This window comes from Macrobrachium rosenbergii, chromosome 24 (assembly GCF_040412425.1).
Source record: "Macrobrachium rosenbergii isolate ZJJX-2024 chromosome 24, ASM4041242v1, whole genome shotgun sequence".
NCBI classification, from domain to species: Eukaryota; Metazoa; Arthropoda; class Malacostraca; order Decapoda; family Palaemonidae; genus Macrobrachium; species Macrobrachium rosenbergii.
Window position 1 is genome coordinate 22407354 of NC_089764.1, and position 66382 is coordinate 22473735.

General features: G+C 35.7%; 2 long non-coding RNA genes across 2 annotated transcripts in view; both read right to left on the reverse strand.

Annotated features, from left to right (window-relative positions):
* Window positions 1-35097: 35097 nt before the first annotated feature.
* Window positions 35098-36483, reverse strand: LOC136851744 (uncharacterized). Its single transcript, XR_010856958.1, has 3 exons — window positions 36363-36483; window positions 35436-35605; window positions 35098-35274 (listed from the first exon to the last, which is right to left on the reverse strand). It is a non-coding gene; the product is annotated as an uncharacterized lncRNA (long non-coding RNA).
* Window positions 36484-64857: 28374 nt separating this feature from the next.
* LOC136851745 (uncharacterized) overlaps window positions 64858-66382 on the reverse strand; it is a 12212-nt gene continuing 10687 nt past the window's right edge. The window contains exon 4 of the long non-coding RNA XR_010856959.1: window positions 64858-65165. This is a non-coding gene — a long non-coding RNA (uncharacterized lncRNA). The remainder of the gene's footprint in view (window positions 65166-66382) is intronic.

Genomic DNA, 66382 nt, shown 5'->3' on the forward strand with positions numbered 1-66382 from the left:
ACAATGTTATGTTTTCTCATTTTTTTCGCTAATATATTATGATCTACCTTGTCAAAAGCTTTTGCAAAGTCTAGGTAAACCACATCTGTATCTTTTTCATTTATCATATTTTTATATATGCTTTCATGGTGGACTAACAGTTGGGTTTGTGTACTTTTTCCGGGTACAAAACCATGTTGTCCTATATTGAACAATCTATTTTTCATTAAATGTTTCATTATATTTTTTTATTACCCTTTCATATACTTTCATAATATGAGATGTCAGACTCACAGGCCTATAATTACTTGCCTCTAGTCTTGAACCACTTTTGAAAGTAGGAGTAATATATGCTAATTTATGCTCATCATAAATCTTGCCTGTATCTATACTTTGTCTTAATAATATTGCTAGCGGCTTTGCGATTGAATGAACCACTTTCTTTAACAATATGACAGGTACTCCATCTGGTCCTGCTGCTGATCCATTTTTAATTTCATTAATAGCCTGCACAATATCGGCTTCTGTAATATCTATATCTGATAAGTATTCAGTATTTTCATCTCTTATTTCTGTATCATTATCTTCATTTTCAATTCTAGGTGTAAATTCACTCTTATATCTTTCTGCTAATATGTTACATATTTCCTTTTTTTCATTCGTTAATCTCCCTTCAATTCTTAGAGGGCCTATTTCTACTCTTATTTTATTCATCTTTTTGCATATGAATAAAAATTTTAGGGTTTTGCTTGATATTTTGTAGTGTCATTTCTTCTAGGTTCCCTTTTTCATTTTCTTTTGATTGTATAATCTTTTGTTCTGCATTTTCTATCTTACTTTTTAGTTCCATCACTTTCCATGCATTCTTTTCTTTTGCAAGAGCTTTTTTCCACTTTCTAATTTTCTGGAACAAGATCCTTCTGTCTCTTGGAATTCGTGACTGATGATTACTTTTTTTCTTCGGTATATATCTTTCCACTATTTCCTCTAATATTTTATATAATATATCGGTATTTACCTGTATATCATCACTTACAAATATATTTTCCCATTCTTTGTTTAATTCTTCATTTATTTTTGACCAATTTATATTCTTACTATAGAAATTGTATTTTCCATATCCTTCCCATTTTTCGTTTCTTGCTTTTCTCTGTTTTCATATGTTCTGGAACGGACTGTTAGTTCTATGACATTATGGTCCGAAATACTCGTGTTATATACTATTATTTCTTTAACATAGTTCACCTCGTTCACAAATACTAGATCTAAAATATTATCCTTTCTTGTTGGTAGGTGATTTATTTGCTGAATGTTATGTTCTAGTAGCATATCTAATAGCTTTTCAAATTGCCTCTTATCTTCTGCACTACTATTGCTCTCTTTTTTATATGTATAAATACAACCACAGTCTCCTATTCGTTCTTTCCATTCTACAAAAGGAAAGTTAAAGTCTCCGGTTAGGAGTATAGTCCAGTCCTTGTGATTTCTACATATTTCATCCAATTTTTCAATTATTATGTCAAACTCTTTAGTATTAGGGGGTCTATATATTACAATGTTCACTAATTTTTCATATTCAAATTCTACCACTATTAATTCACATTCTGTGTTACTATATTTCTCACAGATTTTTCCTTGAGAGAGAGAGAGAGAGAGAGAGAGAGAGAGAGAGAGAGAGAGAGAGAGAGAGAGAGGAGAAATAGTAATCTCGAAGAATGATGATTATGATAATTAGAAGGAGGGAGAGAAAGTGATAGCAGTCTCGAAGGGTAGTGGTTATGTTGATTAGCAAGTAGTGGAGAGAGAGAGAGAGAGAGAGAGAGAGAGAGTTGCGGAGCTAATGACAAAATAGGAAGGAGGAAGAGAACGATATAAATCGAATAAAAGAACAAGTAAGAAATGCGCCGAAGTTTCTTCGGCGGAATCGAGTTTTTTGTCCAGCTGATGAGGCCACCGAAAATAGATCGATCTTTGGGCGGTCTCGGTGTAATGCTGTATGAGCGGCCAATGAAACTCTCAGCCGGACGTGGTGGCCTATGTTGTTAAGTTGCCAGAAGCACGGTTATGACTAACTTAAACCTTAAATAAAATGAAAGCTACTGAGGCTAGAGGGTTGCAACTTGGTATGTTTGATGATTGGAGGGTGGATGATCAACATACCAATTTGCAGCCCTCTAGCCTCAGTAGTTTTTAAGATCTGAGGGCGGATAGGAAAAAGTGCTGATGGGCAGACAAGTAACCATCTCCTTAATCATTCCGAGTTACTTCTCTTTACTTGCATTCTCTACATATTCCCACTCGTCCACTCATGTTCGTACCCAGGAATCGCTACTAGAGATCATCTCCGATTGATGTAGGGATGGTTGTTGGGGGGGGGGGGGCGTTGTTGTTTCGATTGGAAGTTTGGAGATGGAAAATTGCCCAGGAAAATGCTCTCACAGGACAGGGTGCAGGAATCGCTTTTTCAAGTTCGGTTGCTAGAGAGAGAGAGAGAGAGAGAGAGTACATTTCTTGTCTCGAGCTTTTATACAATTAATATACTGCTGGTAATGGGTTGGTATGGAAGATTCTTCTCCTGTTCTGTCGAAATAAGTGAGTAACTAACTTTGAACCAAGAAATGTAAATTATAGTGTTTTCTCCTTTTCTGCAAATTTTTTGTTTATTTCTTAGCAACAGCTCTAGGAAAAATTTATGCCAGAAGGACATACTAAAAAATGTTTTTAATATATCATTATAGATCTTTTTATTCACAAAATAAAGTCTCTCTCTCTCTCTCTCTCTCTCTCTCTCTCTCAGTTTTGCCTTTACGTTATTTTTCGTTTATGCCAACTACGTTTTTTTTTTGGGGGGGAAAGGCGACATTTAACGCATTCTATCTCCTCTCCCGTTCCCCATTTTAGCATCAGAGCTATTACGATTTAATTAAATGTTTCTTGCGTCATTATTGCTTTACTCTATTTTATTTTTTATTTAGTCATGATAGGTGTACCTGAATCGAAAACTTTCTAGTTATACCAAGAACGTGTTGCACTAATGCTGGCCTGACTCTCCCCATTTATATCGCTGTGTATTTTTGCGAAGTATTTGGTAACAAGCTTTGGCCTTATTTTAATGATAAATATATTTATTTTCATCAAGTTCATGTATCACAATGGTTCCTACTAAAGTTATGTAGTTTTGGATATACCACCTCTAACTGTAGAGCCTAAGGAACACCCTGATTTTTTTTTTTATGTTACCGTTACTCATTCCAAGCGGATTACTTCCTCCATTGATAAAAAGAAGTGATTTTGATTGTGATGACCGTGAAACAATAACATTAACTTTAGTACATTTTTTGAATTACTGTTCTTTTAGCGTTACTGTCATTATATATGAATATATTGTATTGCCTTTGTCTGATGACTATCACTTGAAATAATATTCATCTTGATTCTCTGGTGTACAGAAAATGAAGACGAAAAATAAATTCGTCTGATAATAGTTTACATAATGAAAACGACAGGTAATTACTTGAAAAGTATTTCTTCCGTGAATGATCACCCTGATGACTGTTTTTTTTTTTGTTTTTCCTTATTCGAACTTTTATTGCGAATTGCTGAAGAGTTGAATGTAATTGAATCACCGATGTTGTTGACAGAATTGTCATTAATCTCATATCTTTTTGTACATAAGAAAAAGCCTTCACGCACTCATTTGCATAGCATTAGCCTCCAGTTATCAGTTTTAAATAAAAAAGTTTCCAAAGCGACGATCTTTTTCCCGGAATGCTAATAAAAAAAAAAGACGAGTGTTTTTGGTAGAATGCCTGTTCTGAAAACCGTAAAAAAAATCGGGTGGTATAAATTCGGTTTCTGGGTGGCCATATATAATATAGTCATCAAATCGGACTTGACACTGATGACAGAAACAGTTCTTTGCGATTAGACAGACAATCTGCCTTGGATGTGGAATGGAATGCCGATGTTGGAAGTCACTGATTATTCCACACTGAATGACGAATTCGAGCTTCTTCCCTGAAGTTGGTCATTCAGCTCATACTAATGGCATCGTTAACTCGTCTTGTCTACTGTAAGAGCCACGTCCTGACAAAAAGGCTGTTCTCATGGACCTAACCCCAAGTAGGAAAACCGCTGAAGAATCGAGAGTTTTCTTCTCGACTATATCTATCTGTTTCGAAGTAGCAGCGACAGAAGGCAGCGTAAAGGACTTTTGAAAGCTAAAAGAGAAATTGGAATGGATTTGAGTCCTCAGAGAATAAATATGTGGTAGTAACAGTGAGTGCGATGACCGGGATGATTGTCTTCATGCACGGCGGGAATAAATGATGACAGTTATTCCCACTGACTTAGTAATTCAACAATATACTAAGTAAAGCAAGGACATCATTCTCTAAAATGATTTATTCCATACATATTCCTTATTTGCCTTTCGTAGTACATTTCATAAATAAGTAACGTAGGATATGAAGGCCTAACGTTAGGACTAGTTATGCCGTTTTTCTTCTTCCTCACTATTCACGCCTCTCGTTATCGTTCCTTTCGACGTGCGTTGCAATATTGGGATATGGTTTAATCAGCCCCTTTAAAGTAGATGTTTTCTTGATTACTATAAAAAAAACGGCGAAGTATTGTACAGCTTTATTCCATTTTTATTTTACCATCGACATAGAAACATTAAAAAAAATTCATTTTACCATAGACATAGAAACATTTAAGAAAAAGAAAAACATTCTTGTTTGGGTATTTCCAGGGAAGTATCTTACTTCGCTCACGTCGAATAAACTGCTTGCTAATGAAAGCCAAGCGTAGAGTGCGGTAGTTGATGAATAAAACTGTGAAATAGTCAGCTACTTCATTTAAACCAAAGTGAGGAAAGGTGAACTCAGTCATTTTTCCTTTGCTGACAGTTTAGCAAAGATATAATTCCTCTCTGCCTTTTCCCAGGAGTCACGGAATGTTTATAAAGCTGAAGAGCTGCGTCTTTGCTAATGGATGATTTGTTCTCCCCTGCAATCATGGTTGCTTACTTGCTCCGTTGACGTCATTTGAAAGGTGGTCAGTTGTATTTTCCAAAATCTGCTGAAGGTCATTCTCTCGAATGCTGTAGAGGTTTCCACAACCTGTCTAATGATAATAACCCAAAAATCTGAAGGTCATTCTCTCGGATGCTGTAGCGGTTTCCACAGCCTGTCTAATAATAATAACTCCTCCCTTAGCCCACTTCAGGCCAGCCCTAGGAGAGCTGTTAATCAGCTCAGTGGTCTGGTTAAACTAAGGTATACTTACTTAGCCCACTTTTCACAAAGGGACCGACTGTCTGATGACCTTTGGTCAAACGGTGACTCATTTCCATCGGACCCTCAGAAGTTGGTCAACAAAAAACATATTAAAAGTATAAAAGGCTTTATAAAAAAGATAAGAAACATATTGAAATGATAGAAATAAGGAAACAAAATTATATAAAACCGAGAACATTTTTACATAAGATTGTAAGAAAATATTGACAATAAGTAAAATGGAAATTATGCTAATTCATTTCCATGCCATATGTTGTTAATGTGTTCTTACCATATTTTGCATTTAAGGTTTTTTACCAATTTGAAACGAGTTTGTTGCCTTTTCTATTTTATTAAAATTTGCTCATTACCTTTATACCAATATCTTTTATTATTTAAGATCTTTTGTAATATCTTGCAAGAGTTATTGTGATTCAGCTTGCGGGGAATGCTTCTTGATAAAGAGTATGTAATGGAATTTTTTTTTTTTGTTTAACGAAATCTATTCTAGAAAAAGAATTGTCTTCGAAGATGATTAAGATGCTAAACAGGAAGGACATCAGGTTCAAAGATTCTCAAATCCTTTAAAAACAAGGTTACTATAATATCTGATGTTACTTCGAAGAGCAATTTCATTATTAAGAAGTACACGACTGCACTTTTATTTTCCATGAGATAAAAAAAACAAAAACAAATCCTTTGGCCTAACAGGTTTGGTTACAGAGTAACCCAGTCAGTCACAGATAAAGTTTTCGTTTTAATTCGAACTATGGTCCTTCATAGTTATTTATTTTTCACCCTTCTCACCCCAATAGGAAGGGGTTGGGAAGGGTGACATGTAAAAATTACTGAAAACGACAGACATTAGTATCTAATCCATGGTTTACGAGGTTGCTAAGATGAATAGTGACACTCCCAATGCCCTTCAAGTCCAAGTTCAGCTCTGATGGGAAGGGGATGCCATGTAAAAATAACCAAAACAACAGGTATTAGGGTCTAATTCTTAGTTTTTGAGATCGCTGAGATGGATAGTGATACTTCTGATGCCCTTTTCTATCGGGGCTGAAGTTGGACTTAAGGGCACCAGAAGTATCACTATTAATCTCAGCGACCTGAAAAACTATGAATTAGACACTAATATCTGTTGTTTTTGGTTATTTTTACATCATCCCCCTTCCCACGCCCGCTTCCTATCAGAGCTGAACTTGGACTTGAAGGGCATCGGGATTGTCATTATTCATCTTAGCAACCTCGAAAGCTATGGATTAGACAATAATATCTGCCGTTTTCGGTAATTTTTACATGTCACTCCCTTCCCAACCCTTCTTGCCCCCTTCCTATTGGGGCTGAACTTGCACTTAAGGGCTTCAGGAATGTCACTATTCATCTGTGACCTCGAAAACTATGGATTAGGCACTAATATCTGTCGTTTTTGTTTATTTTACATATCACCCCTTCCCACCCCCGTTCCAATTGGTGCTGAACTTGGACTTAAAGGACACCAGGAGTGTTACTATTAATCTCAGTGACCTTGAAACTATGGATTAGACACCGATATGTTGTTTTTGTTTATTTTTACATGTTACTCCCTCTCACCCCATTCCTATCAGGGCTGAACTTGGACTTAAAGGGCATTGGGAGTGTCACTATTGACTAGATATTAATATCTGTCATTTTCGGTTATTTTTACATGTTACCCCCTTCCCATCCCTACTCACCTCCCTTCCAATTGGGGCTAAACTTGGACTTGAAGGGCATTGTGAGTGTCACTACCTCAAAAACTATGGATTAGACACTAATATCTGTCGTTTTGGGATATTTATACATTTCACCCTTTCCCACAATGCCCCGCCCCCCGCCTATGGTGCCAGTGATGTCTTACCCCCACAGTATTCTTTGCCAGATGGTAAGTCATATGTAGACTAAGTTTGGTTGAAATTGCTCAGTGCATTTCAAAGGGTATGTGGCACATACATACATCCACTTTTATATATTTGAGTCAGTTTTCGGAGGATTGCCTTTCTCTGCTTCCGTAGTAGGTGGCAGGTAAAGCATCACGGAGATCTTCTGTTGTACTTTCAGACCTGAAAGGGTTTATACTTATGCCTTCTCGAGATGCTTCTCTAACTCACCAGAAGTATGGAACTGGATTAACCTTAGTGATAAATACTCATAGAATTGTATATATATGTATATGCACATATATATATATATATATATATATATATATATATATATATATATATATATATATATATATATACTGTATATTAAATATGATTTTTTTTGGTGTGTTAAATCTCTTGACATGGACACACATTATATATATATATATATATATATATATATATATATATATATATATATATAAGATTTTTTGTGTTTTCTGTGAACAAAATTAAAATATATATATATATATATATATATATATATATATATATATATATATATATATATATATACTGTATATTAGATATGATTTTTTTGGTGTGTGTTAAATATCTTAACATGGACACATTATATATATATATATATATATATATATATATATATATATATATATATATATATATATATATATATATATATATATATATATATATATATATATATATATATATATATATATATGAAGATATGATTTTTGTGTGTGTGTGTGTGCATCTGTGTGTGTTTTATATATATATATATATATATATATATATATATATATATATATATATATATATATATATATATATATGATTTTTTTGTGTGTGTGTGTGTGTGTGTGTGTGTGTGTGCGTTTCTGTGTGTACGAGCGATAGAGCGACCGCCCAAGCGCAGCAGAGACAGACTGACGCCCTGTAGGTGTAATAAAACACACTTTTTTTAAATATATTTTATTCATTATTTTTGTCACCGATGGGGTAACTAGATTTCAGTTGAAATTACATTTTGGACCCACAAACTGGAACATTTTATGTAAATTCGAGAGATATAAAATAAAAGAAGTCGTTAGTATACGTGTTTTAGAAATATATATCAATAATGCCTTAATTACAATTACTACTTTTAAAATTTTGGCGATAGCTGACCTTTTAATGAATGTTTAAAGTTTAATGAGGTGATGGTTAGGGGTATAAGCGCCATATTCTAAGAAACAAATACCCTCTACTATCAAATGGTCAATTCCAGGAATATTCCTTTCATTTGGTAACTAATATGAGTTACCTCTCAACAGAAATGGTTCAGTGCTTGTAAAAGTAAAGATTTACTGAGAAATAATTAAATATTTAGCTATATATAACATAATTATGGTGGTTCATTAAGCAAAGGCATGAATGATCTGAAGACCTCTGACGTCATCAAGTCCTGTCGGTGGAGACTCCGAGGATCTTTCCCGGATTCAGAGTCTACATTTGTTTCCGTTTTACGCTTCTTCGCATATATACATACTGTATATATATATATATATATATATATATATATATATATATATATATATATATATATATATATATATATATATATATATAAACAGAAACAAATGTAGGTAAACAGCGTCACTGAGCGCGTTCGGACCTTCAAATGCTGGAGTCTTTCGTGGAGACTCTTGAATCCGGGAAAGATCCTCGAGTCTCCACCGACAGGACTTGATGACGTCAGAGGTCTTCAGATCATTCATGCCTTTGCTTAATGAACCACCATAATTATGTTATATATAGCTAAATATTTAATTATTTCTCAGTAAATCTTTACTTTTACAAGCACTGAACCATTTCTGTTGAGAGGTAACTCATATTAGTTACCAAATGAAAGGAATATTCCTTGAATTGACCATTTGATAGTAGAGGAGATTTCTCTCTTAGAGTATGGCGTTTATACTCCTGACCAGCATCTGATTAAACTTTTAAACATTCACTAAAACGTCAGCTATCGCCATAATTTTAAAAGTAGTAATTGTATTTAAGGCATTATTAATATATATTTCTAAAAACATGTATGCTAACGACTTCTTTTTATTTTATATCTCTGAATTTACATAAAATGTTCCAGTTTGTGGGTCCAAAATGTAATTTGAACTGGAAATCTAGTTACCCCATCGGTGACAAAAAAATAATGAATAAAAATGTTTAAAAAAAGTGTGTTTTATTACACCTACAGGAGCGTCAGTCTGTCTCTCGCTTAATTGGTCGCTCTTCAGTCTCTGTACACACAGAAACGCACACACACCACACACACACACACACACACACACACACAAAAAATCATATATATATATATATATATATATATATATATATATATATATATAAATACACACAGAGACACACACACACACACACCAAAAATCATATCTTCATATATATATATATATATATATATATATATATATATATATATATATATATATATATATATATATATATATATATATATATATATATATATATATATATATATATATATATATAAAGTGTGTCAATGTTAAGAGATTTATATTACACACATATATATATATATATATATATATATGTGCAACTTTATGAGTATTTATTCCTTAAGTCAACCCAGTTCGACGCTTTTGGTAAGTTAGAGAATCATCTTGAGAAGGTCGAACTAATAAACCCTTTTGGGTCCAGAAATATGATATAGAAGATCAAAGTGACGCTTTACCTGCCATCTGCTACGGAAGCAGAGGAAGGAAATCCCCAGAAAATGGATTCATTGAAATTTTCCTCAAGAGCTTTCTAACTCAAAAACAAATGTATTTTCTTTTCACATACGTGTGAAGGATCGTCATTCTAAAAAAAAACTCTCTTCGTGATTGACTGGGTCACTCCATAGTGGAACCAGTTAGGTTACTGCAAGTGCTTATTGTTTGTGAAAAAATATAGCTCTGGATTTTCAATTACTGTCATTCTCTGAGCTGAATTTTGTTCGAATCATATACTTCCACACTCGTGCATTAATTTTTCGTTCTTCCCAACTCCACTTCACAATTTAGAGTAACCAAAAAGGAGGTCTTTAGAATAGTTGTTTTATTTTAATGGGCTCTCATATCAATCAAGAAAAAAAAACTCTCTAAAAAGAAAAGACGCCGAAAGTTTAGGTGGAAATAAATGAACCTTGTTCCGGGAATCTCGTTTATAAAAGTGAAGTTTTCCTTCTTCAAACTTCTGTATTATTGTATGCTTAATAGGGACGGTCTTATACAAAGAGCATTTAGCATCGTTACTGTATTCTTTGGGGTAATCTTGTGTACAGTTCGATATTCTATTTCTAAGTTGTCATTGTTGATGGAAATTAAATATTACGATGTTCAGAGGTTATATTTACAGTTTTTTTTTTTTTTCTTATTTCATCTCAAAATGAAAACCATAAAAATTTCTTGAAAATCGTCATTTCCTTTGTTAACTATACAAAATTCTTTCGCTTTGTTGTTGATTATTTCTTGTCCATTTCATTAATTTACTGTAGCGATAAGTTTCGAAGATATTAATAGTATCTGTGATGAGAATAAAGCGATAATTTTTTCCCCGATAGTCATTCGTAAATGCGTTGAGACTGTTATTTACGACGGAAATCTCTCAAGACTATAGAAACCGCCTAGCAACCATTTTTTATCCTAAGGTAGTTCCAATATTGTTTCTTTGTAATACATTTCGAAGAAATATATAATTTTCTACCTCTAGCGACCGTAAAGCTTTAGAATTTACCATCAGCTCACGTTTTCCCTTGCTTCACACATTCGTTTTTAGGCACGTAGCTTATTGTGTCCTTTTGGGTTAATAGAGGGTCCTTTTACGCACATTTATCTTTTTTTGTTCATCCCTGTGTTGCCGGCGTTGAAGACATTCTATTTCGATGGATGCTGCGCTCAAGTAAGTGAGATATTTTGACGACGGTGAATTATCCTGTAAACAGAGTCTGTGAGTTTATGATTTTCACATTCTACAATATATCAGGCCTGAATTGACGGGTCATTCTAATTCTTTGCTAAAAATGGTTTCGCTTTTGTCCCTTTTGAAACAATTAAAAGCAGCGCAAAGAAGGATATATTTTCGGCGTTTGTATCTTTCAGTGAATGGAAAATTGTGACGAAGAATATTGAGTTAAATTATTAAAAACGGTTCTGCCAATTCGTATGATGATTAAATTTGAGCTCACGTTTGTTTTATTTTACCGTTTCCATGCAGTTAACATTATGCGCTTGACAGCAGGAGTTATAAATCTCCGATAGCTTCAATGTTGTTCTCATAACCATTATGGTATTTGTAATACTGACAGTCAGTAGGGTAATGCATATTTAGAAAAATAGTATTGGTTGTCGCTGTGGAAGTAACGATGATAATGATGCTGGTAATGGCGAAAAGTGCGTGGATGATCTTGAAGAATCTAATTTTGTCTTAACTGTTGTAGATGGATATCAGACCTTCTCATTATTTTCCTGCGGCTGTCGAGTATCACCTGGATGACGCAACATATTGCAAGGCTGTCTCTAACTGTTTTGCGATAGTCGTATGCCTGTCTGCACTGTCGCAGATAGCCTCATGTTGGAAAATTAACTTTTTCTCCATAACATCCTTCGATAAATGTATTGCTCGCAGTTTGTCTTGCGATAGGCTCGGGACAACTTCAGACGTACGCTAAGAAAACCTACGTCGCAATCTCGATGTTACCCCGAGACTAAAGGAGAATCCTATGACAGGGCTACGACAATCGTAACACAAGAGAGGTGCATCGTTCGTATAATTCTGTCCGAGTGCGGCCTTATTTCCTGGTGAAACCGCTACTTGCTAATTATATCTGAGTGTGGCCATATTTCGTGGTGAAGCCGTACTTGCCCGCTGGGGCTATAGACGACAGGGATCGGGTGTCGGGTGAGACTGGGCTTTGACCTGCTTTTGGTGGGAGTGATTTTTCCCCCGAGACAGGCTTTATCCCTTGACGCCCACATCAGATTTATCGCACACTTGCAGTGTATATTGTATACGACAGTTTTCGTCTTTCCAAGAAGCATTATCCCGTAGGGGGTTAGTGCCGTCAGTGCACCTCATGCGGTGCAATGTAGGCATTACTTACAGGTCTTTGCAGCGTCCCTTCGGCCCCTAGCTGCAACCCCTTTCATTCCTTTTACTCTACCGCCGTTCACATTCTCGTTCTTCCATCTTACTGTCCACCCTCTCCTAACAGTTGATTCATAGTGCAACTGCTTTGAGGTTTTCCTCCTGCTACACCTTTCAAACTTTTACTGTCAATTTCCGCGTCAGCGCTGAATGGCCTCAGTTGCCCCAGTGCTTGGCATGTAGGCCTAAAATCTATAAATCAGTGAATCCAAGAAGCATTAGTGTCCTCGGAACCGTTGGTATTTGAATGGCTAAAAGCAAAAGTATTGTCCCTCCCTAAAATTTCACGAATATCTGTATCAACCAGGAACAGGATTTTTATTTATCGAGTTATGTCGATCATTAACGATGATTATAGCTTTTAATTTTTATAAGTTCAAGAACAAGTTATAAGGTTATTTATATATATATATATATATATATATATATATATATATATATATATATATATATATATATATATATATACAGTATATACATATATATACTGTGGTTTTGAGCAGTGGCTCCTGTTGTGATTATATATATTTATATTTATATATATATGCATACATATATATAATGTGTGTGTGTACACAAACTTAAATTTTAACTGCTGACTAGTTCATTGTCTTCATTCTTATTTGTCGCCGCGAGTCTGTTCATGAATACTGATTTCAGTGTTCACTTTTCAGTCGTTTACTACTTGCATTGGTATCCCTATGCCGACTTTATCGGCTTGAACACCGCAGGAAATTAAGCGAACAGGTTCATTGAATGCATTAGCCAATTCAGCAGCCGCGGAAGGGTCAATGGACGCCTTTGGGAGTCTCCCAGCAAATAAGGCAGGAAATTGTCTCCGTGTGAATGGCAGCCGACACGGCTTGAGTTCTAAATTATCTTAATTGATTACTATTTGTCTATTTGACTTTATGATTAAATATGGACTTATGTATTTAATCTTTATTTATGTTATTTTCTGTCCTGTGAACTATTATGCGAGTTATGCGTCTAATTACATCTGCCACCGAGGTTACTTCTTCACCCGTTTGAATATGCACCTATACAGTACAGAAAGGGTTGACAGGTTTTGATGAAATTTGACAGATAAAAATCATCAGGTGACGGTACCGGAAGGGATAAATTTGGCGAGAAACGGATGTGGAATTCCAAAATTCCGGCTTTTCAAGAGTTTTTGGGTACGTTCACTGTCAGGCAACCAATTGTCTTTAAATGAAATATGAAAAGAAAACTCTTTTGGTCCAAAGTCCTCGACAATCGAATTCAGACACCAGGAAGCGTAGGAGTTTATGTCAGTTTCTACAGAAATTCTTGTAGAAATCAAATGAAGTTCTAAGGGGTAAGTGAACCAACCCCCACCATGGTGACGAAATAGACAGTGATAAAAAGAAAGAACCTTGAAATCTAGACCTTGTAGTCCAAATTTCTGGCGATAGAACTTCTCCAAAAAGTTGGACAACAATAGTTAGAACTGTTAGACATTCCCACAAACTTGTGCAATTCCGATATCTTTCTTCCAGAGTCGAAATAAAGCTTTCCCCTATCAGGGTACCATATTTTTAGTCGTTTTTCGTTTTAAATCATGAAACATGGTTATAATTAAATGGTCACTCATACCAGAGCTACGCTTTTGTAAAGGATGTTCAGGTAATGAAATCTTATTAATGGTAGACCAGTACGATGTATTTTAGACCAGTACGATGTATTTTAGGCTTGAGGCCGTGACGGTAGGCGTTGGGGATATATTTTTTTCATGCCTAGAATAATTCGATAATCAGACGTCCTGTGCTAAAATTTCTTAATTTATATTGAACCTTCGTGTAGCGATATGCATTATTTGCATTTGAAGCAAACAAAACAAAGCAGTAAATTGAATCCTATCATACCAATCTTGCAGAGGACAAAACTTCTACCCTCGGTATGTCAATACCCGGATCACATTGCAGCATTCACAGATTCCCCGAATATGAAACAAGGAATCTTCACCCTCTTCTCCTCATTCCTACCTGCATTCTCCTCCTTCGTTTCCCTCTTCACATCCCAACCCCTCATTTTTTAAAAAACATAAAATGATATAGGCTACAGTCTACTGGAATTCTTTGACCTTACTTTGTTTTGATTTCTCAAACAAAATCCCACTCGAATTCCAAGAGTATATTAATTTTCAAGTTGATGTGTACTTATTTCTAAACGGGAGGAAGGTTTAGCCTTACATAATTATAAAATCTTCATTAAAGAATTCCCTGCGCCAGGCTTTTTACATGGGTCTGTAATTCAAACAATACACACACACACACACACACACACACACACACACACACACATATATATATATATATATATATATATATATATATATATATATATATATATATATATATATATATATATATATATATATATACTTTTAAGTAATGTGCTGCAAGAAAACTAGCAATGTAAATATAAATATATATATATATATATATATATATATATATATATATATATATATATATATATATATATATATATATATATATATATGTATTCCCTCTACATAGATTGCATGGAACGCCATTAATTGAATTCTTTCATACTGCGGGCAGACAGCCTTAAAAGCCACTGTAAATCGGTTACTAAATATGATAAAACCTGACACTTCCACAAATCAAAGGGGGGAACCTAGAACATTGAAAATTCTTATGGACTAGTTACTGAATATGTAGTTTTCTTACCTGAATATCGCAGGTGCCTTAAGTATGTATTACGTCTTTGCGAATTTTCACAGCTTTGTCGAGATAAGTAGACGAATGCGACAGCGGTAGGACTGTTCGATGGTAAGGAAGTAAGATTTAACCTGGATTCCTTAACGCTTTTCATGAGTGAACTGTTGATAGGCAGTGAATTATTCAATTCACCTGTCAGAGAAAGACATTATATTAATTATGCTCATTTCTCTTTATGCACCAACGAAGCTACACACTTTATACCTGATAAAAAAGTTCATCTAAAACCTACACACATATTCTAACTTAATTATAAGTAAATCATTATGATTTACTTATAATTTTTTGAGAATCACCTTAACAATACGGCGCCGTAAGGAGACATTCTTCTTCCTTCCCTCGCACCAGCGAAGTGATCAAACTCATCAAAGTACTAGTCAGGCGCCAGGCAGGAAAGCGCTTCGGTTGCTCGAGTTCAGACTTTCGTGCCTTGCTCAGTGGGTGCGATCACAGGTTTCTCAGACAGCTGTAGGTAGACGTGAAAGGGGCAATATAATAAGATTTTATAATAACAATAATAATGAAATCACACAAAGCTCGTATTCGTCAGTCACCTCACCTACAATAGTTAGAGAAAGCCAACACGCACACACACACACACACACACACACACACACACACACACAAACCCTAGGCATATACACATATTCCATAAAACTACAAAAACGAGGAAAGCATACATTTGCATTAGCTGCATATAAAGTGTGATGAAAGTACAACATCCGGTTCCACAAAGTAAATTTAAATGCATTAAACTTTAGGTCAGTACGTAGTCAACTTGGACAAGAACACGATTGTCAACAAGTCATATTTCTTACATTCTCGTTTCGTATCAGATCAAGTGGGCCTAGCTTGTCAAAATATACGATAGTCTCCATCAAAGCAGGAAATAAAAAGAAAGAATAACTAGTTCCTCTAACGAATTTCCCATTCAGCCACCTAAACTAATCCATTCAAGGTATGTTTCGTAGTACCACAATATACTGCACCTTCGACAACGACGGTGAACGAATTTCACGAACACGTGCACGCAGGTCTCTTATTGCACCCAAGTAGTGAGCTTCAACTTGTATTCTTCAAAATCAAACCTTTCGGCTTCCCATTTATCTTAATAACGATAAAATCACTGGAATGAATAAGATGACGCTGATTCCAGAAACCATAGGCCTGACACGGTTACCCTAAAGCTGTAGACATGACATGGCATCTCCAGTCAGTAAGATGCCAGTTAAAAGCTATCAAATATATAAACCACTTACATATATAAAGGAAAACTTCAAGTTCCGGCATTCAAGACGGGTTGAACAATCGAAATTCACACCAGTCAGTCATATTTAGGTCAAAATGTCGCCATTACACTTCGTAGCTTCAGGAGGGTTGGAGTTACAAGGGACAATCCGCCACGCCGGAGACTAAGACTACTAACGCTCTGTTCATCTGCTCTACTAACTAGTTCCAACTTTGATCACCAGTTTATATATATATATATATATATATATATATATATATATATATATATATATGTATTTATATATATTATTTGTGTGTGTGTGTTGTGCCTACGCGTGTGTGCGGAGCATGTTTCGATGTATGAACTATTATTATGTGCCACACTCGGTACTGGCCAACGGGTATTTGCTGATCACTAAGACCACGAACACTGGGCACTCGGATAAGTTCTGCATTTACCTAACAAGTAAATATTCCTTCTAGACTGATTAATTAAGAGTGATTAGTACGAACGTCGAAGGATAGGGAAAATGGGAAACTACGACAATTTTATGAGTGCGCATATGCTTACGCATATACTTTCACGTTACTTTGTAAATTTGGTCATTTTTATATCTTTAATTCATTCATATTTATAGGGTTTCTCTCTCATATCCCAAACTTGCTTTATCTCCATTTTGGGTACCATAATGCCACTAAACTTCTTGACAGGTCATAACAAATCTGAAATATTCCAGTTGCAAAATTATTCTTGCATTTGTCCCAAGCTCAACCAATATCTTTAGAATGTTCCGCCATTGCGTCATTTTTTATTCCTATTTAGCTCCATTGAATTCCTTCGCCATTTACTTCCACCCCATTATCCGTCCTCACTAACCTTTCGCTCCCCATTTACCAGACCATTTAATGAGGCCCATTTCAACCCAACAGCTTCCGCCTCCCTTTAACTTGACGTTCCTCATTTAGCTTTGGGTCTGCATCTGTCAAACCCTTTATTTTCCGTTTGTGATGTTTTCTTGGCACCGTCTATGTTGTACTCTCGTAAGGGTATTTCATGGCCGATAATTTAGCTACCTGTTACGATATTCCCACCATGGAAGGCTGTCTACACTTCTAGTGATACCGTCCAACACCACCGCCTCCCCGAACTCGAGAAGCAAACGGGATATGGAATCCAAATTATCTACATATAAAACTAATTTTTAATGAACATTTCAATCGATTATACTAACTCATCAGGGCCGTTCTGCTGTTGCACATAAACGGTAGAAACGCATCTTCCGTTATTTTTGTTTATCTCTCTCTCTCTTTCTCCCTTTTTGTCTTTGTCTATAACAAGAAATTTCGTGATTGCAACATTCCATATTAACTCAAGTGTTTTTTCTTGATCTGTATCTTCTTCGTTGCCTCACTTTCGATATATTAATGAAGTCTTCCTATTCTTTTGCTTTCCTTTATTATCTGCATCCTATTAACCTTGCGCGCCTTCTTTTCTCGTCTTCCTGCTCCATTTCGTTCTGTACTTATTAATTCATCCAGCTGCCTTCTATTTTTAATTACGTATTGCTTTTCATTTTTTCTGGAAACGGACATTTCCTATCCGTTCCCAATTTACCCTCTCGTGCTTTTTAAATCTCCCATTCTCTCTCGACTCTCTTCCCCCACTTCTCTTGGCTCAAGTATTAGCATGCCCATATTTTTCCTCACAGTCGAATAATTATCAAACGTCAAATGCTTATGCCAATTGTGGCATGATGAAATTCTCTGGAACGTGGTCGAACACCATTTTTGGCATAAGGCCAGCTAGATCTACAACAATAACAAGAACGGCGTCACAGTTCCGACAAGACCGACGTTGGGTGCGTTACCAAACATACTGTATACTGATGACTTTGATATAATTTGAAAAAAGTTTTCGAAAACTTGTGTCACTTATAAAAATCAAATAAAGTAAAATTAAAGGGGTAAATGAAAGTAAAATTAAATGACTGAGATATGCGTTTCAAGAAATTATCGAGTCACCAAATGACAACTGAAGCAGGCTGAGCGAATGACAAGTTCCTGAATGCAGTAAGCGTTCTTGTAAACAGTGTGCTTAATATGCGATCCCACGCCCGTGTATTTTCTTATTTTTTTTACTACTTAAACACTCGTTGCGTATATTTAGTAACAATAGTGAAACTATAAATGTAAGAATTAAGTAAGTGAGCATGATAAAACTACAAAGTAACAAAAATCTTAATGCCTATAGGGGGACCGAAGTTTACCTTCGCCAGATGGTGAGTGTTGAAAGAATGGTCACAAATTAAATTTCTTTTCCATTAGAATGACTAAGTAATGGGCCCGAATTTGAACTGTATGAGTTTAAAACTAATATCCTATAAAATAAAAATTAATGTTATTATAACTCTTAAGAAGCTTGTAACAAATCCACCTGAACATCATTCTAGGAAAATACAAAAAAAAGCAGCTCTTGAGAGTCTGGGCTAGTATACTTAATTATACTGGCGTAAGCTCACTAGAGCTGCTCTTGCCAAGGTTAAGTGTTATGTTCAAGGCTGGGAAGGGCACACCATTTTATTGGTCCTACTTATACCAAAAGATTGAGAGCTAGGCTAGCCAGTAAATGTCATCCCTAGATTAGGTGAGGTAAGAAGGGGTTGGGGTTCATCAGTTTACTCAACGCCTGAATATTCCCTGACATAGCAATCTATATTTCCACATTTTTAGTACTTGTATCAGTAATTCTTAATGCTTTATGGTGGAAGTTGTATATGTTTTCCTTGTGATTAGGCTAGCTATAATTATACATGAAGATATCAAACTATACCCATAATATCCCAATTGTAATATTTTGTCTGGTTTATATTGCCTACTGGTACTTTTTATATTTCTTATATACAATAAATAATATAAACTACTAGTTTTGCAAGCTGGCACAGGCAATGACGTGAACTATTTGTGTTGTGGGTGTGCTTGTGTTTTTGTATAGAAAATATGAAGACTGCTATCAGCCTCAGCTGATTTTAAAAACTTTCAGGTCTTACATTTTTCATTAAACGATGGGAATATTCGTGAACATCTGGGTGTGATACTGTACTATTGTACACTTTGAGATATCAGCAGAGTAAGCTTGTAAATTTTCACCTTACATTATTTTTGACATGCATTTATGCATAATTAAAAGAAAGTACAAATCTGTTATAAATCATCAGCATCATCATCCTTGCTTACAACACAATGTGATGCAAAGGAGCTCACAAATAATGCAGATAAAAGAAAATACTTGGATATATGTGGGAGTATTTATGCAAATGTCCTCACTTGCTTAACCTAATGTAGGGGACGATTTTTTAAAATCTTTATCCTCCTCCACATCTATTCAGTTTAACTGTGACCAATACATTGGTGTGACCTCATCAGTCTTAAACAGTATGTAACCTAAACCTAAGTGGTCTAGCCTAACATACAGGCTCAGAAAAGCTGCTTCAGGTATTATTTGGAAAGAGCGCTTTGAGACAGTTCTTAATAGACCAGTCCCCCCAGGAAGATTTAAATATTGGTGAAGGTGAGATCAGGCTAGAAGAAGTAGTTAAGGCAATAAAATAGTTAAAGAATTATATAGTTAAAGAATTATAAGGCACCAGGAGAGGATGGTTTATTCCTGGAAATGTTTAAAGTTGAGGAGGATAGATTAGTATATGTTTTGAAGATATTATTCAATGAGGTACAGGTGATGGGGATAATACCATCAGGTTGGAAGAATGGTGTGATCATTAAAGTTCCAAAGAAAGATCTGAGTAGGTGTGGTAACTGGAGGGGAATCATTTCGCCACCTGTATCCTTGAAAATTTTCTGTAGATCATTGTCGGATAGGTTAGAGCCAGTGGTTGATGGTACTCTGAGGGACGAACATGCTGGTTTTAGGAAGGGGGTGGGGTTGCAGTGATTAGATCTTCATAGTAAGGCATTTAATGCAATAAGCTAATGAAATGAGAACTTTGTTAAGTCTTTGCTTTGCTGATTTTGAAAAGGCCTTTGATAGTATTTCGAGACGGACTGTGGGAAAAATCATGGGGCATTGTGGAATACCGGAAAAGTTTGTGAGGGTTATTTCGAACATACATGATGGCACATCTTGTAAAGTGATGGTTGACGGTTGTTTGAGTGATCCATTTGAAGCTAAGTCTTATGTGATTCAGGGTGACACTCTGTCTCCTCTGCTGTTTGTGTTGGTCATAGATTGCGTTATGAGAAGGGCTAAAAGAGGAATGGATGCAGGTATGCTCGGGGAGAAAATGGGAAACTTCTTGACTTAGATTATGCTGATGATATAGTTTTGATCTGCGAGGGACCAGAAAAGATGTAGAGAGTGTTGAATTGTCTAGTGAGTGAAGGTCGAAAGGTTGGTTTGTTTATTAACAGTGGAAAATTTCATAATCAGTCAATTAGTAGTGGAAAAACTGAAATCATGAATATGAATATTGAAAATGCACAGGATTGTCTAATTGAAGGCATGGTTATAAAGCAAGTGGACAAATTTAAATATTCAGGTACTTATTTAGATAAGGGTGGTTCTTTGAGCACAGCATTTATGGAAAGATTAAAAGTCTTATCAGGCAATGGGAATGCTTAAAAATAATTGGAATAATAGCAGCTTTTCTGTGCATACAAAAATCAAAATTTATAAGGTAATGGTTAGAAGTTTTTTGATTTATGGGCATGAGTCATGGTACATTACAGTGACTTTGGATAATAAATTCTTAGCATTTAAAATAAGGTGCTCAGAAGAATGTTAGGAATTAATTGGAGGGATAGATCAAATAACAGAGTTATAGAAGTAACGGGTGTGGAGCCGGTTGATGAGTATGTTAGGTTCTCACGCTGGAAGTGGCTAGCCCATGTGTATGAAGACAGGGAATAGTACGAGATACACCGGGATGGGTTGCCCTAGGTTGAATAGGTAGAGGTAGGCCAAAGGAGACGTGGTTGAGGACATTGAGGCGGGAAGCAGGAGATGAGTGTTGGGGAAATCTTGAGGAGAGAAATAACAATCTCGAAGGATGATGATTATGATAATTAGGAGGAGGGAGAGAAAGTAATAGCAGTCTCGAAGGGTAGTGGCTGTGATGATTAGCAAGTAGTGGAGAGAGAGAGAGAGAGAGAGAGAGAGAGAGAGAGAGAGAGAGAGAGAGGGAGGAATAGTAATCTCGGAGAATGATGATTATGATAATTAGAAGGAGGGAGAGAAAGTGATAGCAGTCTCGAAGGGTAATGGTTATGTTGATTAGCAAGTAGTGAGAGAGAGAGGAGAGAGAGAGAGAGAGAGAGAGAGAGAGAGAGAGAGAGAGAGAGAGAGAGAGAGAGAGAGAGAGAGGTTGCGGAGCTAATGACAAAATAGGAAGGAGGAAGAGAACGATATAAATCGAATAAAAGAACAAGTAAGAAATGCGCCGAAGTTTCTTCGGCGCAATCGAGTTTTTTGTCCAGCTCATAATCAAGGCCACCGAAAATAGATCGATCTTTGGGCGGTCTCGGTGTAATGCTGTATGAGCGGCCAATGAAACTCTCAGCCGGACGTGGTGGCCTATGTTGTTAAGTTGCCAGAATCACGGTTATGACTAACTTAAACCTTAAATAAAATAAAAGCTACTGAGGCTAGAGGGTTGCAACTTGGTATGTTTGATGATTGGAGGGTGGATGATCAACATACCAATTTGCAGCCCTCTAGCCTCAGTAGTTTTTAAGATCTGAGGGCGGATAGGAAAAAGTGCTGATGGGTAGACAAATAACCATCTCCTTAATCATTCCGAGTTACTTCTCTTTACATGCATTCTCTACATATTCCCACTCGTCCAATCATGTTCGTACCCAGGAATCGCTACTTGAGATCATCTCCGATTGATGTAATGATGGTTGTGGGGGTGGGGTGTTGTTTCGATTGGAAGTTTGGAGATGGAAGATTGTCCAGGAAAATGTTCTCACAGGACAGGGTGCAGGAATCGCTTTTTCAAGTTTGATTGCTATAGAGAGAGAGAGAGAGAGAGAGAGAGAGAGAGAGAGAGAGAGAGAGAGAGAGAGAGAGAGAGAGAGAGAGAGAGAGAGAGTACATTTCTTGTCTGGAGGTTTTATACAATTAATATACTGCTGGTAATGGCTTGGAATGGAAGATTCTTTTCCCGTTCTGTCGAAATAAGCGAGTAACTAACTTTGAACCAAGAAATGTAAATTATAGTGTTTTCTCCTTTTCTGCTAATTTTTTTTTTTATTTCTTAGCAACAGCTCTAGAAAAAAATTATGCCAGAAGGACATACTAAAAAATGTTTTTAACATCTCATTACAGATCTTTTTATTCACAATGCAAAGTCTCTCTCTCTCTCTCTCTCTCTCTCTCTCTCTCTCTCTCTCTCTCTCTCTCTCTCTCTCTCTCTCTCTCTCAGTTTTGCCTTTACGTTATTTTTCGTTTATGCCAACTAGGTTTTTCTGTGGGGTGCGGAAAGGCGACATTTAACTCATTCTATCTCCTCTCCCGTTCCCGATTTTAGCGTCAGAGCTATTAAGAATTCATTATATATTCCTTGCGTCATTATTGCTTTACTCTATTTTATTTCTTATTTAGCCATGATAGGTGTACCTGAATCGAAAACTTTCTAGTTATACCAAGAACGTGTTGCACTAATGCTGGCCTGACTCTCCCCATTTATATCGCTGTGTATTTTTGCGAAGTATTGGGTAACAAGCTTTGGCCTTATTTTAATTATAAATATATTTATTTTCATCAAGTTCATGTATCACAATGGTTCCTACTAAAGTTTAGTAGTTTTGGATATACCACCTCTAACTGTAGAGCCTAAGGAACACCCTGATTTTTTTTTTTTATGTTACCGTTACTCATTCCCAAGCGGATTCCTCCATTGATAAAAAGAACAGTGATTTTGATTGTGATGACCGTGAAACAATAACATTAACTTTAGTACATTTTTTTAATTACTGTTGTTTTAGCGTTACTGTCATTATATATGAATATATTGTATTGCCTTTGTCTGATGACTATCACTTGAAATAACATTCATCTTGATTCTGTGGTGTACAGAAAGTGGAGACGAAAAATAAATTCGTCTGATAATAGTTTACATAATGAAAACGACAGGTAATTACTTGAAAAGTAGTTCTTCCGTGAATGAACACCCTGATGACTGTTTTCTTTGTTTTTCCTTATTCGAACTTTTATTGCGAATTGCTGAAGAGTTGAATGTAATTGAATCACCGATGTTGTTGACAGAATTGTCATTAATCTCATATCTTTTGTACATAAGAAAAAGCCTTCACGCACTCATTTGCATAGCATTAGCCTCCAGTTATCAGTTTTAAATAAAAAAGTTTCCAAAGCGAGGATCTTTTTCCCCGGAATGCTAATAAAAAAAAAGACGAGTGTTTTTGGTAGAATGCCTGTTCTGAAAACCGTCAAAAAAATCGGGTGGTATAAATTCGGTTTCTGGGTGGCCATATATATAGTCATCAAATCGGACTTGACACTGATGACAGAAACAGTTCTTTGCGATTAGACAGACAATCTGCCTTGGATGTGGAATGGAATGCCGATGTTGGAAGTCACTGATTATTCCACACTGAATGACGAATTCGGGCTTTTTCCCTGAAGTTGGTCATTCAGCTCATACTAATGGCATCGTTAACTCGCCCTGTCTACTGTAAGAGCCACGTCCTGACAAAAAGGCTGTTCTCATGGACCTAACCCCAAGTAGGAAAACCGCTGAAGAATCGAGAGTTTTCTTCTCGACTTTATCTATCTGGTTGGAAGTAGCAGCGACAGAAGGCAGCGTAAAGGACTTTTGAAAGCTAAAAGAGAAATTGGAATGGATTTGAGTCCTCATAGAATAAATAAGTGGTAGTAACAGTGAGTGCGGTGACTGGGATGATTGTCTTCATGCACGGCGGGAATAAATGATGACAGTTATTCCCACTGACTTAGTAATTCAACAATATACTAAGTAAAGCAAGGACATCATTCACTAAAATGATTTATTCCATACATATTCCTTATTTGCCTTTCGTAGTACATATCATAAATAAGCAACGTATGATATGAAGGCCTAACGTTAGGACTATTTGTGCTGTTTTCCTTCTTCCTCACTATTCACGCCTCTCGTTATCGTTCCCTTTCGACGTGCGTTGCAATATTGGGATATGGTTTAATCAGCCCCTTTAAAGTAGATGTTTTCTTGATTACCATAAAAAAAACGGCGAAGTATTGTACAGCTTTATTCCATTTTTATTTTACCATCGACATAGAAACATTAAAAAAATCATTTTACCATCGACATAGAAACATTTAAGAAAAAGAAAACATTCGTGTTTGGGTATTTCCAGGGAAGTATCTTACTTCGCTCACGTCGAATAAACTGCTTGCTAATGAAAGCCAAGCGTAGAGTGCGGTAGTTGATGAATAAAACTGTGAAATAGTCAGCTACTTCATTTAAGCCAAAGTGAGGAAAGGTGAACTCAGTCATTTTTCCTTTGCTGACAGTTTAGCAAAGATATAATTCCCCTCTGCCTTTTCCCAGAGTCACGGAATGTTTATAAAGCTGAAGAGCTGCGTCTTTGCTAATGGATGATTTGTTCTCCCCTGCAATCATGGTTGCTTACTTGCTCCGTTGACGTCATTTGAAAGGTGGTCAGTTGTATTTTCCAAAATCTGCTGAAGGTCATTCTCTCGAATGCTGTAGAGGTTTCCACAACCTGTCTAATGATAATAACCCAAAAATCTGAAGGTCATTCTCTCGGATGCTGTAGCGGTTTCCACAGCCTGTCTAATAATAATAACTCCCTCCCTTAGCCCACTTCGGGCCAGCCCTAGGAGAGCTGTTAATCAGCTCAGTGGTCTGGTTAAACTAAGGTATACTTACTTAGCCCACTTTTCACAAAGGGACCGACTGTCTGATGACCTTTGGTCAAACGGTGACTCATTTCCTCAGAAGTTGGTCAACAAAAAACATATTAAAAGTATAAAAGACTTTATAAAAAAGATAAGAAACATATTGAAATGATAGAAATAAGGAAATAAAATTATATTAAACCGAGAACATTTTTACATAAGATTGTAAGAAAATATTGACAATAAGTAAAATGGAAATTATGCTAATTCATTTCCATGCCATATATTGTTAATGTGTTCTTACCATATTTTGCATTTAAGGTTTTTACCAATTTGAAACGAGTTTGTTGCCTTTTCTATTTTATTAAAATTTGCTCATTACCTTTATACCAATATCTTTTATTATTTAAGATCTTTTGTAATATCTTGCAAGAGTTATTGTGATTCAGCTTGCGGGGAATGCTTCTTGATAAAGAGTATATAATGGAATTTTTTTGTTTTGTTTAACGAAATCTATTCTAGAAAAAGAATTGTCTTCGAAGATGATTAAGATGCTAAACAGGAAGGACATCAGGTTCAAAGATTCTCAAATCCTTTAAAAACAAGGTTACTATAATATCTGATGTTACTTCGAAGAGCAATTTCATTATTAAGAAGTACACGACTGCACTTTTATTTTCCATGAGATAAAAAAAACAAAAACATATCCTTTGGCCTAACAGGTTTGGTTACAGAGTAACCCAGTCAGTCACAGATAAAGTTTTCGTTTTAATTCGAACTATGGTCCTTCATAGTTATTTATTTTTCACCCCTTCTCACCCCAATAGGAAGGGGGTTGGGAAGGGGGTGACATGTAAAAATTACTGAAAACGACAGACATTAGTATCTAATCCATGGTTTACGAGGTTGCTAAGATGAATAGTGACACTCCCAATGCCCTTCAAGTCCAAGTTCAGCTCTGATGGGAAGGGGATGCCATGTAAAAATAACCAAAACAACAGGTATTAGGGTCTAATTCTTAGTTTTGAGATCGCTGAGATGGATAGTGATACTTCTGATGCCCTTTTCTATCGGGGCTGAAGTTGGACTTAAGGGCACCAGAAGTATCACTATTAATCTCAGCGACCTGAAAACTATGAATTAGACACTAATATCTGTTGTTTTTTGGTTATTTTTACATCATCCCCTTCCCACGCCCGCTTCCTATCAGAGCTGAACTTGGACTTGAAGGGCATCGGGATTGTCATTATTCATCTTAGCAACCTCGAAAGCTATGGATTAGACAATAATATCTGCCGTTTTCGGTAATTTTACATGTCACTCCCTTCCCAACCCTTCTTGCCCCCTTCCTATTGGGGCTGAACTTGCACTTAAGGGGCTTCAGGAATGTCACTATTCATCTCAGTGACCTCGAAAACTATGGATTAGGCACTAATATCTGTTGTTTTTGTTTATTTTTACATATCACCCCCGTTCCTATTGGTGCTGAACTTGGACTTAAAGGACACCAGGAGTGTTACTATTAATCTCAGTGACCTTGAAACTATGGATTAGACACCGATATGTTGTTTTTGTTTATTTTTACATGTTACTCCCTCTCACCCCATTCCTATCAGGGCTGAACTTGGACTTAAAGGGCATTGGGAGTGTCACTATTGACTAGATATTAATATCTGTCATTTTCAGTTATTTTTACATGTTACCCCTTCCCATCCCTACTCACCCCCTTCCAATTGGGGCTAAACTTGGACTTGAAGGGCATTGTGAGTGTCACTACCTCAAAAACTATGGATTAGACACTAATATCTGTCGTTTTGGGATATTTATACATTTCACCCTTTCCCACAATGCCCCGCCCCCGCCTATGGTGCCAGTGATGTCTTACCCCACAGTATTCTTTGCCAGATGGTAAGTCATATGTAGACTAAGTTTGGTTGAAATTGCTCAGTGCATTTCAAAGGGTATGTGGCACATACATACATCCACTTTTATATATTTGAGTCAATTTTCGGAGGATTGCCTTTCTCTGCTTCTGTAGTAGGTGGCAGGTAAAGCATCACGGAGATCTTCTGTTGTACTTTTCAGACCTGAAAGGGGTTTATACTTATGCCTTCTCGAGATGCTTCTCTAACTCACCAGAAGTATGGAACTGGATTAACCTTAGTGATAAATACTCATAGAATTGTATATATATGTATATATATATATATATATATATATATATATATATATATATATATATATATATATATATATATATATATATATACTATGTATATTAAATATGATTTTTTTGGTGTGTTAAATCTCTTGACATGGACACACATTATATATATATATATATATATATATATATATATATATATATATATATATATATATATATAAGATTTTTTGTGTGTGTTTCTGTAAATAAACAAAATTATATATATATATATACTGTATATTAGATATGATTTTTTGTGTGTGTTAAATCTCTTAACATGGACACATTATATATATATATATATATATATATATATATATATATATATATATATATATATATATATATATATATATATATATATATATATATATATATATATATATATGAAGATATGATTTTTGTGTGTGTGTGTGTGTGTTGCATCTGTGTGTGTTTTATATATATATATATATATATATATATATATATATATATATATATATATATATTTTTTTGGTGTGTGTGTGTGTGTGTGTGTGTGTGTTTGTGTGCGTTTCTGTGTGTAGAGCGATAGAGCGACCGCCCAGACCAGAGAGACAGACTGACGCCCCTGTAGGTGTAATAAAACACACTTTTTTTTTAAATATATTTTATTCATTATTTTTTGTCACCGATGGGGTAACTAGATTTCCAGTTGAAATTACATTTTTGGACCCACAAACTGGAACATTTTATGTAAATTCGAGAGATATAAAATAAAAGAAGTCGTTAGTATACGTGTTTTAGAAATATATATTAATAATGCCTTAATTACAATTACTACTTTTAAAATTTTGGCGATAGCTGACCTTTTAATGAATGTTTAAAGTTTAATGAGGTGATGGTTAGGGGTATAAGCGCCATATTCTAAGAAACAAATACCCTCTACTATCAAATGGTCAATTCCAGGAATATTCCTTTCATTTGGTAACTAATATGAGTTACCTCTCAACAGAAATGGTTCAGTGCTTGTAAAAGTAAAGATTTACTGAGAAATAATTAAATATTTAGCCATATATAACATAATTATGGTGGTTCATTAAGCAAAGGCATGAATGATCTGAAGACCTCTGACGTCATCAAGTCCTGTCGCTGGAGACTCGAGGATCTTTCCCGGATTCAGAGTCTACATTTGTTTCCGTTTTACGCTTTTTTCATATATATATATATATATATATATATATATATATATATATATATATATATATATATATATATATATATATATATATATATATAAATATAGCATAAAACAGAAACAAATGTAGGTAAACAGCGTCACTGAGCGCGTTCGACCTTCAAATGCTGGAGTCTTTCGTGGAGACTCTGAATCCGGGGAAAGATCCTCGAGTCTCCACCGACAGGACTTGATGACGTCAGAGGTCTTCAGATCATTCATGCCTTTGCTTAATGAACCACCATAATTATGTTATATATATAGCTAAATATTTAATTATTTCTCAGTAAATCTTTACTTTTACAAGCACTGAACCATTTCTGCTGAGAGGTAACTCATATTAGTTACCAAATGAAAGGAATATTCCTTGAATTGACCATTTGATAGTAGAGGAGATTTCTCTTCTTAGAGTATGGCGTTTATACCCCTGACCAGCATCTGATTAAACTTTAAACATTCACTAAACGTCAGCTATCGCCATAATTTTAAAAGTAGTAATTGTATTTAAGGCATTATTAATATATATTTCTAAAACATGTATGCTAACGACTTCTTTTATTTTATATCTCTGGAATTTACATAAATGTTCCAGTTTGTGGGTCCAAAATGTAATTTGAACTGAAATCTAGTTACCCCATCGGTGACAAAAATAATGAATAAAAATATTTAAAAAAAAAGTGTGTTTTATTACACCTACAGGGAGCGTCAGTCTGTCTCTCTGCTTGGGCGGTCGCTTCTCAGTCTCGTACACACAGAAACACACACACACACACACACACACACACACACACACACAAAAAAATCAATAATATATATATATATATATATATATATATATATATATATATATATATATATATAATACACACAGAGACACACACACACACACAAAAAAAAATCATATCTTCATATATATATATATATATATATATATATATATATATATATATATATATATATGTATATATATATATATATATATATATATATATATATATATATATATATATATATATATATATATATATATATATATATATATATATATATATAAAGTGTGTCAATGTTAAGAGATTTATACACACACATATATATATATGCAACTTTATGAGTATTTATTCCTTAAGTCAACCCAGTTCGACGCTTTTTGGTAAGTTAGAGAATCATCTTGAGAAGGTCGAACTAATAAACCCTTTTGGGTCCAGAAATATGATATAGAAGATCAAAGTGACGCTTTACCTGCCATCTGCTACGGAAGCAGAGGAAGGAAATCCCCAGAAAATGGATTCATTGAAATTTTCCTCAAGAGCTTTGTAACTCAAAAACAAATGTATTTTCTTTTCACATACGTGTGAAGGATCGTCATTCTAAAAAAACTCTCTTCGTGACTGACTGGGTCACTCCATAGTGGAACCAGTTAGGTTACTGCAAGTGCTTATTGTTTGTGAAAAAATATAGCTCTTGGATTTTCAATTACTGTCATTCTCTGAGCTGAATTTTGTTCGAATCATATACTTCCACACTCGTGCATTAATTTTTCGTTCTTCCCAACTCCACTTCACAATTTAGAGTAACCCAGAGGAGCTCTTTAGAATAGTTGTTTTATTTTAATGGGCTCTCATATCAATCAAGAAAAAAAAACTCTCTGAAAAGAAAAGACGCTGAAAGTTTAGGTGGAGATGGATGAACCTTGTTCCGGGAATCTCGTTTATAAAAGTGAAGTTTTCCTTCTTCAGACTTCTGTATTATTATATGCTTAATAGGGACGGTCTTATGCAAAGAGCATTCAGCATCGTTACTGTATTCTGTGGGGTTATCTTGTGTACAATTCGATATTCTATTTCTAAGTTGTCATTGTTGATGGAAATTAAATATTACGATGTTCAGATGTTATATTTACCTTTTTTTTTTTTTTACTTATTTCATCTCAAAATGAAAATCATAAAAATTTCTTGAAAATCGTCATTTCCTTTGTTAACTGTACAAAATTCTTTCGCTTTGTTGTTGATTATTTCTTGTCCATTTCATTAATTTACTGTAGTGATAAGTTTCGAAGATATTAATAGTATCTGTGATGAGAATAAAGCGATAATTTTTTCCCCGGTAGTTATTCGTAAATGCGTTGAGACTGTTATTTACGACGGAAATCTCTCAAGACTATAGAAACCGCCCAGCAACCATTTTTTATCCTAAAGTAGTTCCAATATTGTTTCTATATATGATTTTCTACCATCAGCTCACGTTTTCCCTTGCTTCACACATTCGTTTTTAGGCACGTAGCTTATTGTGTCCTTTTGGGTTAATAGAGGGTCCTTTTACGCACATTTATCTTTTTTTGTTCATCCCTGTGTTGCCGGCGTTGAAGACATTCTATTTCGATGGATGCTGCGCTCAAGTAAGTGAGATATTTTGACGACAGTGAATTATCTTGTAAACAGAGTCTGTGAGTTTATGATTTTCACATTCCACAATATATGAGGCCTGAATTGACGGGTCATTCTAATTCTTTGCTAAAAATGGTTTCGCTTTTGTCCATTTTGAAACAATTAAAAGCAGCGCAAAGAAGGATATATTTTCGGCGTTTGTATCTTTCAGTGAATGGAAAATTGTGACGAAGAATGTTGGAGTTAAATTATTAACAACGGTTCTGCCAATTCGTATGATGATTAAATTTGAGCTCACGTTTATTTTAGTTTAAGGTTTCCATGCAGTTAATATTGTGCGCTTGACAGCAGGAGTTATAAATCTCCGATAGCTTCAATGTTGTTCTCATAACCATTATGGTATTTGTAATACTGACAGTCAGTAGGGTAATGCATATTTAGAAAAATAGTATTGGTTGTCGCTGTGGGAAGTAACGATGATAATGATGCTGGTAATGGCAAAAAGTGCGTGGATGATCTTGAAGAATCTAATTTTGTCTTAACTGTTGTAGATGGATATCAGACCTTCTCATTATTTTCCTGCGGCTGTCGAGTATCACCTGGATGACGCAACATATTGCAAGGCTGTCTCTAACTGTTTTGCGATAGTCGTATGCCTGTCTGCACTGTCGCAGATAGCCTCATGTTGGAAAATTAACTTTTCTCCATAACATCCTTCGATAAATGCATTGCTCGCAGTTTGTCTTGCGATAGGCTCAGGATAACTTCAGACGTACGCTAAGACAACCTACGTCGTAATCTCGATGTTACCCCGAGACTAAAGGAGAATCCTATGACAGGGCTACGACAATCGTACCACAAGAGTGGTGCATCGTTCGTATAATTATGTCCGAGTGAGTGCGGCCATATTTCGTGGTGAAACCGCTACTTGCCATATTTCATGGTGAAGCCGCTACCTATTTGAGCTGGGGCTATAGACGACAGGGATCGGGTGTCGGGTGAGACTGGGCTTTGACCTGCTTTTGGTGGAAGTGATTTTCCCCCGAGACAGGCTTTATCCCTTGACGCCCACATCAGATTTATCGCACACTTGCAGTGTATATTGTATACGACAGTTTTCGTCTTTCCGAGAAGCATTACCCCGTAGGGGGTTAGTGCCGTCAATGCACCTCATGCGGTGCAATGTAGGCATTACTCACAGGTCTTTGCAGCGTCCCTTCGGCCCCTAGCTGCAACCCCTTTCATTCCTTTTACTCTACCTCCGTTCGCATTCTCGTTCTTCCATCTTACTGTCCACCCTCTCGTAACAGTTGATTCGTAGTGCAACTGCGAGGTTTTCCTCCTGCTACACCTTTCAAACTTTTACTGTCAGTTTCCGTTTCAGCGTTGAATGGCCTCAGTTGCCCCAGTGCATGGCATGTATGCCTAAAATCTATAAATCAGTGAATCCAAGAAGCATTAGTGTCCTCGGAACCGTTGGTATTTGAATGGCTAAAAGCAAAAGTATTGCCCCTCCCTAAAACTTCACGAATATCTATATCAACCAGGAACAGGATTTTTATTTATCGATTTATGTCGATTATTAACTATGATTATAGCTTTTAATTTTTATATTAACAAGTTCAAGGTTATTTATACATATATATATATATATATATATGTATATATATATATATATATATATATATATATATATATATATATTTATATATATATATATATATATATATATATATATATATATATATATATTGTGATATATATATATATATATATATATATATATATATATATATATATATATAATGTGTGTGTGTGTGTACACATACTTAAATTTTAACTGCTGACTAGTTCATTGTCTTCATTCTTATTTGTCGCCGCGAGTCTGTTCATGAATACTGATTTCAGTGTTTACTTTTCAGTCGTTTACTACTTGCATTGGTATCCCTATGCCGACCCTATCGGCTTGAACACCGCAGGAAATTAAGCGAACAGGTTCATTGAATGCATTAGCCAATTCAACAGCCGCGGAAGGGTCAATGGACGCCTTTGGGAGTCTCCCAGCAAATAAGGCAGGAAATTATCTCCGTGTGAATGGCAGCCGACACGGCTTGAGTTCTAAATTATCTTAATTGATTACTATTTGTCTATTTGACTTTATGATTAAATATGAACTTATGTATTTAATCTTTATATATGTTATTTTCTGTCCTGTGAACTATTATGCGAGTTATGCGTCTAATTACATCTGCCACCGAGGTTACTTCTTCACCCGTTTGAATATGCGCCTATACAGTACAGAAAGGGTTGACAGGTTTTGATGAAATTTGACAGATAAAAATCATCAGGTGACGGTACCGGAAGGGATAAATTTGTAGAGAAACGGGCGTGGAATTCCAAAATTCCGGCATTCCCAGAGTTTTTGGGTACGTTCACTGTCAGGCAACCAATTGTCTTAAAATGAAAAATGAAAAGAAAACGCTTTTGGTCCAAAGTCCTCGACAATCGAATTCAGACACCAGGAAGTGTAGGAGTTTATGTCGGTTTCTACAGAAATTCTTGTAGAAATCAAATGAAGTTCTAAGGGGTAAGTGAACCAACCCCCACCATGGTGACGAAATGGATAACGTTTTACTGAGTGATAAAAAGAAAGAACCTTGAAATCTAGACCTTGTGGTTCAAATTTCTGGAGACAGAACTTCTCCCAAAAGTTGGACAACAGTAGTTAGAACTGTTAGACATTCCCACAAACTTGTGCAATTCCGATATCTTTCTTCCAGAGTCGAAATAAAGCTTTCCCCTATCAGGGTACGATATTTTTAGTCGTTTTTCGTTTTAAATCATGAAACATGATTATAGTTAAATGGTCACTCATACCAGAGCTATGCTTTTGTAAAGGATGTTCAGGTAATGAAATCTTATTAATGGTAGACCAGTACGATGTATTTTAGACCAGTACGATGTATTTTAGGCTTGAGGCCGTGACGGTAGGCCTTGGGGATATATTTTTTTCATGCCTAGAATAATTCGATAATCAGACGTCCTGTGCTAAAATTTCTTAATTTATATTGAACCTTCGTGTAGCGATATGCATTATTTGCATTTGAAGCAAACAAAACAAAGCAGTAAATTGAATCCTATCATACCAATCTTGCAGAAGACAAAACTTCTACCCTCGGTATGTCAATACCCGGATCACATTGCAGCATTCACAGATTCCCCGAATATGAAACAAGGAATCTTCACCCTCTTCTCCTCATTCCCACCTGCATTCTCCTCCTTCGTTTCCCTCTTCACATCCCAACCCCTCATTTTTTAAAAAACATAAAATGATATACAGTCTACTGGAATTCTTTGGCCTTACTTTGTTTTGATTTCTCAAACAAAATCCCACTCGAATTCCAAGAGTATATTAATTTTCTAGTTGATGTGTATTTATTTCTAAACGGGAGGAAGGTTTAGCCTTACATAATTATAAAATCTTCATTAAAGAATTCCTGCGCCAGGCCTCTTTACATGGGTCTGTAATTCAAACAATACACACACACACACACACACACACACACACACACACACACACACACACACACACATATATATATATATATATATATATATATATATATATATATATATATATATATATATATATATATATATATATATATATAATACTTTTAAGTAATGTGCTGCAAGAAAACTAGCATTGTAAATATATATATATATAATATATATATATATATATATATATATATATATATATATATATATATATATATATATATATATATATATATATATATATATATATTATATATATATATATATATATATATATATATATATATAATGTATTCCCTCTACATAGATTGCATGGAACGCCATTAATTGAATTCTTTCATACTGCGGGCAGACAGCCCTAAAAGCCACTGTAAATCGATTACTAAATATGATAAAACCTGACACTTCCACAAATCAAAGGGGGGAACCTAGAACATTGAAAATTCTTATGGACTAGTTACTGAATATGTAGTTTTCTTACCTGAATATCGCAGGTGCCTTAAGTATGTATTACGTCTTTGCGAATTTTCACAGCTTTGTCGAGATAAGTTGACGAATGCGACAGCGGTAGGACTGTTCGATGGTAAGGAAGTAAGATTTAACCTGGATTCCTTAACGCTTTTCATGAGTGAACTGTTGATAGGCAGTGAATTATTCAATTCACCTGTCAGAGAAAGACATTATATTAATTATGCTCATTTCTCTTTATGCACCAACGAAGCTACACACTTTATACCTGATAAAAAAAGTTCATCTAAAACCTACACATATTCTAACTTAATTATAAGTAAATCATTATGATTTACTTATAATTTTGAGAATCACCTGAACAATACGGCGCCGTAAGGAGACATTCTTCTTCCTTCCCTCGCACCAGCGAAGTGATCAAACTCATCAAAGTACTAGTCAGGCGCCAGGCAGGAAAGCGCTTCGGTTGCCCGAGTCCAGACTTTCGTGCCTTGCTCAGTGGGTGCGATCACAGGTTTCTCAGACAGCTGTAGGTAGACGTGAAAGGGGCAATATAATAAGATTTTATAATAACAATAATAATGAAATCACACAAAGCTCGTATTCGTCAGTCACCTCACCTACAATAGTTAGACAAAGCCAACACGCACACACACACACTAAAACCCTAGGCATATACACATATTCCATAAAACTACAAAAATGAGGAAAGCATATATTTGCAAAAGCTGCATATAAAGTGTGATGAAAATACAACATCCGGGTCCACAAAGTAAATTTAAATTTAAATGCATTAAACTTGAGGTCAGTACGTAGTCAACTTGGAAAAGAAAGAACACGATTGTCAACAAATCATATTTCTTACATTATCGTTTCGTATCAGATCAAGTGGGCCTAGCTTCTCAAAATATACGATAGCCTCCATCAAAACAGGAAATAAAAAGAAAGACTAACAAGTTCCCCTTACGAATTTCCCATTCAGCCACCTCAACTAATCCATTCAAGGTGTTACATAGTACCACAATATACTGCACCTTCGACAATGACGGTGCACGCAGGTCTCTTATTGCACCCAAGCAGTGAGCTTCAACTTGTATTCTTTCAAAATCAAACCTTTCGGCTCCCCATTTATCTTAATAACGATAAAATCACTGGAATGAATAAGTGGACGCTGATTCCAGAAACCATAGGCCTGACACGGTTACCCTAAAGCTGTAGACATGACATGACATCTCCAGTCAGTAAGATGCCAGTTAAAAGCTATCAAATATATAAACCACTTACATATATAAAGGAAAACTTCAAGTCCCGGGATTCAAGACGGGTTGAGCAATCGAAATTCACACCAGTCAGTCATATTTAGGTCAAAATGTCACCGTTACACTTCGTAGCTTCAGGAAGGTTGGAGTTACAAGGGACAATCCGCCACGCCGAGACTACTAACGCTCTGTTCGTCCGCTTCACTAACTAGTTCCAATTTTGATCACCAGTTTATATATATATATATATATATATATATATATATATATATATATATATATATATATATATATATATATATATAATGTGTGTGTGTGTGTGTGTGTGTGTGTGCGTACTCGTGTTTCGTTGTATGAACTATTATCATGTGTCACACTCGATAGGCTACTGGTCGAAGGTATTTTCGGATCACTAAGACCACGAGCACTGGGCACTCGGATAAAGTTCTGCATTTACCTAACAAGTAAATATTCCTTCTAGATTGATTAATTAGTAAGAGTGATTAGTACGAACGTCGGAGAATAAGGAAGATGGGAATGTAAAGTATCATTGTCGTTATTTAACTCTGAAATGAAACTACGGCAATTTTATGAGTGCGCATATGCTTACGCATATATTTTCACGTTACTTTGTAAATTTGGTCATTTTTGTATCTTTAATTCATTCATATTTATAAGGTTTCTCTCTCATATCCCAAACTTGCTTCATCTCCATTTTGGGTACCATAATGCCACTAAACTTCTTGACAGGTCATAACAAATCTGAAATATTCCAGTTGCAAAATTATTCTTGCATTTGTCCCAAGCTCAACCAATATCTTTAGAATGTTCCGCCATTGCGTCATTTTTTATTCCTATTTAGCTCCATTGAATTCCTTCGCCATTTACTTCCACCCCATTATCCGTCCTCACTAAACCTTCGCTCCCCATTTACCAGACCATTTAATGAGGCCCATTTCAACCCAACAGCTTCCGCCTCCCTTTAACTTAACGTTCCTCATTTAGCTTTGGGTCTGCATCTGTCAAACCCTTTATTTTCCGTTTGTGATGTTTTCTTGGCATCGTCTATGTTGTACTCTCGTAAGGGTATTTCATGGCCGATAATTTAGCTACCTGTTACGATATTCCCACCATGGAAGGCTGTCTACACTTCTAGTGATACCGTCCAACACCACCGCCTCCCCGAACTCGAGAAGCAAACGGGATATGGAATCCAAATTATCTACATATAAAACTAATTTTTAATGAACATTTCAATCGATTATACTAACTCATCAGGGCCGTTCTGCTGTTGCACATAAACGGTAGAAACGCATCTTCCGTTATTTTTGTTTATCTCTCTCTCTGTTTCTCCCTTTTTGTCTTTGTCTATAACAAGAAATTTCGTGATTGCAACATTCCATATTAACTCAAGTGTTTTTTCTTGATCTGTATCTTCTTCGTTGCCTCACTTTCGATATATTAATGAAGTCTTCCTATTCTTTTGCTTTCCTTTATTATCTGCATCCTATTAACCTTGCGCGCCTTCTTTTCTCGTCTTCTTCCTCCATTTCGTTCTGAACTTATTAATTCATCCAGCTGCCTTCTATTTTTAGTTACGTATTGCTTTTCCTTTTTTCTGGAAACGGACATTTCCTATCCGTTCCCTCTCGTACTTTTTAAATCTCCCATTCTCTCTCGACTCTCTTCCCCCACTTCCCCTGGCTCAAGTGTTAGCATGCCCAAATGCTTATGCCAAATGTGGCATGATGAAATTCTCTGGAACGTGGTCAAACATCATTTTTGGCATGAGGCCAGCTAGATCTACAACAATAACAAGAACGGCTTCACAGTTCCGACAAGACCGACGTTGGGTGCGTTACCAAATATACTGTTTACTGATGACTTTGATATAATTTGAAAAAAGTTTTCGAAAACTTGTGTCACTTATAAAAATCAAATAAAGTAAAACTAAAGAGTCAAATTAAATTAAATTAAATGACTGAGATATGCGTTTCAAGAAATTATTGAGTCACCAAATGACAACTGAAGCAGGCTGAGCGAATGACAAGTTCCTGAATGCAGTAAGCGTTCTTGTAAACAATGTGCTTCATATGCGATCATACGCCCGTGTATTTTCTTATTTTTTTTACTACTTAAATACTCGTTGCGTATATTTAGTAACAATAGTGAAACTATGAATGTAAGAATTAAGTAAGTGAGCATGATAAAACTACAAAATAACAAAAATCTTAATGCCTATAGGGGGACCGAAGTTTACCTTCGCCAGATGGTGAGTGTTGAAAGAATAGTCACAAATTAAATTTCTTTTCCATTAGAATGACTAAGTAATGGGCCCGAATTTGAACTGTATGAGTTTAAAACTAATATCCTATAAAATAAAAATTAATGTTATTATAACTCTTAAGAAGCTTATAACAAATCCAACGGAGTATCATTCTAGGAAAATACAAAAAAAAAAAAAAGCAGCTCTTGAGAACCTTGAGTAGTATACTTAATTATACTGGCCTAGGCTGACAAGAGCTGCTCTTGCCAAGGTTAAGTGTTATGTTCAAGGCTGGGAAGGGCACACCATTTTATTGGTCCTACTTATACCAAAAGATTGAGAGCTAGGCTAGTCAGTAAATGTCATCCCTAGATTAGGTGAGGTAAGAAGGGTTGGGGTTCATCAGTTTACTCGCGCCTGAATATTCCCTGACATAGCAATCTATATTTTCACATTTTTAGTACTTGTATCAGTAATTCTTAATGCTTTATGATGGAAGTTGTATATGTTTTCCTTGTGATTAGGCTAGCTATAATTGTGCATGAAGATATCAAACTATGCCCATATTATCCCAATTATAATATTTCGGCTGGTTTATATAGCCCACTGGTACTTTTATATTTCTTATATATAATAAATAATATAAACTACTACTTTTGTAAGCTGGCACAGGCAGTGACTTGAACTATTTGTGTTTGTGGGTGTGCTTGTGTTGTTGTATAGAAAATATGAAGACTGCTATCAGCCTCAGCTGATTTTAAAAACTTTCAGGTCTTACATTTTTCATTAAACGATGGGAATATTCGTGAACATCTGGGTGTGATACTGTACTATTGTACACTTTGAGATATCAGCAGAGTAAGCTTGTAAATTTTCACCTTACATTATTTTTGACATGCATTTATGCATAATTAAAAGAAAGTACAAATCTGTTATAAATCATCAGCATCATCATCCTTGCTTACAACACAATGTGATGCAAAGGAGCTCACAAATAATGCAGGTAAAAGAAAATATTTGGATATATGTGGGAGTATTTATGCAAATGTCCTCACTTGCTTAACCTAATGTAGGGGACGATTTTTTAAAATCTTTATCCTCCTCCACATCTATCCAGTTTAACTGTGAACCAATACATTGGTGTGACCTCATCAGTCTTAAACAGTATGTAACCTAAACCTAAGTGGTCTAGCCTAACATACAGGCTCAGGAAAGCTGCTCCAGGTTTTATTTGGAAAGAGTGCTTTGAGACAGTTCTTAATAGGCCAGTTCCCCCAGGAAGATTTAAATATTGGTGAAGGTGAGATCAGGCTAGAAGTAATTAAGGCAATAAAATAATTAAAGAATTATATAGTTAAAGAATTATAAGGCACCAGGAGAGGATGGTTTATTCCTGGAAATGTTTAAAGTGGAGGAGAATAGATTAGTATGTGTTTTGAAAATATTATTCAATGAGGTACAGGTGATGGGGATAATACTATCAGGTTGGAAGAATGGTGTGATCATTAAAGTTCCAAAGAAAGATCTGAGTAGGTGTGGTAACTGGAAGGGAATCATTTTGTCACCTGTAGCCTTGAAAATTTTCTGTAGAGCATTGTTGAATAAGTTGGAGCCAGTGGTTGATGGCACTCTGAGGGATGAACATGCTGGTTTTAGAAAGGGGTGGGGTTGCAGTGATCAGATCTTCATAGTTAGGCATTTAATGCATTAAGCTAATGAAATAATTCCGTTAAGTCTTTGCTTTGTTGATTTTGAAAAGGTCTTTGATAGTATTTCGAGACGGACTGTGGGAAAAATCATGAGGCATTGTGGAATACCGGAAAAGTTTGTGAGGGTTATTACGAACATGCATGAGGGCACATCTTGTAAAGTGATGGTTGACGGGTGTTTGAGTGATCCATTTGAAGTTAAGTCTGATGTGATTCAGGGTGACATTCTATCTTCTCTGTTGTTTGTGTTGGTCATAGATTGCGTTATGAGAAGGGGGTAAAGAGAAATGGATGCAGGTATGCTGGGGAGAAAATGGGAAACTTCTTGACTTAGATTATGCTGATGATATAGTTTTGATCTGTAAGGGACCAGAAAAGATGCAGAGAGTGTTGAATTGTCTAGTGAGTGAAGGTCGAAAGGTTGGTTTGTTTATTAACAGTGGAAAATTTCAAATCAGTCAATTAGTAAAAAAGAACAAATCATGAATATGAATATTGAAAATGCACAGGATTGTCTAATTGAAGGCATGGTTATAAAGCAAGTGGACAAATTTAAATATTCAGGTACTTATTTAGATAAGGGTGGTTCTCTGAGCACAGAATTTATGGAAAGATTAAAAAAGTCTTATCAGGCAATGGGAATGCTTAAAAATATTTGGAATAATAGCAGCTTTTCTGTGCATACAAAAATCAAAATTTATAAGGTAATGGTTAGAAGTTTTTTGATTTATGGGCATGAGTCATGGTACATTACAGTGACTTTGGATAATAAATTCTTAGCATTTGAAATAAGGTGCTCAGAAGAATATTAGGAATTAATTGGAGGGATAGGAGATCAAATAACAGAATTAGAGAAGTAACGGGTGTTAAAAAGGTTGATGAGTAATTAGGTTCTCAAGCTGGAAGTGGCTAATAGCATGTTTCTGAAGACAGGGAATAGTATTTAGATACACCAGGGTGGGTTGCCCTAGGTTGAATAGGTAGAGAATCAGGCCAAAGGAGACGTGGTTGAGGACATTGAGGCATTTAAGCAGGAGATGAGTGTTAGGGAAATCTTGAGGAGAGGGAGAAATAACAATCTGGAAGGATGATGATTATGATAATTAGAAGGAGGAGGGAGAGAAAGTAATAGCAGTCTCGAAGGGTAGTGGCTGTGATGATTAGAGGTAAGCCAAAGGAGAGTGGAGAGAGAGAGAGAGAGAGAGAGAGAGAGAGAGAGAGAGAGAGAGAGAGAGAGGAGAAATAGTAATCTCGAAGAATGATGATTATGATAATTAGAAGGAGGGAGAGAAAGTGATAGCAGTCTCGAAGGGTAATGGTTATGTTGATTAGCAAGTAGTGGAGAGAGAGAGAGAGAGAGAGAGAGAGAGAGAGAGAGAGAGAGAGAGAGAGAGAGAGAGAGAGAGGTTGCGGAGCTAATGACAAAATAGGAAGGAGGAAGAGAACGATATAAATCGAATAAAAGAACAAGTAAGAAATGCGCCGAAGTTTCTTCGGCGCAATCGAGTTTTTTGTCCAGCTCATAATCAAGGCCACCGAAAATAGATCGATCTTTCGGCGGTCTCGGTGTAATGCTGTATGAGCGGCCAATGAAACTCTCAGCCGGACGTGGTGGCCTATGTTGTTAAGTTGCCAGAAGCACGGTTATGACTAACTTAAACCTTAAATAAAATAAAAGCTACTGAGACTAGAGGGTTGCAACTTGGTATGTTAGATGACTGGAGGGTGGATGATCAACATACCAATTTGCAGCCCTCTAGCCTCAGTAATTTTTAAGATTTGAGGGCGGATAGGAAAAAGTGCTGATGGGTAGACATATAACCATCTCCTTAATCATTCCGAGTTACTTCTCTTTACATGCATTCTCTACATATTCCCACTCGTCCACTCATGTTCGTACCCAGGAATCGCTACTTGAGATCATCTCCGATTGATGTAATGATGGTTGTGGGGGTGGGGGGGCGGGGTGTTGTTTTGATTGGAAGTTTGGAGATGGAAAATCGTCCAGGGAAATGCTCTCACAGGACAGGGTGCAGGAATCGCTTTTTCAAGTTTTATTGCTAGAGAGAGAGAGAGAGAGAGAGAGAGAGAGAGAGAGAGAGAGAGAGAGAGAGAGAGAGTACATTTCTTGTCTGGAGGTTTTATACAATTAATATACTGCTGGTAATGGCTTGGAATGGAAGATTCTTTTCCTGTTCTGTCGAAATAAGTGAGTAACTAACTTTGAACCAAGAAATGTAAATTATAGTGTTTTCTCCTTTTCTGCAAATTTTTTGTTTATTTCTTAGCAACAGGATCTAGAAAAAAGTTAGCCTATGCCAGAAGGACATACTGAAAAATGTTTTTAACATCTCATTACAGATCTTTTTATTCACAAAGTAGTCTCTCTCTCTCTCTCTCTCTCTCTCTCTCTCTCTCTCTCTCTTGCTCTCTCTCTTATTTTTCTCGTTTTGCCTTTACGTTATTTTTTTTATGCCAACTACGTTTTTTTTTTTTGTGGGGGGCGGAAGGCGACATTTAACTCATTCTATCTCCTCTCCCGTTCCCCATTTTAGCGTCAGAGCTATTAAGAATTCATTATATATTCCTTGCGTCATTATTGCTTTACTCTATTTTATTTCTTATTTAGCCATGATAGGTGTACCTGAATCGAAAACTTTCTAGTTATACCAAGAACGTGTTGCACTAATGCTGGCCTGACTCTCCCCATTTATATCGCTGTGTATTTTTGCGAAGTATTTGGTAACAAGCTTTGGCCTTATTTTAATTATAAATATATTTATTTTCATCAAGTTCATGTATCACAATGGTTCCTACTAAAGTTTAGTAGTTTTGGATATACCACCTCTAACTGTAGAGCCTAAGGAACACCCTGATTTTTTTTTTTTATGTTACCGTTACTCATTCCCAAGCGGATTACTTCCTCCATTGATAAAAAGAACAGTGATTTTGATTGTGATGACCGTGAAACATTAACTAACATTAACTTTAGTTACTGATTATTTTTTTAATTACTGTTGTTTTAGCGTTACTGTCATTATATATGAATATATTGTATTGCCTTTGTCTGATGACTATCACTTGAAATAATATTCATCTTGATTCTCTGGTGTACAGAAAGTGAAGACGAAAAATAAATTCGTCTGATAATAGTTTACATAATGAAAACGACAGGTAATTACTTGAAAAGTATTTCTTCCGTGAATGAACACCCTGATGACTGTTTTCTTTTGTTTTTCCTTATTCGAACTTTTATTGCGAATTGCTGAAGAGTTGAATGTAATTGAATCACCGATGTTGTTGACAGAATTGTCATTAATCTCATATCTTTTTGTACATAAGAAAAAGCCTTCACGCACTCATTTGCATAGCATTAGCCTCCAGTTATCAGTTTTAAATAAAAAAGTTTCCAAAGCGAGGATCTTTTTCCCGGAATGCTAATAAAAAAAAAGACGAGTGTTTTTGGTAGAATGCCTGTTCTGAAAACCGTCAAAAAAATCGGGTGGTATAAATTCGGTTTCTGGGTGGCCATATATATAGTCATCAAATCGGACTTGACACTGATAACAGAAACAGTTCTTTGCGATTAGACAGACAATCTGCCTTGGATGTGGAATGGAATGCCGATGTTGGAAGTCACTGATTATTCCACACTGAATGACGAATTCGGGCTTTTTCCCTGAAGTTGGTCATTCAGCTCATACTAATGGCATCGTTAACTCGTCTTGTCTGCTGTAAGAGCCACGTCCTGACAAAAAGGCTGTTCTCATGGACCTAACCCCAAGTAGGAAAACCGCTGAAGAATCGAGAGTTTTCTTCTCGACTTTATCTATCTGGTTCGAAGTAGCAGCGACAGAAGGCAGCGTAAAGGACTTTTGAAAGCTAAAAGAGAAATTGGAATGGATTTGAGTCCTCAGAGAATAAATATGTGGTGGTAACAGTGAGTGCGATGACCGGGATGATTGTCTTCATGCATGGCGGGAATAAATGATGACAATTATTCCCACTGACTTAGTAATTCAACAGTATACTAAGTAAAGCAAGGACATCATTCACTAAAATGATTTATTCCATACATATTCCTTATTTGTCTTTCGTAGTACATTTCATAAATAAGTAACGTAGGATATGAAGGCCTAACGTTAGGACTAGTTATGCCGTTTTTCTTCTTCCTCACTATTCACGCCTCTCGTTATCGTTCCCTTTCGACGTGCGTTGCAATATTGGGATATGGTTTAATCAGCCCCTTTAAAGTAGATGTTTTCTTGATTACTATAAAAAAAACGGCGAAGTATTGTACAGCTTTATTCCATTTTTATTTTACCATCGACATAGAAACATTAAAAAAAATTCATTTTACCATCGACACAGAAACATTTAAGAAAAAGAAAAACATTCGTGTTTGGGTATTTCCAGGGAAGTATCTTACTTCGCTCACGTCGAATAAACTGCTTGCTAATGAAAGCCAAGCGTAGAGTGCGGTAGTTGATGAATAAAACTGTGAAATAGTCAGCTACTTCATTTAAGCCAAAGTGAGGAAAGGTGAACTCAGTCATTTTTCCTTTGCTGACAGTTTAGCAAAGATATAATTCCCCTCTGCCTTTTCCCAGGAGTCACGGAATGTTTATAAAGCTGAAGAGCTGCGTCTTTGCTAATGGATGATTTGTTCTCCCCTGCAATCATGGTTGCTTACTTGCTCCGTTGACGTCATTTGAAAGGTGGTCAGTTGTATTTTCCAAAATCTGCTGAAGGTCATTCTCTCGAATGCTGTAGAGGTTTCCACAACCTGTCTAATGATAATAACCCAAAAATCTGAAGGTCATTCTCTCGGATGCTGTAGCGGTTTCCACAGCCTGTCTAATAATAATAACTCCCTCCCTTAGCCCACTTCGGGCCAGCCCTAGGAGAGCTGTTAATCAGCTCAGTGGTCTGGTTAAACTAAGGTATACTTACTTAGCCCACTTTTCACAAAGGGACCGACTGTCTGATGACCTTTGGTCAAACGGTGACTCATTTCCATCGGACCCTCAGAAGTTGGTCAACAAAAAACATATTAAAAGTATAAAAGACTTTATAAAAAAGATAAGAAACATATTGAAATGATAGAAATAAGGAAACAAAATTATATAAAACCGAGAACATTTTTACATAAGATTGTAAGAAAATATTGACAATAAGTAAAATGGAAATTATGCTAATTCATTTCCATGCCATATATTGTTAATGTGTTCTTACCATATTTTGCATTTAAGGTTTTTTACCAATTTGAAACGAGTTTGTTGCCTTTTCTATTTTATTAAAATTTGCTCATTACCTTTATACCAATATCTTTTATTATTTAAGATCTTTTGTAATATCTTGCAAGAGTTATTGTGATTCAGCTTGCGGGGAATGCTTCTTGATAAAGAGTATATAATGGAATTTTTTTTTTTGTTTAACGAAATCTATTCTAGAAAAAGAATTGTCTTCGAAGATGATTAAGATGCTAAACAGGAAGGACATCAGGTTCAAAGATTCTCAAATCCTTTAAAAACAAGGTTACTATAATATCTGATGTTACTTCAAAGAGCAATTTCATTATTAAGAAGTACACGACTGCACTTTTATTTTCCATGAGATAAAAAAAACAAAAACAAATCCTTTGGCCTAACAGGTTTGGTTACAGAGTAACCCAGTCAGTCACAGATAAAGTTTTCGTTTTAATTTGAACTATGGTCCTTCATAGTTATTTATTTTTCACCCCTTCTCACCCCAATAGGAAGGGGGTTGGGAAGGGGGGTGACATGTAAAAATTACTGAAAACGACAGACATTAGTATCTAATCCATGGTTTACGAGGTTGCTAAGATGAATAGTGACACTCCCAATGCCCTTCAAGTCCAAGTTCAGCTCTGATGGGAAGGGGATGCCATGTAAAAATAACCAAAACAACAGGTATTAGGGTCTAATTCTTAGTTTTTGAGATCGCTGAGATGGATAGTGATACTTCTGATGCCCTTTTCTATCGGGGCTGAAGTTGGACTTAAGGGCACCAGAAGTATCACTATTAATCTCAGCGACCTGAAAAACTATGAATTAGACACTAATATCTGTTGTTTTTGGTTATTTTTACATCATCCCCCTTCCCACGCCCGCTTCCTATCAGAGCTGAACTTGGACTTGAAGGGCATCGGGATTGTCATTATTCATCTTAGCAACCTCGAAAACTATGGATTAGACAATAATATCTGCCGTTTTCGGTAATTTTTACATGTCACTCCCTTCCCAACCCTTCTTGCCCCCTTCCTATTGGGGCTGAACTTGCACTTAAGGGGCTTCAGGAATGTCACTATTCATCTCAGTGACCTCGAAAACTATGGATTAGGCACTAATATCTGTCGTTTTTGTTTATTTTTACATATCACCCCCTTCCCACCCCCGTTCCTATTGGTGCTGAACTTGGACTTAAAGGACACCAGGAGTGTTACTATTAATCTCAGTGACCTTGAAACTATGGATTAGACACCGATATGTTGTTTTTGTTTATTTTTACATGTTACTCCCTCTCACCCCATTCCTATCAGGGCTGAACTTGGACTTAAAGGGCATTGGGAGTGTCACTATTGACTAGATATTAATATCTGTCATTTTCGGTTATTTTTACATGTTACCCCCTTCCCATCCCTACTCACCCCCCTTCCAATTGGGGCTAAACTTGGACTTGAAGGGCATTGTGAGTGTCACTACCTCAAAAACTATGGATTAGACACTAATATCTGTCGTTTTGGGATATTTATACATTTCACCCTTTCCCACAATGCCCCGCCCCGCCTATGGTGCCAGTGATGTCTTACCCCACAGTATTCTTTGCCAGATGGTAAGTCATATGTAGACTAAGTTTGGTTGAAATTGCTCAGTGCATTTCAAAGGGTATGTGGCACATACATACATCCACTTTTATATATTTGAGTCAATTTTCGGAGGATTGCCTTTCTCTGCTTCCGTAGTAGGTGGCAGGTAAAGCATCACGGAGATCTTCTGTTGTACTTTCAGACCTGAAAGGGTTTATACTTATGCCTTCTCGAGATGCTTCTCTAACTCACCAGAAGTATGGAACTGGATTAACCTTAGTGATAAATACTCATAGAATTGTATATATATGTATATGCACATATATATATATATATATATATATATATATATATATATATATAAATATGATTTTTTTTGGTGTGTTAAATCTCTTGACATGGACACACATTATATATATATATATATATATATATATATATATATATATATATATATATATATATATATATATATATATATATATATATATATAAGATTTATTGTGTGTTTATATATATATATTTTTTTATATATAAATATATATATATATATATATATATATATATATATATATATATATACTGTATATTAGATATGATTTTTTGGTGTGTGTTAAATCTCTTAACATGGACACATTATATATATATATATATATATATATATATATATATATATATATATATATATATATATATATATATATATATATATATATATTTATATGATTTTTATGTGTGTGTGTGTGTGTGCATCTGTGTGTTTTATATATATATATATATATATATATATATATATATATATATATATATATATATATATATATATATATATATATATATATATATATCTGTGTGTGTTTTATATATATATATATATATTTTTATGTGTGTGTGTGTGTGTGTGTGTGTGTGTGGTGTGTGTGCGTTTCTGTGTGTACGAGCGAGAGGGCGACCGACCAAGCGCGAGAGACAGACTGACGCTCCTGTAGGTGTAATAAAACACACTTTTTTTTTTTAAATATATTTTATTCATTATTTTTGTCACCGATGGGGTAACTAGATTTCCAGTTGAAATTACATTTTGGACCCACAAACTGGAACATTTTATGTAAATTCGAGAGATATAAAATAAAAGAAGTCGTTAGTATACGTGTTTTAGAAATATATATCAATAATGCCTTAAATACAATTACTACTTTTAAAATTTTGGCGATAGCTGACCTTTTAATGAATGTTTAAAGTTTAATGAGGTGATGGTTAGGGGTATAAGCGCCATATTCTAAGAAACAAATACCCTCTACTATCAAATGGTCAATTCCAGGAATATTCCTTTCATTTGGTAAGTAATATGAATTACCTCTCAACAGAAATGGTTCAGTGCTTGTAAAGTAAAGATTTACTGAGAAATAATTAAATATTTAGCCATATATAACATAATTATGGTGGTTCATTAAGCAAAGGCATGAATGATCTGAAGACCTCTGACGTCATCAAGTCCTGTCGGTGGAGACTCCGAGGATCTTTCCCGGATTCAGAGTCTACATTTGTTTCCGTTTTACGCTTTTTCGCATATATATATATATATATATATATATATATATATATATATATATATATATATATATATATATATATATATATAAAAAACAGAAACAAATGTAGGTAAACAGCGTCACTGAGCGCGTTCGGACCTTCAAATGCTGGAGTCTTTCGTGGAGACTCTTGAATCCCGGGAAAGATCCTCGGAGTCTCCACCGACAGGACTTGATGACGTCAGAGGTCTTCAGATCATTCATGCCTTTGCTTAATGAACCACCATAATTATGTTATATATAGCTAAATATTTAATTATTTCTCAGTAAATCTTTACTTTTACAAGCACTGAACCATTTCTGTTGAGAGGTAACTCATATTAGTTACCAAATGAAAGGAATATTCCTTGAATTGACCATTTGATAGTAGAGGAGATTTCTCTCTTAGAGTATGGCGTTTATACCCCTGACCAGCATCTGATTAAACTTTAAACATTCACTAAACGTCAGCTATCGCCATAATTTTAAAAGTAGTAATTGTATTTAAGGCATTATTAATATATATTTCTAAAACATGTATGCTAACGACTTCTTTTATTTTATATCTCTGGAATTTACATAAAATGTTCCAGTTTGTGGGTCCAAAAATGTAATTTGAACTGGAAATCTAGTTACCCCATCGGTGACAAAAAATAATGAATAAAAAATGTTTAAAAAAAAAAGTGTGTTTTATTACACCTACAGGAGCGTCAGTCTGTCTCTCGCTTGGGCGGTCGCTCTCTCAGTCTCGTACACACAGAAACGCACACACACCACACACACACACACACACACACACACACACACACAAAAAAATAATATATATATATATATATATATATATATATATATATATATATATATATAATACACACAGAGACACACACACACACACACACCAAAAAAATCATATCTTCATATATATATATATATATATATATATATATATATATATATATATATATATATATATATATATATATATATATATATATATATATATATATATATATATATATATATATATATATATATATATATATATATATATATATATATATAAAGTGTGTCAATGTTAAGAGATTTATACACACACATATATATATATGCAACTTTATGAGTATTTATTCCTTAAGTCAACCCAGTTCGACGCTTTTGGTAAGTTAGAGAATCATCTTGAGAAGGTCGAACTAATAAACCCTTTTGGGTCCAGAAATATGATATAGAAGATCAAAGTGACGCTTTACCTGCCATCTGCTACGGAAGCAGAGGAAGGAAATCCCCAGAAAATGGATTCATTGAAATTTTCCTCAAGAGCTTTGTAACTCAAAAACAAATGTATTTTCTTTTCACATACGTGTGAAGGATCGTCATTCTAAAAAAAAACTCTCTTCGTGACTGACTGGGTCACTCCATAGTGGAACCAGTTAGGTTACTGCAAGTGCTTATTGTTTGTGAAAAAATATAGCTCTTGATTTTCAATTACTGTCATTCTCTGAGCTGAATTTTGTTCGAATCATATACTTCCACACTCGTGCATTAATTTTTCGTTCTTCCCAACTCCACTTCACAATTTAGAGTAACCCAGAGGAGCTCTTTAGAATAGTTGTTTTATTTTAATGGGCTCTCATATCAATCAAGAAAAAAAAAAAACTCTCTGAAAAGAAAAGACGCCGAAAGTTTAGGTGGAGATGGATGAACCTTGTTCCGGGAATCTCGTTTATAAAAGTGAAGTTTTCCTTCTTCAAACTTCTGTATTATTATATGCTTAATAGGGACGGTCTTATGCAAAGAGCATTCAGCATCGTTACTGTATTCTGTGGGGTTATCTTGTGTACAATTCGATATTCTATTTCTAAGTTGTCATTGTTGATGGAAATTAAATATTACGATGTTCAGATGTTATATTTACCTTTTTTTTTTTTTTTTTTTTTATTATTTCATCTCAAAATGAAAATCATAAAAATTTCTTGAAAATCGTCATTTCCTTTGTTAACTGTACAAAATTCTTTCGCTTTGTTGTTGATTATTTCTTGTCCATTTCATTAATTTACTGTAGCGATAAGTTTCGAAGATATTAATAGTATCTGTGATGAGAATAAAGCGATAATTTTTTCCCCGATAGTCATTCGTAAATGCGTTGAGACTGTTATTTACGACGGAAATCTCTCAAGACTATAGAAACCGCCTAGCAACCATTTTTTATCCTAAAGTAGTTCCAATATTGTTTCTTTGTAATATATTTCGATTTTTTCTACCACTAGCGACCATAAAGCAGAATTTACCATCAGCTCACGTTTTCCCTTGCTTCACACATTCGTTTTTAGGCACGTAGCTTATTGTGTCCTTTTGGGTTAATAGAGGGTCCTTTTACGCACATTTTTCTTTTTTTGTTCATCCCTGTGTTGCCGGCGTTGAAGACATTCTATTTCGATGGATGCTGCGCTCAAGTAAGTGAGATATTTTGACGACGGTGAATTATCCTGTAAACAGAGTCTGTGAGTTTATGATTTTCACATTCTACAATATATGAGGCCTGAATTGACGGGTCATTCTAATTCTTTGCTAAAAATGGTTTCGCTTTTGTCCCTTTTGAAACAATTAAAAGCAGCGCAAAGAAGGATATATTTTCGGCGTTTGTATCTTTCAGTGAATGGAAAATTGTGACGAAGAATATTGAGTTAAATTATTAAAAACGGTTCTGCCAATTCGTATGATGATTAAATTTGAGCTCACGTTTGTTTTATTTTACCGTTTCCATGCAGTTAACATCATGCGCTTGACAGCAGGAGTTATAAATCTCCGATAGCTTCAATGTTGTTCTCATAACCATTATGGTATTTGTAATACTGACAGTCAGTAGGGTAATGCATATTTAGAAAAATAGTATTGGTTGTCGCTGTGGAAGTAACGATGATAATGATGCTGGTAATGGCAAAAGTGCGTGGATGATCTTGAAGAATCTAATTTTGTCTTAACTGTTGTAGATGGATATCAGACCTTCTCATTATTTTCCTGCGGCTGTCGAGTATCACCTGGATGACGCAACATATTGCAAGGCTGTCTCTAACTGTTTTGCGATAGTCGTATGCCTGTCTGCACTGTCGCAGATAGCCTCATGTTGGAAAAATAACTTTTTCTCCATAACATCCTTCGATAAATGCATTGCTCGCAGTTTGTCTTGCGATAGGCTCGGGATAACTTCAGACGTAGGCTAAGACAACCTACGTCGTAATCTCGATGTTACCCCGAGACTAAAGGAGAATCCTATGACAGGGCTACGACAATCGTACAACAAGAGTGGTGCATCGTTCGTATAATTATGTCCGAGTGTGGCCATTATATCCTGCGGTGAAACCGCTACTTGCTAATTATATCTGAGTGTGGCCATATTTCGTGGTGAAGCCGCTACGCTAATTATATCGCTGGGGCTATAGACGACAATTATCGGGTGTCGGGTGAGACTGGGCTTTGACCTGCTTTTGGTGGAAGTGATTTTCCCCGAGACAGGCTTTATCCCTTGACGCCCACATCAGATTTATCGCACACTTGCAGTGTATATTGTATACGACAGTTTTCGTCTTTCCGAGAAGCATTACCCCGTAGGGGGTTAGCGCCATCGGTGCACCTCATGCGGTGCAATGTAGGCATTACTTAAAGGTCTTTGCAGCGTCCCTTCGGCCCCAAGCTGCAACCCCTTTCATTCCTTTTACTCTACCTCCGTTCACATTCTCGTTCTTCCATCTTACTGTCCACCCTCTCCTAACAGTTGATTCATAGTGCAACTGCTTTTCCTCCTGCTACACCTTTCAAACTTTTACTGTCAATTTCCGTGTCAGCGCTGAATGGCCTCATTTGCCCCAGTGCTTGGCATGTATGCCTAAAATCTATAAATCAGTGAATCCAAGAAGCATTAGTGTCCTCGGAACCGTTGGTATTTGAATGGCTAAAAGCAAAAGTATTGTCCCTCCCTAAAACTTCACGAATATCTATATCAACCAGGAACAGGATTTTTATTTATCGATTTATGTCGATCATTAACGATGATTATAGCTTTTAATTTTTATATGAACAAGTTCAAGGTTATTTATACATATATATATATATATACAGTATATGTATATATATGTATTTATATATATATATATATATATATATATATATATATATATATATATATATATATATATATATATATATATATATATATATATATATATATATATATATATATATATATATATATATATAATGTGTGTGTGTGTACACAAACTTAAATTTTAACTGCTGACTAGTTCATTGTCTTCATTCTTATTTGTCGCCGTGAGTCTGTTCATGAATACTGATTTCAGTGTTTACTTTTCAGTCGTTTACTACTTGCATTGGTATCCCTATGCCGACTTTATCGGCTTGAACACCGCAGGAAATTAAGCGAACAGGTTCATTGAATGCATTAGCCAATTCAACAGCCGCGGAAGGGTCAATGGACGCCTTTGGGAGTCTCCCAGCAAATAAGGCAGGAAATTATCTCCGTGTGAATGGCAGCCGACACGGCTTGAGTTCTAAATTATCTTAATTGATTACTATTTGTCTATTTGACTTTATGATTGAATATGAACTTATGTATTTAATCTTTATTTATGTTATTTTCTGTCCTGTGAACTATTATGCGAGTTATGCGTCTAATTACATCTGCCACCGAGGTTACTTCTTCACCCGTTTGAATATGCGCCTATACAGTACAGAAAGGGTTGACAGGTTTGGTGAAATTTGGCAGATATATATCATAAGGTGACCGTACCGGAAGGGATAAATTTGTAGAGAAACGGGCGTGGAATTCCAAAATTCCGGCATTCCCAGAGTTTTTGGGTACGTTCACTGTCAGGCAACCAATTGTCTTAAAATGAAATATGAAAAGAAAACTCTTTTGGTCCAAAGTCCTCGACAATCGAATTCAGACACCAGGAAGTGTAGGAGTTTATGTCGGTTTCTACAGAAATTCTTGTAGAAATCAAATGAAGTTCTAAGGGGTAAGTGAACCAACCCCCACCATGGTGACGAAATGGACAACGTTTTACTGAGTGATAAAAAGAAAGAACCTTGAAATCTAGACCTTGTGGTTCAAATTTCTGGAGACAGAACTTCTCCAAAAAGTTGGACAACAGTAGTTAGAACTGTTAGACATTCCCACAAACTTGTGCAATTCCGATATCTTTCTTCCAGAGTCGAAATAAAGCTTTCCCTATCAGGGTACGATATTTTTAGTCGTTTTTCGTTTTAAATCATGAAACATGATTATAGTTAAATGGTCACTCATACCAGAGCTATGCTTTTGTAAAGGATGTTCAGGTAATGAAATCTTATTAATGGTAGACCAGTACGATGTATTTTAGACCAGTACGATGTATTTTAGGCTTGAGGCCGTGACGGTAGGCCTTGGGGATATATTTTTTCATGCCTAGAATAATTCGATAATCAGACGTCCTGTGCTAAAATTTCTTAATTTATATTGAACCTTCATTTATCGATATGCATTATTTGCATTTGAAGCAAACAAAACAAAGCAGTAAATTGAATCCTATCATACCAATCTTGCAGAGGACAAAACTTCTACCCTCGGTATGTCAATACCCGGATCACATTGCAGCATTCACAGATTCCCCGAATATGAAACAAGGAATCTTCACCCTCTTCTCCTCATTCCCACCTGCATTCTCCTCCTTCGTTTCCCTCTTCACATCCCAACCCCTCATTTTTTAAAAAACATAAAATGATATACAGTCTACTGGAATTCTTTGACCTTACTTTGTTTTGATTTCTCAAACAAAATCCCACTCGAATTCCAAGAGTATATTAATTTTCTAGTTGATGTGTATTTATTTCTAAACGGGAGGAAGGTTTAGCCTTACATAATTATAAAATCTTCATTAAAGAATTCCTGCGCCAGGCCTCTTTACATGGGTCTGTAATTCAAACAATACACACACACACACACACACACACACACACATATATATATATATATATATATATATATATATATATATATATATATATATATATATATATATATATAATACTTTTTAATAATGCTGCAAGAAAAAATATAGCATTGTAAATATATATATATATATATATATATATATATATATATATATATATATATATATATATATATATATATATATATATATATATATATATATATATATATGTATTCCTCTACATAGATTGCATGGAACGCCATTAATTGAATTCTTTCATACTGCGGGCAGACAGCCCTAAAAGCCACTGTAAATCGATTACTAAATATGATAAAACCTGACACTTCCACAAATCAAAGGGGGGAACCTAGAACATTGAAAATTCTTATGGACTAGTTACTGAATATGTAGTTTTCTTACCTGAATATCGCAGGTGCCTTAAGTATGTATTACGTCTTTGCGAATTTTCACAGCTTTGTCGAGATAAGTTGACGAATGCGACAGCGGTAGGACTGTTCGATGGTAAGGAAGTAAGATTTAACCTGGATTCCTTAACGCTTTTCATGAGTGAACTGTTGATAGGCAGTGAATTATTCAATTCACCTGTCAGAGAAAGACATTATATTAATTATGCTCATTTCTCTTTATGCACCAACGAAGCTACACACTTTATACCTGATAAAAAAAAGTTCATCTAAAACCTACACACATATTCTAACTTAATTATAAGTAAATCATTATGATTTACTTATAATTTTTTGAGAATCACCTGAACAATACGGCGCCGTAAGGAGACATTCTTCTTCCTTCCTCGCACCAGCGAAGTGATCAAACTCATCAAAGTACTAGTCAGGCGCCAGGCAGGAAAGCGCTTCGGTTGCCCGAGTCCAGACTTTCGTGCCTTGCTCAGTGGGTGCGATCACAGGTTTCTCAGACAGCTGTAGGTAGACGTGAAAGGGGCAATATAATAAGATTTTATAATAACAATAATAATGAAATCACACAAAGCTCGTATTCGTCAGTCACCTCACCTACAATAGTTAGACAAAGCCAACACACACACACACACACATACACACACATAAAACCCTAGGCATATACACATATTCCATAAAACTACAAAAATGAGGAAAGCATATATTTGCAAAAGCTGCATATAAAGTGTGATGAAAATACAACATCCGGGTCCACAAAGTAAATTTAAATTTAAATGCATTAAACTTGAGGTCAGTACGTAGTCAACTTGGAAAAGAACACGATTGTCAACAAATCATATTTCTTACATTATCGTTTCGTATCAGATCAAGTGGGCCTAGCTTCTCAAAATATACGATAGCCTCCATCAAAACAGGAAATAAAAAGAAAGACTAACAAGTTCCTCTAACGAATTTCCCATTCAGCCACCTCAACTAATCCATTCAAGGTGTTACATAGTACCACAATATACTGCACCTTCGACAATGACGGTGCACGCAGGTCTCTTATTGCACCCAAGCAGTGAGCTTCAACTTGTATTCTTTCAAAATCAAACCTTTCGGCTCCCCATTTATCTTAATAACGATAAAATCACTGGAATGAATAAGTGGACGCTGATTCCAGAAACCATAGGCCTGACACGGTTACCCTAAAGCTGTAGACATGACATGACATCTCCAGTCAGTAAGATGCCAGTTAAAAGCTATCAAATATATAAACCACTTACATATATAAAGGAAAACTTCAAGTCCCGGCATTCAAGACGGGTTGAGCAATCGAAATTCACACCAGTCAGTCATATTTAGGTCAAAATGTCACCGTTACACTTCGTAGCTTCAGGAAGGTTGGAGTTACAAGGGACAATCCGCCACGCCGGAGACTACTAACGCTCTGTTCGTCCGCTTCACTAACTAGTTCCAATTTTGATCACCAGTTTATATATATATATATATATATATATATATATATATATATATATATATATATATATATATATATATATATTTTGTGTGTGTGTGTGTGTGTGCGTACTCGTGTTTTTCGTTGTATGAACTATTATCATGTGTCACACTCGATAGGCTACTGGTCGAAGCGTATTTTCGGATCACTAAGACTACGAGCACTGGGCACCCGGATAAAGTTCTGCATTTACCTAACAAGTAAATATTCCTTCTAGATTGATTAATTAGTAAGAGTGATTAGTACGAACGTCGGAGAATAAGGAAATGGGAATGTAAAGTATCATTGTTGTTATTTAACTCTGAAATGAAACTAAATTTTATGAGTGCGCATATGCTTACGCATATATTTTCACGTTACTTTGTAAATTTGGTCATTTTTATATCTTTAATTCATTCATATTTATAAGGTTTCTCTCTCATATCCCAAACTTGCTTTATCTCCATTTTGGGTACCATAATGCCACTAAACTTCTTGACAGGTCATAACAAATCTGAAATATTCCAGTTGCAAAATTATTCTTGCATTTGTCCCAAGCTCAACCAATATCTTTAGAATGTTCCGCCATTGCGTCATTTTTTATTCCTATTTAGCTCCATTGAATTCCTTCGCCATTTACTTCCACCCCATTATCCGTCCTCACTAAACCTTCGCTCCCCATTTACCAGACCATTTAATGAGGCCCATTTCAACCCAACAGCTTCCGCCTCCCTTTAACTTAACGTTCCTCATTTAGCTTTGGGTCTGCATCTGTCAAACCCTTTATTTTCCGTTTGTGATGTTTTCTTGGCATCGTCTATGTTGTACTCTCGTAATGGTATTTCATGGCCGATAATTTAGCTACCTGTTACGATATTCCCACCATGGAAGGCTGTCTTACACTTCTAGTGATACCGTCCAACACCACCGCCTCCCCCGAACTCAAGAAGCAAACGGGATATGGAATCAAATTATCTACAAATAAAACTAATTTTTAATGAACATTTCAATCGATTATACTAACTCATCAGGGCCGTTCTGCTGTTGCACATAAACGGTAGAAACGCATCTTCCGTTATTTTTGTTTATCTCTCTCTCTCTTTCTCCCTTTTTGTCTTTGTCTATAACAAGAAATTTCGTGATTGCAACATTCCATATTAACTCAAGTGTTTTTTCTTGATCTGTATCTTCTTCGTTGACGCACTTTCGATATATTAATGACGTCTTCCTATTCTTTTGCTTTCCTTTATTATCTGTGCCTATTAACCTTGCGCGCCTTCTTTTCTCGTCTTCCTGCTCCATTTCGTTCTGTACTTATTAATTCATCCAGCTGCCTTCTATTTTTAATTACGTATTGCTTTTCCTTTTCCTAGAAACGGACATTTCCTATCCGTTCCCTCTTTACCCTCTCGTGCTTTTTCATTTCCCATTCTCTCTCGACTCTCTTCCGCCACTTCCCCTGGCTCAAGTGTTAGCATGCCCACATTTTTCCTCACAGGCGAATAATTATCAAACGCCCAAATGCTTATGCCAAATGTGGCATGATGAAATTCTCTGGAACGTGGTCAAACATCATTTTTGGCATGAGGCCAGCTAGATCTACAACAATAACAAGAACGGCTTCACAGTTCCGACAAGACCGACGTTGGGTGCGTTACCAAATATACTGTTTACTGATGACTTTGATATCATTTGAAAATAGTTTTCGAAAACTTGTGTCACTTATAAAAATCAAATAAAGTAAAATTAAAGAGGTAAATGAAAGTAAAATTAAATGACTGAGATATGCGTTTCGAGAAATTATTGCGTCACCAAATGACAACTGAAGCAGGCTGAGCGAATGACAAGTTCCAGAATGTAGTAAGCGTTCTTGTAAACAATGTGCTTAATATGCGATCGCACGCCCGTGTATTTTCTTATTTTTTTACTACTTAAATACTCGTTGCGTATATTTAGTAACAATAGTGAAACTATGAATGTAAGAATTAAGTAAGTGAGCATGATAAAACTACAAAATAACAAAAATCTTAATGCCTATAGGGGACCGAAGTTTACCTTCGCCAGATGGTGAGTGTTAAAAGAATAATCACAAATTAAATTTCTTTTCCATTAGAATGACTAAGTAATGGGCCCGAATTTGAACTGTATGAGTTTAAAACTAATATCCTATAAAATAAAAATTAATGTTATTATAACTCTTAAGAAGCTTGTAACAAATCCACCTGAACATCATTCTAGGAAAATACAAAAAAAAAGCAGCTCTTGAGAGTCTGGGCTAGTATACTTAATTATACTGGCGTAAGCTCACTAGAGCTGCTCTTGCCAAGGTTAAGTGTTATGTTCAAGGCTGGGAAGGGCACACCATTTTATTGGTCCTACTTATACCAAAAGATTGAGAGCTAGGCTAGCCAGTAAATGTCATCCCTAGATTAGGTGAGGTAAGAAGGGGTTGGGGTTCATCAGTTTACTCGCGCCTGAATATTCCCTGACATAGCAATCTATATTTTCACATTTTTAGTACTTGTATCAGTAATTCTTAATGCTTTATGGTGGAAGTTGTATATGTTTTCCTTGTGATTAGGCTAGCTATAATTATACATGAAGATATCAAACTATACCCATAATATCCCAATTGTAATATTTTGTCTGGTTTATATTGCCTACTGGTACTTTTTATATTTCTTATATACAATAAATAATATAAACTACTAGTTTTGCAAGCTGGCACAGGCAATGACGTGAACTATTTGTGTTGTGGGTGTGCTTGTGTTTTTGTATAGAAAATATGAAGACTGCTATCAGCCTCAGCTGATTTTAAAAACTTTCAGGTCTTACATTTTTTAAAACATTAAACGATGGGAATATTCGTGAACATCTGGGTGTGATACTGTACTATTGTACACTTTGAGATATCAGCAGAGTAAGCTTGTAAATTTTCACCTTACATTATTTTTGACATGCATTTATGCATAATTAAAAGAAAGTACAAATCTGTTATAAATCATCAGCATCATCATCCTTGCTTACAACACAATGTGATGCAAAGGAGCTCACAAATAATGCAGATAAAAGAAAATATTTGGATATATGTGGGAGTATTTATGCAAATGTCCTCACTTGCTTAACCTAACCTAGGGGACGATTTTTTAAAATCTTTATCCTCCTCCACATCTATCCAGTTTAACTGTGAACCAATACATTGGTGTGACCTCATCAGTCTTAAACAGTATGTAACCTAAACCTAAGTGGTCTAGCCTAACATACAGGCTCAGGAAAGCTGCTCCAGGTTTTATTTGGAAAGAGCACTTTGAGACAGTTCTTAATAGGCCAGTTCCCCCAGGAAGATTTAAATATTGGTGAAGGTGAGATCAGGCTAGAAGTAATTAAGGCAATAAAATAATTAAAGAATTATATAGTTAAAGAATTATAAGGCACCAGGAGAGGATGGTTTATTCCTGGAAATGTTTAAAGTGGAGGAGGATAGATTAGTATGTGTTTTGAAGATATTATTCAATGAGGTACAGGTGATGGGGATAATACTATCAGGTTGGAAGAATGGTGTGATCATTAAAGTTCCAAAGAAAGATCTGAGTAGGTGTGGTAACTGGAAGGGGAATCATTTTGTCACCTGTAGCCTTGAAAATTTTCAATAGAGCATTGTTGAATAGGTTGGAGCCAGTGGTTGATGGTACTCTGAGGATGAACATGCTGGTTTTAGGAAGGGGTGGGGTTGCAGTGATCAGATCTTCATAGTTAGGCATTTAATGCAATAAGCTAATGAAATAGAACTTTGTTAAGTCTTTGCTTTGCTGATTTTGAAAAGGTCTTTGATAGTATTTCGAGACGGACTGTGGGAAAAATCATGGGGCATTGTGGAATACCGGAAAAGTTTGTGAGGGTTATTTCGAACATACATGAGGGCACATCTTGTAAAGTGATGGTTGACAGGTGTTTGAGTGATCCATTTGAAGTTAAGTCTGATGTGATTCAGGGTGACATTCTGTCTCCTCTGTTGTTTGTGTTGGTCGTAGATTGCGTTATGAGAAGGGTAAAAGAGAAATGGATGCAGGTATGCTCAGGGAGAAAATGGGAAGCTTCTTGACTTAGATTATGCTGATGATATAGTTTTGATCTGCGAGGGACCAGAAAAGATGTAGAGAGTGTTGAATTGTCTAGTGAGTGAAGGTCGAAAGGTTGGTTTGTTTATTAATAGTGGATAATTTCATAATCAATCAATCAGTAGTGGAAAAACAGAAATCATGAATATGAATATTGAAAATGCACAGGATTGTCTAATTGAAGGCATGGTTGTAAAACAAGTGGACAAATTTAAATATTTATTTACTTATATAGATAAGGATGGTTCTCTGAGCACAGCATTTATGGAAAGATTAAAAAAGTCTTATTAGGCAATGGGAATGCTTAAAAATGTTTTGAATAATAGCAATTTTCCTGTGCATATAAAAATCAAAATTTATAAGGTTATGGTTAGGTTTATTTTGGTTTATGGGCATGAGTCATGGTACATTACTGTGACTTTGGATAATAAATTCTTAGCATTTAAAATAAGGTGCTTAGAAGAATATTAGGAATTAATTGGAGGGATAGGATTTATCAAATAACAGAATTATAGAAGTAACGGGTGTGCAAAAATATTGATGAGTATGTTAGGTTCTCAAAAATGGAAGTGGCTAGGCCATGTGTATTTTTTTTTTTACAGGGGGCATAGTACGAGATACACCGGGGTGGGTTGCCCTAGGTTGAATAGGTAGAGGTAGGCCAAAGGAGACGTGGTTGAGGACATTGAGGCGGGAAGCAGGAGATGAGTGTTGGGGAAATCTTGAGGAGGGAGAGAAATAGGAATCTGGAAGGATGATGATTATGATAATTAGAAGGAGGAGGGAGAGAAAGTAATAGCAGTCTCGAAGGGTGTTGGTTGTGGTGATTAGTAAGTAGTAGAGAGAGAGAGAGAGAGAGAGAGAGAGAGAGAGAGAGAGAGAGAGAGAGAGGGGAGAAGTAGTAATCTCGAAGGATGATGATTATGATAATTAGAATGAGGGAGAGAAAGTGATAGCAGTCTCGAAGGGTAATGGTTATGTTGATTGGCAAGTAGTGGAGAGAGAGAGAGAGAGAGAGAGAGAGAGAGAGAGAGAGAGAGAGAGAGAGAGAGAGAGAGAGAGAGTTGTGGAGCTAATGACAAAATATGAAGGAGGAAGAGAACGATATAAATCGAATAAAAGAACAAGTAAGAAATGCACCGAAGTTTCTTCGGCGCAATCGAGTCTTCTGTACTGTTCATAATCAAGACCACCGAAAATAGATCGATCGTTCGGCGGTCTCGGTGTAATGCTGTATGAGCGGCCAATGAAACTCTCAGCCGGACGTGGTGGCCTGTGTTGTTAAGTTGCCAGAAGCACGGTTATGACTAACTTAAACCTTAGATAAAATAAAAGCTACTGAGGCTAGAGGGCTGCAACTTGGTATGTTTGATGATTGGAGGGTGGATGATCAACATACGCATTTGCAGCCCTCTAGCCTCAGTAGTTTTTAAGATCTGAGGGCGGATAGGAAAAAGTGCTGATGGGCAGACAAATAACGATCTCCTTAATCATTCATTCCGAGTTACTTCTCTTTACATGCATTCTCTACATATTCCCACTCGTCCAATCATGTTCGTACCCAGGAATCGCTACTTGAGATCATCTCCGATTGATGTAATGATGGTTGTGGGGGGGGGGGGGGTGTTTGTTGTTTCGATTGGAAGTTTGGAGATGGAAAATCGTCCAGGAAAATGCTCTCACAGGACAGGGTGCAGGAATCGCTTTTTCAAGTTTGATTGCTAGTTTTAGAGAGAGAGAGAGAGAGAGAGAGAGAGAGAGAGAGAGAGAGAGAGAGAGAGAGAGAGAGAGAGTACATTTCTTGTCTGGAGGTTTTATACAATTAATATTCTGCTGGTAATGGCTTGGAATGGAAGATTCTTTTCCTGTTCTGTCGAAATAAGTGAGTAACTAAGTTTGAACCAAGAAATGTAAATTATAGTGTTTTCTCCTTTTCTGCAAATTTTTTTTTATTTCTTAGCAACAGGATCTAGAAAAAGTTAGCCTATGCCAGAAGGACATACTGAAAAATGTTTTTAACATCTCATTACAGATCTTTTTATTCACAAAGTCTCTCTCTCTCTCTCTCTCTCTCTCTCTCTCTCTCTCTCTCTCTCTCTCTCTCTCTCTCTCTCTCTCTCTCTCAGTTTTGCCTTTACGTTATTTTTCGTTTATGCCAACTACGTTTTTTGTGGGGGGCGGAAAGGCGACATTTAACTCATTCTATCTCCTCTCCCGTTCCCCATTTTAGCGTCAGAGCTATTAAGAATTCATTATATATTCCTTGCGTCATTATTGCTTTACTCTATTTTATTTCTTATTTAGCCATGATAGGTGTACCTGAATCGAAAACTTTCTAGTTATACCAAGAACGTGTTGCACTAATGCTGGCCTGACTCTCCCCATTTATATCGCTGTGTATTTTTGCGAAGTATTTGGTAACAAGCTTTGCCCTTATTTTATTTATAAATATATTTATTTTCATCAAGTTCATGTATCACAATGGTTCCTACTAAAGTTTAGTAGTTTTGGATATACCACCTCTAACTGTAGAGCCTAAAGAACACCCTGATTTATTTTTTATGTTACTGTTACTCATTCCGAGCGGATTACTTCCTCCATTGATAAAAAGAACAGTGATTTTGATTGTGATGACCGTGAAACAGTAACATTAACTTTAGTGTATTTTTTTAATTACTGTTGTTTTAGCGTTACTGTCATTATATATGAATATATTGTATTGCCTTTGTCTGATGACTATCACTTGAAATATTATTCATCTTGATTCTCTGGTGTACAGAAAATGAAGATGAAAAATAAATTCGTCTGATAATAGTTTACATAATTAAAACGACAGGTAGGCTAATTACTTGAAAAGTATTTCTTCCGTGAATGAACACCCTGATGACTGTTTTCCGAGTTTTTCTTTATTCGAACTTTTATTGCGAATTGCTGAAAAGTTGAATGTAATTGATTCACCGATGTTGTTGACAGAATTGTAATTAATCTCATAGCTTTTGTACATAAGAAAAAGCCTTCACGCACTCATTTGCATAGCATTATCCTCCAGTTATCAGTTTTAAATAAAAAAGTTTCCAAAGCGAGGATCTTTTTCCCGGAATGCTAATAAAAAAAAGACGAGTGTTTTTGGTAGAATGCCTGTTCTGAAAACCGTCAAAAAAATCGGGTGGTATAAATTCGGTTTCTGGGTGGCCATATATATAGTCATCAAATCGGACTTGACACTGATGACAGAAACAGTTCTTTGCGATTAGACAGACAATCTGCCTTGGATGTGGAATGGAATGCCGATGTTGGAAGTCACTGATTATTCCACACTGAATGACGAATTCGGGCTTTTTCCCTGAAGTTGGTCATTCAGCTCATACTAATGGCATCGTTAACTCGTCTTGTCTGCTGTAAGAGCCACGTCCTCATGGACCTAACCCCAAGTAGGAAAACCGCTGAAGAATCGAGAGTTTTCTTCTCGACTTTATCTATCTGGTTCGAAGTAGCAGCGACAGAAGGCAGCGTAAAGGACTTTTGAAAGCTAAAAGAGAAATTGGAATGGATTTGAGTCCTCAGAGAATAAATAAGTGGTAGTAACAGTGAGTGCGGTGACTGGGATGATTGTCTTCATGCACGGCGGGAATAAATGATGACAGTTATTCCCACTGACTTAGTAATTCAACAATATACTAAGTAAAGCAAGGACATCATTCACTAAAATGATTTATTCCGTACATATTCCTTATTTGCCTTTCGTAGTACATTTCATAAATAAGTAACGTAGGATATGAAGGCCTAACGTTAGGACTAGTTATGCCGTTTTTCTTCTTCCTCACTATTCACGCCTCTCGTTATCGTTCCCTTTCGACGTGCGTTGCAATATTGGGATATGGTTTAATAAGCCCCTTTAAAGCAGATGTTTTCTTGATTACTATAAAAAAACGGCGAAGTATTGTACAGCTTTATTCCATTTTTATTTTACCATCGACATAGAAACATTAAAAAAAAATTCATTTTACCATCGACACAGAAACATTTAAGAAAAAGAAAAACATTCGTGTTTGGGTATTTCCAGGGAAGTATCTTACTTCGCTCACGTCGAATAAACTGCTTGCTAATGAAAGCCAAGCGTAGAGTGCGGTAGTTGATGAATAAAACTGTGAAATAGTTAGCTACTTCATTTAAGCCAAAGTGAGGAAAGGTGAACTCAGTCATTTTTCCTTTGCTGACAGTTTAGCAAAGATATAATTCCCCTCTGCCTTTTCCCAGGAGTCACGGAATGTTTATAAAGCTGAAGAGCTGCGTCTTTGCTAATGGATGATTTGTTCTCCCCTGCAATCATGGTTGCTTACTTGCTCCGTTGACGTCATTTGAAAGGTGGTCAGTTGTATTTTCCAAAATCTGCTGAAGGTCATTCTCTCGAATGCTGTAGAGGTTTCCACAACCTGTCTAATGATAATAACCCAAAAATCTGAAGGTCATTCTCTCGGATGCTGTAGCGGTTTCCACAGCCTGTCTAATAATAATAACTCCCTCCCTTAGCCCACTTCGGGCCAGCCCTAGGAGAGCTGTTAATCAGCTCAGTGGTCTGGTTAAACTAAGGTATACTTACTTAGCCCACTTTTCACAAAGGGACCGACTGTCTGATGACCTTTGGTCAAACGGTGACTCATTTCCATCGGACCCTCAGAAGTTGGTCAACAAAAAACATATTAAAAGTATAAAAGACTTTATAAAAAAGATAAGAAACATATTGAAATGATAGAAATAAGGAAACAAAATTATATAAAACCGAGAACATTTTTACATAAGATTGTAAGAAAATATTGACAATAAGTAAAATGGAAATTATGCTAATTCATTTCCATGCCATATATTGTTAATGTGTTCTTACCATATTTTGCATTTAAGGTTTTTTACCAATTTGAAACGAGTTTGTTGCCTTTTCTATTTTATTAAAATTTGCTCATTACCTTTATACCAATATCTTTTATTATTTAAGATCTTTTTTAATATCTTGCAAGAGTTATTGTGATTCAGCTTGCGGGGAATGCTTCTTGATAAAGAGTATGTAATGGAATTTTTTTTTTTGTTTAACGAAATCTATTCTAGAAAAAGAATTGTCTTCGAAGATGATTAAGATGCTAAACAGGAAGGACATCAGGTTCAAAGATTCTCAAATCCTTTAAAAACAAGGTTACTATAATATCTGATGTTACTTCAAGAGCAATTTCATTATTAAGAAGTACACGACTGCACTTTTATTTTCCATGAGATAAAAAAAACAAAAACAAATCCTTTGGCCTAACAGGTTTGGTTACAGAGTAACCCAGTCAGTCACAGATAAAGTTTTCGTTTTAATTCGAACTATGGTCCTTCATAGTTATTTATTTTTCACCCCTTCTCACCCCAATAGGAAGGGGTTGGGAAGGGGTGACATGTAAAAATTACTGAAAACGACAGACATTAGTATCTAATCCATGGTTTACGAGGTTGCTAAGATGAATAGTGACACTCCCAATGCCCTTCAAGTCCAAGTTCAGCTCTGATGGGAAGGGGATGCCATGTAAAAATAACCAAAAACAACAGGTATTAGGGTCTAATTCTTAGTTTTTGAGATCGCTGAGATGGATAGTGATACTTCTGATGCCCTTTTCTATCGGGGC